This window comes from Echiichthys vipera (assembly GCF_963691815.1).
Source record: "Echiichthys vipera genome assembly, chromosome: 17".
In the NCBI taxonomy this organism is placed as follows: Eukaryota; Metazoa; Chordata; class Actinopteri; order Perciformes; family Trachinidae; genus Echiichthys; species Echiichthys vipera.
Genome location: NC_139842.1, coordinates 6,720,176 through 6,781,123, shown reverse-complemented (window position 1 = coordinate 6,781,123; position 60,948 = coordinate 6,720,176). Strand labels below are relative to the sequence as shown.

General features: G+C 42.1%; 5 protein-coding genes across 8 annotated transcripts; 2 read left to right on the top strand and 3 right to left on the bottom strand.

The window, feature by feature from the left end:
- Positions 1–274: 274 nt before the first annotated feature.
- On the bottom strand, positions 275–3,238 carry atf4b (activating transcription factor 4b). The gene is made up of 3 exons (XM_083930747.1): positions 3,081–3,238; positions 1,834–2,292; positions 275–1,698 (listed from the first exon to the last, which is right to left on the bottom strand). The coding sequence occupies exons 2-3, from the start codon at positions 2,186–2,188 to the stop codon at positions 689–691; spliced, it is 1,365 nt and encodes a 454-aa protein (XP_083786873.1). The 5' UTR covers positions 2,189–2,292; positions 3,081–3,238; the 3' UTR covers positions 275–688.
- Positions 3,239–4,891: 1,653 nt separating this feature from the next.
- On the bottom strand, positions 4,892–13,232 carry LOC310959434 (uncharacterized protein). 2 transcript variants are annotated; one of them, XM_083930774.1, is made up of 13 exons: positions 13,167–13,232; positions 12,686–12,921; positions 12,522–12,555; positions 9,877–10,342; positions 9,625–9,786; positions 9,091–9,198; positions 8,857–8,970; positions 7,312–7,413; positions 6,606–6,734; positions 6,412–6,486; positions 6,261–6,300; positions 6,046–6,100; positions 4,892–5,779 (listed from the first exon to the last, which is right to left on the bottom strand). In XM_083930774.1, the coding sequence occupies exons 5-13, from the start codon at positions 9,700–9,702 to the stop codon at positions 5,044–5,046; spliced, it is 1,437 nt and encodes a 478-aa protein (XP_083786900.1). In that variant the 5' UTR covers positions 9,703–9,786; positions 9,877–10,342; positions 12,522–12,555; positions 12,686–12,921; positions 13,167–13,232; the 3' UTR covers positions 4,892–5,043. The 2 variants fall into 2 exon arrangements, with proteins under 2 accessions (XP_083786900.1, XP_083786899.1); XM_083930773.1 differs by lacking the exon at positions 12,522–12,555 and having other exon boundaries at positions 9,877–10,017; positions 10,256–10,342.
- Positions 13,233–14,654: 1,422 nt separating this feature from the next.
- Positions 14,655–20,589, top strand: napsa (napsin A aspartic peptidase). The gene is made up of 9 exons (XM_083931949.1): positions 14,655–14,803; positions 15,152–15,305; positions 16,538–16,661; positions 17,326–17,444; positions 17,609–17,808; positions 18,099–18,221; positions 18,745–18,889; positions 19,057–19,155; positions 19,831–20,589. Exons 1-9 carry the CDS (start codon positions 14,736–14,738, stop codon positions 19,990–19,992), a joined length of 1,194 nt encoding a protein of 397 aa, XP_083788075.1. The 5' UTR covers positions 14,655–14,735; the 3' UTR covers positions 19,993–20,589.
- Positions 20,590–20,674: 85 nt separating this feature from the next.
- Positions 20,675–25,891, bottom strand: mief1 (mitochondrial elongation factor 1). Of its 3 annotated transcripts, none has more exons than XM_083931948.1 (5): positions 25,750–25,891; positions 25,317–25,470; positions 24,998–25,178; positions 24,221–24,492; positions 20,675–24,032 (listed from the first exon to the last, which is right to left on the bottom strand). In XM_083931948.1, the coding sequence occupies exons 2-5, from the start codon at positions 25,461–25,463 to the stop codon at positions 23,193–23,195; spliced, it is 1,440 nt and encodes a 479-aa protein (XP_083788074.1). In that variant the 5' UTR covers positions 25,464–25,470; positions 25,750–25,891; the 3' UTR covers positions 20,675–23,192. The 3 variants fall into 3 exon arrangements, with proteins under 3 accessions (XP_083788074.1, XP_083788073.1, XP_083788072.1); XM_083931947.1 differs by having other exon boundaries at positions 25,715–25,855; XM_083931946.1 differs by lacking the exon at positions 25,750–25,891 and having other exon boundaries at positions 25,317–25,690.
- A 26,505-nt stretch (positions 25,892–52,396) lies between these two features.
- LOC310959757 (uncharacterized protein) lies at positions 52,397–58,363 on the top strand. The gene is made up of 4 exons (XM_083931216.1): positions 52,397–53,017; positions 54,209–54,501; positions 56,337–56,958; positions 57,609–58,363. Exons 1-4 carry the CDS (start codon positions 52,429–52,431, stop codon positions 57,905–57,907), a joined length of 1,803 nt encoding a protein of 600 aa, XP_083787342.1. The 5' UTR covers positions 52,397–52,428; the 3' UTR covers positions 57,908–58,363.
- Positions 58,364–60,948: the final 2,585 nt, after the last annotated feature.

Here is a 60,948-nt window from a genome sequence, read left to right as displayed (position 1 = left end):
AACAAAGAGTCTTTGTGTGGGACAAGGTTACATTCTGAAAATGCTTCATAAGTGGTATTAACTCAGTCTTCCAGGTTGGCTGCACTGTAGCAGTAGAGTACATTATGCCATATAACCTTGCATTTATGAACTTCCATGATTATGTACACGTTACCTTCAAGTCTGATGATGCTGTTGTGTAGTGAAGCATACACTTAGACATAATGAATTATCCAAAGGGTAAATAATACACGTTATTTATAACTAAAAGGAATAACACACTTCAAATGATTGATTCGTTTTAAGACTCTTTATTAAGAGATTCATAATACAGATGGTTCGATTATATTACAATACATTTTTAAAAATACATCTACTGGCAGGTTACTGAGGTCCAGAGACATGAAACATTAACATGCAAAAGAGGTGCATATACTGAATGGAAAATACTTGTTCCCATATAACTGCTCTAAACATGATGATTATTCTATATCTAATGTGTTAGATATTTATGTTTTTCTTTAAAAAGGGAGGTATTCTGAAAACATCTGTTTTACTGGATTGTGGATCCACAACATGCTGTTTGGACAGAACACATACTTTACGGATATTTGTTTGCATGAGGAAGAAAAAAAAAAATGTGCTGAGCCCACTTTCTCAATTGTCAATTCTGATTACACGCATCATATGCCATTGGTAGGTCTGACCACTAGGGGTCAGCACCAGGACCTGTTTTGGCCTTGGCCTGGCGAACCTCCTCCATCAGCTCTTTGAGGTACTCGATCTCCCTGGCCATGGACTCAGCCTTCTCGCTCAGCTTCATGTTCTTCCTCTCCAGCCGTTCATACTCGTCAACAAGTGATTCCTGCTCGGCTCTCTTCTTCTGCCTGTAACGGGTGGCAGCCGTCTTATTCTGCGCCATCTTCTTTAGTTTATTTGGCTTAGGTGCCTCTAAATTTACCCTTTCTTCTCCATCTGCAGCCCGGCGAGACTTGACTCTGACACTGGTGGCACCAGGAGATGGTGGACTAGGTTTATATGTGGGCTCAGGGTACGGTCTGCTTCTGGAGGGCTTCAGTGGAGGAGAGACGGGAGGGGAGGAATGAATGATCTGTGGGGAGGAATGGATGATCTGTGGTGTGGTGGTTACAGTGGTGGTGGTCCCGATTTCATTATTGGGAGCCAGCACGAGGACAATGCGGGTCGGCGAAAGGGAGAGCACAATCCTCGGGACCTGAGAGATGACAGCAGCTACCACTGGCTTCACCTCGCTCTCTGAGACATCCACTTCACTGCCCAGGTCCAGGGTGTAAGCTGGGGAGGAGGGAGATGGTGGGTCTGGAGACGCGGGCTCAGATTTGATTTCAAGCTCCTGTTGTGGCTCTGGGACACACATGGGAGGGCAGGGGACACCCTGTTCATCAATGTAGGATTCAGGCTCATCTAATGTAATGACAGAAGGCTCTGAACAGACAGTGGGAGGGGGAGGGGGAGGTATACTTGAAAGAGAATCAGAGGGAAGACCCGAGAGCATAGGAGTTGAGAGAGTGGGCAAGGCGAAGGAGTCAAGCTCCATGGGGCAGTCCAGGGAGGCTAGGAGGTCCTCTGGGCAGCTGGGGGCCTCTTCAGTGGGACTGCAGGAGCCAATCAGAGAGTCTAGGTCAAACTCGCTCAGATGCACCCTCTCAGTCATCCAGTCCAGGTCACCAAACATATCCTCTGTGGAAGCAAATGAGACAATATATTTTCCTGTTACACTTGCTCTAGCATTGTTCAAAAACTATATCAAATGTTCATTAAGGGACACTTAAAAAATGCTTTCTAATTATTAGGGCACAATTTGACAGTCATTACCTTTACTGTCATCTGAGACAGCCTGTCTCAGCTGACCAGGGTGACCCAACCAGGGGAGGGAGAGCAGGTCAGACTCCATCCCAGCTTTGTTCCCCGGGAGGAGGACGGCTGGCGGCGAGGGAGGAGGAGTGTAGAAGGGAGGAGGAGAGGAGGAAGAGGACAGTGATGAGGAGGTGTGGGGTGACACAGGTGAAGTGTCCCTCTCCAATGAGGTTCCTCCTCCTTCCTGTTGTTCTTCTCGGTCAGGGCGTGAAGTTGGGAAGCTCATGGCGTCAGCCATGGGATAGGTAGGCCCCCAGAGAAGGTCCTCCATGTCTTCCAGGCCAAACTGTGAGTTTGTCATCATCATGGTCATAGTGGCTGTTGTTGGTCACGAATGGAGCACGTGACGATGATAGGAAAGTCTCGAACTCTTTTATGCTGTCGAATGCCGCAGCGGTGAGGGTTTCCACGAAGGACCTAAGGATGAGGAAAAGAAAGGCATGTGGGGTTAAAATCTTAGCATCAATACTGTGGAAATATACCATTATCAATAAAGCCTACAAAAACATTTGATAATTTCCACGCCAAACCGTCAACCTGTCTTGCAATATTGGTGCCGTGTTAAAAAATATGTGAGTAAATAATAACAATAATAAAGTTAGTATGAAAACAGTGATTCTGAAAAGGCAAATCCTATTTTGGCACAACACTGCCCCCATCACTGCAACGCTCCTGCTGCACATCACGTTTCCACCCAGCTGCCGGCAGTCTTGTGACTCTGACGTCAGTCTGTCTCCTCGCAGAGTACGTCATCCTCTCCCATTAGAAAAGAGCCAAGCGAGACTTATGTCCTCAACACCATCAGCCGCCATTTTGACACATAGAGGAAACGAACCATTCCTGGCTGCCACGTTGGCACTCGTACTAATACTTTACAAATGTTCTTTATACACAGAATTGGATTGGCCTAATTGTCTCGGTACACTGTATTACATACATATGTTACATTTCACGTTATTGTCACGTGTTACGTCATCTCAGTAGCTACCGGTAACGCTATGTTTTGATTTATCCCCAAGTCAGTTGGCCCACCTACTATATGATACAAATTGTTAAATTAATGGTTCACGTCAAATTAATTTTAACTGAAATTGAATAGGATTTAACTTCGCGCACGCGCTAAAGTCGACAGGCGGCTGAGGCGCGCGGCTATGGTAGGCCGGACAGCTGTCATCCACCAAATATTAAAAAAAAATAATACTTACGACATGTTGCTGAATTGGAAGTGACTCAGTGCACTGGTTGGATGCACTGTTTTGTTGGCTGCTGGGTCGCGGCACACGGTTACACTGCCATTTCGGCAAATAGAGCGATGTTCAACAAATGCTGCTTGGTCGTTCTTCGGAAGGGAAAATGGCGCATGTTGTGGTGTGGCGATAATATGGTTCAAGCGAGGACTGGGTGTATCCTTCCGCAGGACACGCATTATCACTCCGCCAGTGTTTGCGTTTCACATAACTGTCATCCTAAAAAGTGATTAGGCCTGCTGGTAGACTGCTAGTGATATTTAGAACTACAATATTGAATGCACTGGAGATGAAACTCATAAATACATTATTCATTTTGAAATGCTGTTATTTTTTATTGTTCAGAATTTGATATAATATCAGCTGGGGCTATACCACTGCTGTACCAGCATGTTTTTTTCTTCTAAATAACCAAGGTACTTCAACAAAAACCTTTATTATGTGAGCAAAAATTAGAGAACAGTAACCATGGTGTCAGAAGAGAAGATTTAAACAGTGTTTTCTTCAGGCTATAGGATTAAAAAATGAACAGGAAGTGTAGAGGCCACAGCTTTGAATGACTTCGAAATCTGCGCCCACAGGACATCACTAGTTTCTCACACTGCTCTGGTTTGATCTTGGTCCATTCTTCTTCAGTCTCTTCCACAGTTCGGTAACTGTAGTGGGTTTCTTAGACATCCAGAGATTCTCTATGGGGTTTAGATCTGGACTCCGGGCTGAACATTTCACCGTTTCAGTATTCTTAGCTTCAAGGAACTGTTTAACCCTTTTTGCAGTGTGACAGGGGGCATTGTCTTATATGAAAATTTCAGCTGATTGGGAGACAGTTGCAGTGAAGGTATTACATGTTGCTGAAGGAGGTTCACATAAACATTTGCATTCACCCTGCCATGTAGCTGTACAAGAGGCCCAACTCCTGCTGCAGAAACATTCCCTAAACCATGACACTTCCTCCTCCAAATTTAACTGACTTCTTTACACTCTTTAAGGTTCAGTCTTTCCCCAGTCCTACGCCCAACATAATGTTTCCCATCAGACACACATAAACTGAGCGTCCTCTCATCACTGAAGACACTCTGGACCAGTTCTCCTCTGTCCACACAACATGCTCCTCAGCAAAGGCAAGTCTGGCCTTTTTATTCTTTCTGCTGATGAGAGGTTTGGTCACTGCAGAGTGGGCTTTCAGTCCAGATTGTCTTAAATGATGAGACACTGTGCAGAGACAGATCCTTGCCCTGTTCAGTACTGAACCTGTGAGCTGCTTAAGTGGTGAATATTCTTGAAATCACAGACTCGCCTTAGAGCAACTTGCCATCTTGCAAAGTAACCAGGAGAGCTGCCAGCTAAATAGGGTGTGTCCAACAATGAATTGTCACTAGGTGCCAGATTAACACCAAGAACTGGGAGGTATCTGAAAATGATCTTGATTTTGCTCACACAAGTGTCTTGGTTATTAAAAAAAACAAAACATGCTAGTACAGCAGTGGTATAGCCACAGCAGATATTCTATCAAATTATGAACAATAAAAAATAACAGTATTTCAGAATATATCAAATATTTTGTTCTGGAATTTTGATCACCACATTATATTATGTATATATATATATATATATATATATATATATATATTTATATACTGTATATAATGTATACATCAAAATTATCAAAATTAATTTTGAGTTAATTAGAGAACAACTCCAATACTTGAGTTGTTCTCTAATTTTCTTAAATAGGCTACTGGCTTTAGTAAATCACACATAGACCTACGTTTTACAAATATAAAATGTTTATTCAAATATAAGTGTTAAATATGGCATTTAATATCCAATTTCACTGATTAATCTCTCTCTCTCTCTCACTCACACACACACTCACTCACTCTCTCTCTTTCTCATACACACACATACAAGGTTATTTCATTTAACCAAACATTTCCCACATGCGGTTCAGGTGATCTAGTTCATCCTGTAGATTTTTAGCCAGAAGGCGAACTCTACCAGAAAATTTGCTCTTCTTTGACTTGTTCAGCTTCTGATCAGCCTTTTCTGTAAAATACAGATCTATGTCCTTGGCAAAAGCCTGAAGCAGTCTCTCAGATGACATCCCACCTGCATTTGCAATAGAAGTCGTCCTACCACTGTTCATGTTAAACACAAACTGTGACAGATGTGCCATCTTCAGTGCATGAGGCTGGGCTAATGCCCTCTGTAACCTGGGAATGTCATGCCTTCGCAGCTCATTCATCACAGAGAGGATAAAACACAGACAATGTTCCAAGTCGACAATTCCCTTATATTCGTATACTAGTTTCTCAACTGTCATCCTATTCACAATCTTCTTGTTGGCCTTAGCAGTGTGGGCGCCCATACCCCCAGCAGACGCCACTATACCAGCACCAACAGCTGTAGCGATCAGTGAGACCCCCATGGTCATAGGAGCCAAGGCAATACCCACGACTGCAGTCACCCCTCCTATAGCCCCTGTGGTGCCTCCAGCAATGCTCATGGTTTTGGCCTTCTTCTTTATCTTGTCCAGGCTGTCGGAGATGGCGATGAACTCTGTGATGACTTTCTGCAGGCAGTCATGGCGTTTCATCATGAGGAGGTTGTAGAGACGAAGGGCCTTTCTCACATTCATGGCTCTTTCATTAAATGATCTGCATAGGGACAGTGATGAAATTTAGTTCACACAGCTCATTTAGTTAAATCTGAAGTGTTTCTAAAATAGTTTAATAAGTTCTAGCCCTAGGGACATGTGTTTGACACCCCTGGTTGAGCCTATTACTGGCAAAAGGCCACGTTGAAATGAGGTCATTAGAGCTGCTCACTTGAAAACCGTAGCTGTTCTAGGCGGAAACCAATGTCACCAAAATTATGTCGTCAGTACACAAGCAAGAATTCATGGCAATTTCTGTGTGGTTACCTGATTTCCTCCTCTATACTGAGACCATACAGTGACGGAGCCATGGAATCAGGTTCTGTTGGAGGGAAAGTCCAGGGATACGATAGATGATGTACACTTTGATCATGCTCTTTGTTACTCTTTGTCACTATTTGTTTTTGCATAGTAAGTGCTTTATATATTTATTTAAGATTTCTTTTCAAATTAAGTGGGAAAAAACTACATGTTGTACTTACTTGATACTCTTTTCAACCATCTCAACATCCCATTGATGTCCTGAGGAAAACAGATACATTTTATTCATGAAACATCCTCAAAACGAGTACAAACTTAAATTGTGCACAGTTTTATTGGTAAGGGAGTGAAGGAGTGGAGAAACGGCTGAACCTCTGTGTCCTCCGTGGATTGTTGCCGAGAAGAGTGGCAGACACTCGGATAGCGTAGTGTTGGCCTCCCTTGTGTCTGTCGGTGTTTAATGGACATAAGTTAATGGATCAGTATTGAATTAAAGCATGCTGTTGTCTGCATTTGTGTGTGTGTGTGTGTGTGTGTGTGTGTGCAGTGAGAACTGTCTCTCTTACTATCGTATCTCCATCCTCAGGCAGAACATCCAGGTAGGGTCGGTTCTCTATCTCACTGTACACTGACTCCGATGGTCTCTCTATTGATGGAGGGGGTGGCGGGGTAAATGAAGGTGGTGGTGGTCTGGTCTGTAATGGACAAAGAGAATTAAGTTGTTAATCAACTCTACTGCCCAAAGATACAACAACAATTCTTGTACAAATGACACTTTTCCTGAAATGTCACCGTGAGTTTGACATTTTTGGTTTTGAGTTACATAATGGAGGGAAGCCTACTGTCAAAAGAGGGGACAAAGAGAGTAATATTCACTCTAACGCCTGAATGGAAAAGCTTTCTCAGTACAATTAACCTTCAAAACTAACATAAAATGAAGCCCTTCAAAGTTGTAAAGGTTACTGTGTTGGTGTCTTGAGGAAATGAAACTTGAGTTGAATGGATAATCAGACCATTTGACTCGCTTAAAGATTAAGGAAACTTTTAAACTAATCATTCTCAAATTGGTTGTTAAATCAACCTGGTGCACCAAAGGTAGATGTCATTCCTGCCCTGCCAAAATCTACAATAAACACTGATGGAACAGTAAAATGCCAGAAAGAAATGAAGCCTTACAGTGCAAATCCGATTTCCATGAGGACAGCACGACAAACATGTGTCTCTGCACCTATTGTTGCAGGTTTTGGTACCTAGCCAAGTATGGTTAATCACCTGTATTCTGCAAGGCAAGGTTTCATACACTGAGGCCGAAAAGGGAAGGGAGGAGTGCCCTGTTCGAGGCGGAACTGCAGGTGTGTCTGTGCTGTCTGGGGCCTGAAAATAAAGAGACATTCATATTGTGGTTGCGTAATGCAGTTGAACCAAAACACTGACTGTATTCCAACATTTCTTGCTGAGCTTTAAAGTGAAATTCTGGTGTAAAATCATCCCAGGGTCTTTTTAGGCAAATTGGCTTGTCGGAAGACACACATTGATTGCAGGCCAAGGCCCCACCACAGCAACTTCCTGGTTGATCAAATATGGAAGTGCCAAAAACTGCATTTCTGCCAGTGTCCAGTAGGAGTAGTTTGCACAATAGAGCAGTTTCTCATGTATTTTCACAGCATAATTAAACCTATTAAGGGCTTGTTTACAAAAAACAATCTAGTCTGTATGTTTAGGTCATATCTCCATGACAACACTTAGGAGAGTGAATATTTTTGTACCAGGCTAGGTTTTTATGTTATTGGAGGTTAAAGTTTATGAATAATTAGGGGCGTGGTCTCTTGAATGACAGCTAGCCTCTGGCCCTCACTTCTCCTCGGAGGCTAGTTGTCAGGATTAGCATCATTAGCATGCTAACTCCGTCATCTCGACCTGGACTGCGGTCATTCGTGTGGTTGTGTTTCCATAAGTGACAAGATGGTTTTCTCTTCCATCAACTGTACAAACAGATGGTTGAGGAACACACCGTGTTAACGTTAGCTTTGTCATGCTAATTACATAGCTAGCACTTGCACCATGACTTGCAGTACAACCTACTATCTATGACACATACACTAGATGCTAATCTGGAGTACGGGAGAATTCGGGCCATGAGGGTCAGTGTTTTACAGTCTATGAGCATGGGTTCGTACTAAAGGTTCGTGTTTGTATCTTTTCTGGCAGCGAAACAAAAATGAAAGCTTACAACCCAGAAACTTTTCATAGGCTGCCACTGCGGTATGGTGACCGTGCTCTAATAAACCAGTGGCTTAATGTTTTGAATCTGTCACAAAACCACAACGTTTACGTGTTTTGCTAGAATAAATCATCAATGGGCTCCTTCCTTATGGATTGGTAATTGACTTGAATAGAGCAATTTGTACCAGGGCCAGTAGGTAAATCTTTAAAAACACTCTTTTAATACACTCCGTGTTCACATACTATGATGTTGGTGCTTCGGTTAAGGTGTAGGGACTTTTATCATGCTACTGCAGAGGTTTGTTGTTATTTGGAGCAGTATTAGTGGTTAAAAAAGACGTTTTAATGCGTCCAACTCGCCGCCCCGAGCTTATCCGTGTTAGCCAAAGCAGGCTGTTAGCGACTCTCCAGAAAATCTACGTTAATAGATCATGCAGGGAAAAAATTGACTGAATTTGCCTAAAAAAAAAACTGGGATGATTTTACACCGGAATTTCACTTTAATGCTATTGACTGCATTGAAATATTTATTTATTACCCCAGCTCACAGAAAGCACTATGTTCATGAGGTATAACTTTTAGCTTGCAATTTACCGTTGTACTATAAGTCCAGCCAAGGTTCCCCTCTTCTTCAGAGACAGCTGGTGAGACTGCTGATTGTTGCATAGAGCTAGTAGGACTGGATCGTTGACTTTCATCAGTGTAGCTCTATCCGAGAAAATAATAAAGACGGGGGGAACATTTTTTAAACATATGTCACATTTTAATTCAGGAACATGTTATTCAAAATATAACATGTTACATACATACAAAGTCCTGAGCCCTTACCTCAGATGTTAGCCTCATTGTAGAACGTGGTCTATTGCAATAGATGTTGGGAGGAGGGGGCCGTGGTGGCGTGGGAGTTCGTATTCTCTCAGTTCTGGCAGCTGAAGACTAGAGAAATTATAAGGAGGAAGTAGGCTAAAGTTGGTTGTATCATTTAATGTTGATACTAAATCACAAAACACAATGTTTGGAAAAGTAAAACACACTTAAATAGCTATATAAAGGGTTTAATTGTGTCCGAAATCTATTCCATTATGGAAACGGTGAACCTGGCTCTGTCCAAAGGTAACAAAATCAGCTCTCCAAGCATCTCTGAAGCTCATTAATTGACATGTTGTATCTCATCTGTTTCATCGGTACAAAATCCCAAGGGTTAAAATGACAGGGGGTAGTGACTATCCCTTGTCATCCAACTCACAGCAAGAATGCTAATAAGTATATTTCCCAAAATATCAAACTGTCCCTTTAAGATAAGTCAAGTAATAATACACATGGAGCAAAATAAGGCTTATTTGTTTAAAATATGCTATATACCGTCACTGTTGGCTCAGAAATTGAAGTAATATAGCGACTGCATCCGTCCACTGCTGCTGTGGGTTTACTGGCGGTCATACATTTGCTCAGTGGTGGTCTGGGAGGAGGACGGACCGGAATAGGTGTCTTATAGTCAGCAGGAGGTCCACTGAGTCGGGAACTCTGACAACAGAAGGATGTGAAAAAATGAGCATGCTAATAATATGTGCTGCATCTTGATGAGTTCATCTTAGAGAAAATATCAGCACTCACCACCGCACTGGTTGTATTGCTGGTTGTGTCTGCAGCATCAACAGTGTTGTTGCTACATTGGGACTTTGGTGGTAATTTAGTCCTGGGACGAGGTACAGGCTTGACCTTAACCTCTGATTGGCTTCCGTCTGTGGCAGCAAGCTGACCCGAAGAAAAGGGTGAGTTAACATTTCTTGTAACAGCAGCTAACAAACATATAGATAAAAAAAACAGAGTTTAAAGGAAAATCATCAAGTAGTTCGAGCTCAAGTCTTAGGATTTCTATTTTTACAAATCTCTGAATGTCTCCAGTCCCCCATAACATGCGAATACCAGCTGACTAACCATTTAGCAAATCATACATTCAGATGTATCCCTGTTAGCAGGAACTCATTTTTACCACTGGTGCATCCAGGTCTTCGTAGGCCTGTTGTCGCACGTTATAGGAGCTGGTGGTGGTGGACTTTGTCCTGGGGGGTTTGGGCGGCTATGGAGTTTAACAGTGACAGAAATGGAAATAATAAGCGCAAAGGCTGACAAACAACCAATGTTTTAATTCACTGTATCACTGTGAATCAGAATCAGAATCAGAAAACCTTTAATGTCCCGCAGACGGGGAAATTCTTTTGTCACAGCAGCAACAGAATATTACAAAATAAGGTAAAAAATAGCAAAAATAGATAAAAAAAATAGCAAAAATAAGCAATAAAGTTAGATTTAAAAAGGGAAGAAATAGAAATAGACATATGTACATATTCACATGATGTAGTGCAGTTGTTCTTGCTTTGTTTGTTTGTAAAAATGTGATATGGAGTGAATAAATAAGATTAAATAAGTCCAAATAGTGCAAAAAGCAGACGTGCCCATTGTACAGGCATATTGCACAGTGCAGGGTACAGGATGAGGTCAATAGTCTATTGGGAGCAGTGTTGATTGTAAAGTCTCACAGCAGCAGGAAGGAAGGACCTGCGGACCTGTGGTGTCCTTCTCTAAGCATGTTTGCATGTTTTCCGTTATAAACCAGGAAAGTACCTGTTTTTTTCAATGACAGTTCAATTCCTGTAAATCTTTTTATCTCTGCATGAAAACAGGGGAAGTGATAGAGATGTTTTATCTCTCACGAAAATAGATTGTTTCCCCATTCTCCAGAGCAGAGTAAAATAAAAGCATAAAATATTTGAAGTAGGCTTTGGCCATGTGCTGAAGTGAATCACACGCTTTAAGGAAATAGACATGCACGTATACAGTAATAAACTTAGCAAGACTATAAATCTTATTTTGTTCTGATGGATATTTGGCAGACAGGTTAATTAGTACTGTTACATCCAGTGATGTGATGAGAATAAAGCACCGTCTATCAAGCAAAGGAAAAACATATCCTTGTAATGCATCAACATTGTTTATAAACTATTTTGGCCTTCCTGATGGGAAGGTTTGCAGGAAACACACACACACACACACACACACACACATACACACACTGGTAACTCCAGCTGCAGTTTAATTAGTGCATGTCAGTGTTGGTCAATGCATTTCATTAAATATGTATATCATATATGCTTTTCTGATGGGGTTTGTGTTGTAGTCTGCTAAAAGCATCTTATTAGTAGGCTTTAAGAATACTGGTTTGATATATACACTGGAGAACAAATTATAAATACCTGATTTATTCCGAAATACTGTTTTTTTTACTGTTCAGAATTTGATAGAATATCTGCTGTGACTATACCACTGCTGTACTAGCATGTTTTATTAAATATCCAAGACACTTCAACAAAAATCATTATTATGTGAAAAAAGATGAAGAATTCCTTCAATTGTCTTGGGGAAATTCAATTTTCTTAACCCGTTTTGCAGTGAGACTCTGACACTTCCTCCTCCAAATTTAGCGGACTTCTTTAGACACATTGGGTTCAGTTTTTCTCCAGTCTGACGCTGAACAAAATGCTTCCCCTCTTGTACAGCTACATGGCAGGTTGAACGCAAATGTTTATGTGAACCTCTTCTGCAACATGCAATACATCCACTGCAATTGTCTCCCAATCAGCTGCAATTTTCATACAAGCCAAGGCCCCCTGTCACACTGCAAAACGAACAATGCAATTCCTTGAAGCTAAGAATATTAAACAATGAAATTGCCAGCCCAGAGTCCAGATATAGCACATGCTACTAGTACTCAGATGTTTTACTTAATAATAATAATATGAATCAATATTGTTTACTCCGTTACAACTAAGTCCTGCATTTAAAATCGTATTGAGAAAGGTTTGCATCAAATATACCAAGTATCAAAAGTAAAAGTACAATACAGAATCTCCCATTGCAGAAAAACCGATACATATCACTAGATTATAATTAGTGATGCATTAATATTACAACACTCTTAGTATAACACAACTTCATATATTGCTGGGTAGCTCCGCAATAACATAAATAATTCATTAGTTAATTTATATTTTGTATTAATAATCTGAACCTGCAAAGTAACTAATGTGCTCAAATAAATGTATTGGAGTAAAAAGTACAATTTGATTTCCAAAATGTTGTGGAGTAGAAGTGCATGTGTAGAGTATAACATGGGGATTTCTTAAGTACAAGAACCATTGCAACCTCAAAATTGTACTGAAGTACAGCACTTGAGTTACATTCCACTGCTTGCAACTCACATGTGAGGCACCTCATTGGCATGTTTCTGAATCTCTGAAAGAAGGGAAGCAAGGTGAAACAGATACACCCTTGTAAGTTAAAGTTTCTCTTTGTCATTACCCTTTAGGCCCAACACTTTTCTACTACGTACTATTTATACACAACAGAAAAAGCTGACTCTTACCGTCATGTTCCACTGTATCAGTTATCAGTCCTGTCTATTTCACTTGTCCATTTGATTCTTTAGTTACGGGTCCAGTGTAAGAAATGGCTCAACGATCGTCCTGTCCGTTTACATGCCTCTCCGCAGATGCCATCGTCTGTGTCATCCAGTCAAAGCCTAAAGGTGTGATTCCTCTGTAGCGTCACAACAGAGAAAAAAAAGCGGGTGGGTGGATTCTCTTTTTGCGAAACTTCCACCTTTACACAAACAACAAAGTGGAAAGAATAGAGAAATATGTCAACATGGATATTCAGACATCTAAACAGAACACACACAAACAAAATTGTCGTCGTTGATTGAATCGTGAGGATATTGCATTGACTTACAGTCATTCCCTGCAGGTTTCCCCGAACCATAGTCATCACCACTACATGCCAAACACCAACCAACTAACTGCAACCTTAGCCAAACACTTAGTCTTGACTGAAGTTTGATGGTTTACCTTGTCACAGAACAGCTTTTCTTAATGTCAACACCTCGAAGTCTGATTGATGATGAGGGACGGTGAGTTTGTGTCTAGGTTTTGTGTGTACGTCAGTCTTTATGTGAGTCAAGAGTGTTTTTGTGTTGGGATTTTATCTCAAACTCGTTCAACAGGCTAAGTGAGTGTCTGTTTCCCCTGCAAATGCTTTCACGCTTTGTCAAGGGCCTGTCAGAAAGGGCAGCTTGTTGAATGGTGGCTTATGAGACTCATCTTTAATTCGCAGTGGTTTGGATTTGATACACTTTATTTATGATTCATAATGGCATATTACTACTGAGTGCTTGAGAAAGTGATTCCAGACCATGATCTACAGTATTTCATCTGATGTTAAAAAAATAGTTAAACACTTTGGGAGATTCATTTACGTATTTGCTTTCTTACCAAGAGTTAGACGAGAAGATTGATATGACTCTCGTGTCTGTACAGTATTATAAAGCTGGATCCAGCAGTTGGTTAGCTTAGCTTAGCTTAGCTTAGCATAAAGAGTGAAAACAGGGGGAGATAGCTAGCTGGACTGTTGGCGACAAAATCTGTCTACATGTGCCTCTAAAGTTGACAATCTCATCTCATCTCATCTTCATCCGCTTATCCGGGGTCGGGTCGCGGGGGCAGCAGCTCTAGCAGGGGACCCCAAACTTCCCTTTCCCGGGCCACATTAACCTGCTCTAACTGGGGGATCCTGAGGCGTTCCCAGGCCAGTGTGGAGATATAATCTCTCCACCTGGTCCTGGGTCTTCCCCGAGGCCTCCTCCCAGCTGGATGTGCCTGGAACACCTCCCTAGGGAGGCGCCCAGGGTTCATCCTTACTAGATGCCCGAACCACCTCAACTGGCTCCTTTCAACGCAAAGGAGCAGCGGCTCTACTCCGAGTTCCTCACGGATGCTGAACTTCTCCCCCTCTCTCTAAGGGAGACTCCAGCCACCCTCCTGAGAAAACCCATTTTGGCCGCTTGTACCCGCGATCTCGTTCTTTCGGTCATGACTAAAGTTTCCCCCTGTTTTAAGTCTTTATGCTAAGCTAAGCTAGCTTTGATGCTGGCTGTAGCTTTATATTCACTATGAGAGTGATTGATATCAATCTTCTCATGGGCATTCTCTCAGCAAGAATGCAGGAAACCCACAGAGAATACAGCTTTCATGGTCGAACCGTTAGACCATCTAGTTAAAGTAAAGGGAAGTGTATACACAATGTTTTCTATTGAAACGTTTTCTCAGCTGGCGTTTCTAACATGAATGTGCTAGTGTGTGCCCTCTCATTCATCTAGTCAACAACTCGTGACCCCGTGGAGACCTACACCGGTGTGTAATGCCGGATGATCGCCATCCCCTTCGACCAATAAGATCACCTAACTGATTATTTTTCCTCCAATCACTGAGCCACATAACGGGGAAAACCGAGTAAAGTCGGACATTGCCGAAGCGCTTTCTCTTCGCTTTCTGCGTCAGTCGGAGTGGTGGTCGGTGTTGGTGCGCTCGTTAGTTGCGGAAACGATACAAAAAGTGTGTGTTTTTTGAACGAGGGCAGGAATGACACGACTGGAGGTGTTCTGTGTCCTCGGGGCGCTGCTGATAACACAAAGCGCCGCCATCTTCAGGTAAGTGCTGTTCATCAGCTGGTGTTTTGGTAACAAGGGTGCGCTAAATGACATGTCGGCATTTATCACTTCTGAGCAACAGTGGAGCGCGCTGAACCCAGGTCGGTGTACGCGCGCGCGTGTTAACGTCATTGTTTTGTTTCCTGGTAGCCCCACGTGCTTCCAATTCATGTTCAAACTCCGATTAAAATGCAGTTTTACACATAGCTCAGCGCTTTTAAGTCAATGGTTACAAAATTTGCATGAAAGTAGATGCGCGTGTTCTGTACCAGGAAACGGCTCCTAACGCACGCGCATGGTTGGACCCGTGACTTTTAATTCAATAACCGGCCTTTTCCTCTTTTTCAGAGTGCCCCTTCACAAAACCAGAAGCTTACGACGCCTCATGAGCGACAATGGGATGTCTGTGGAGGAGCTTCGGGCTTTAGCGAGGAGCACCGGAGCACCGGACAGCTCTCCCTCCCTCACACCGCCTGTGGAGAGGCTCACCAACTTCATGGATGTATGTATGCTTCAGGAGCCCATAGTGCCCTACAAAGCCCAACTGCAGTACCTACGAAACAATGGCTTTAAAGTTTTTTTGTTTTTTTTTACTGTCCCAACAAATGAATATTTGGCACATGGATGATGGATTACGGTTTACTAGTTTACCATTTAATATTTTTTTTATTCAATTCAATCCTAACCTCCGTACTTTCAGGCCAATTATGGTGCAAAAATCACGTTATTAGTGATTGAGTAGTTACTGCACTTTGTAGGGCAGCATAGTTCAAGTCACATATCCGCATACACTCTCTGAAGTTAATGGTGAGTTTGTAGAGCCGTATTGGAGGGACCCAGCTTCTCATAACAGGGGGAGTAAATATCGTCAAAATGCTGGATAAATAACAATAGTTTTTCCAAAAACAGAAAAGAACTGCACCAAATATGGAGTATAAGATATTTATTTCACACAAAAAGGTTATGACCATAGATGACTACTGATGTACAAATAATGCTGTCAGCCAATTACCAACATGCCTTTGGGATTTACGCAATTTTGAAGCTGACTTGAGCCAAATGACTTCTGGAGTCAGTGACTGTCTTTTCTTTTTCTTTTTTTCCCCCACTACTGTGACAGACCATGGGGAATCACTATGCAATAGGGAACGAGTCCTGCATCATTGCAGTAACTCTACTAGCTAGGTAGAATGTCTTTCTTTTTGAAGCGGACGCCATCTTGAAAGGCTTGTAAAATTGCCTAACTCTGTCTTGTGACAAAATAAAACTGCCTAACTCACACTCTCGACAAAGGCCGTTCCACTACAGGGTAGGATTGCACAAACTGTTCAGCTGAGTGTGTAGGTGAAGAGCCGGCTTAGGCAAAAAAAATGATTCAATCAAAAATTTGACATAGGCCATTATTGTAAGAGGGCGACGATATTCGACTTGTGCGCCCTCTGGTTTGTTATTTTTCGCCTCTTATTTGAAATGAATTGTAATAAGGTTTGCGTGGAATCAGAAGTGCACTTTACTTTGCATTTGCTCCTGTATGTTAACTTTAAACCTACAAAGTTACAATAAGCCCTCCTCACGGATCAAATGCTCCTGTTTAATTTGTTATTAGTTACACCTGTGCTCATTTGTCTTTAGTAAAAAGTTTTCTGTCAAAAATGCCTACATGTAATCTATCTTCTAATGCAGGTGTAGTGCTGGTTTCACTGCAGATCTTGCTGTTATCCATTGTCTCCTCAGGCCCAGTACTATGGGATGATCAGCATTGGCACCCCTCCACAGGACTTCACTGTGCTGTTTGACACCGGCTCCTCCAACCTCTGGGTCCCCTCCATTCACTGCTCTTTCTTTGATGTGGCCTGCTGTGAGTCTGACTCATTCACTGTGCTCTTTATGTGTACAGGTTGGCTACTTCCTGGAAGATACTTGCTGTATTTCCCAAGCAGTGGTGACCTAAAATATCACACTTCTTCTTGATATGCCTTTAGAGAAATAAGAAGTGTACATGCAACCATTTAGCTGCATTTTATGGCTGTTTTTACTTCTTCAGTCATTTCCATTCACTGTTTAGCAATATTTATCCACAGCTAACTTAACTGTACAAGTTGGCATTCTGGCACAAATGTAATTCATTCATTCATTCATCTTCAACCGCTTGTCCCTGTCGGGGTCGCGGGGGGCTGGAGCCGATCCCAGCTGACATCGGGCGTGAGGCGGGGTCCACCCTGGACAGGACGCCAGTCTATCCATGGCACATAGAGACGGACAACCATTCACACCTAAGGGCAATTTTTAGAGTGAACAATTCACCTAACACGTGCATGTTTTTTGGATGGTGGGAGAAAACCGGAATTGCAGTACAATAAAATGTATAACATCACAATACAGTAAATTGTAAGTAAGACTGACGTTTGAAAGACATGGCAACACATCTGACTATTATTGGTCTATTATCATTAAAAATCCGTTTCCTAAATCAATGAAATCTGTACAGTCTCATTTTGACGGACGGCCCTCTCTTTCATTAGGGGTTCATCATCGCTACAACTCAAAGAAGTCGAGCACGTTCGTAAAGAATGGCACAGAGTTCTCCATCCGGTACGGCAGAGGCAGCTTGTCTGGCTTCATCAGCGGGGACACTGTCTCTGTGAGTTTCACAGACACTCATTACATTCTCTCGCTCACTCACATGGCCCTTTTTTTCTTGAACTGCATTCCAAGTTTGGCGGCCACGGCGTTCTTATCATTTCATTAAAAGACATGTTGTTGTTTTTTTTTCTAATTGCATTGACGTCACTCTCTTGCTTGCAGGTTGCAGGTCTGCCTGTTCCTGGCCAGCAGTTTGGTGAAGCGGTAAAGCAGCCTGGCATCACATTCGCAGTGGCACGGTTCGATGGGGTCTTGGGCATGGCCTACCCCTCCATCTCAGTAGCTAATGTCACTCCTGTGTTTGACACGGCCATGGCTGCCAAGCTGCTGCCCCAGAACATTTTCTCTTTCTACATAAGCAGGTTGGTGTCTGACAGAAGGAAGTACGGAAGAACAGGCTTGAATTGTATTAATAATTTTGATTTAGAGTATTATTAATACAGTTCTTGCCTGTTGTGCCAGTTTGAGAATCCCTTACTTCTGTGTTTGTTCAACTGTTGGTCAGAGAGACTTTATGTCAAACGTTTTCACTGCTCCTGCCAGTCGTTCTTTCAGCACCTCTGGAGTTTTCACAGTTGTGAAACCAGTTGACACATTTGATTGTTTAGTGTTAACACAGCAAGTTATCTTTCTGTCCACCCCCGTGTCTTAGAGACACAACAGCAGCAGTAGGAGGAGAGCTGATGCTGGGCGGGACAGACCCCCAGTACTACACCGGAGACCTGCACTACGTCAACGTCACACGAAAGGCCTACTGGCAGATTAAGATGAACGGGTGAGGAAGAAACTTTTGCAGCTTCATTGTTACAAGGAACTGAAAAAGTTAAGTCCATGCTGACGGACTTTCTGTTCTGTGTTTGTCATGGACACGATTCTTATCTTAGTATGATGCACATTAAAATGGTATTCTTACTGATGTAGAAAACTTGTACTTCTGATCAGTCTTCACTTTGATGAATTATAGAGCAAACTCAATTGACCTCAGTTGTCCTTATACCTGGCCTCTTTACCTCCAGATACCTAGAGCCTCCTTACGTTAAGCATAAAGGACTCTTTGAGTGTCTAATGGTTATATAACTGCAGTAATGAAGCAGGCGCATGCATTAAAAGTTAATTTATCTTATTTAGTTTTTTGGATAGCCTAAATCATAATCTAGTTTACACAAGCATACTCTGTCTTTTAAGGCAGCATTACAGTAGCATGACAACACATTTCTGAGGAAATATTGGAAATAAACGGATGCCTTTTGTGTCTGTGCCCCACCCTGCTGCTGCTCCATCTCTAACCTGCCCCGCAGAGTTGAAGTTGGCAACCAGCTGACTCTCTGCAAAGCCAGTTGCCAGGCTATAGTCGACACGGGAACGTCCCTTATTGTCGGCCCTGTGGAGGAAGTCAGAGCGCTGCACAGAGCCATCGGAGCGCTGCCCCTGCTGATGGGAGAGGTAGCTGACATAAAACAGAGCTACTCAACAGAAGACATGATGCGTGGTTGAACTCTTGTATCCCAGATTTAAAAACCTTTACTGGAGCAATCGCTCTTGTTAATGTTTGTCTTTTTGGTTCCTGAGATAATTTGAGATCATATTTTACTCTCTCCCTCTCCCCTAAGTACTGGATCGACTGTAAGAGGATCCCATCTCTCCCTGTCATCTCCTTCAACATCGGAGGGAAGATGTTTAACCTGACTGGAGAGGATTACGTCATGAAGGTAGACACACACATCTGTGGCTAAAAGTAGTACCCGACAAATACTATTTCCTCCTGTTTGAGTAACATTTGATAATGACCTATTTTTAAAGAGTTACAACTCAAACACCATCTACAGATTATTGCCAGCCTAACCCTATTTGAATGATTAAATCATGAGAGTTCTTGTAGCTTTATCTCTGGTATTTGTGGTCATTTGATTTTAGGGGTTGATGTATTGGTATGCATCATATTGACAGATTTCTAATATTCTGTGTTGCTGGTGCAGCTAAAGAGATTCGGAGCAAACCTCTCATTGTCCTGCATTAGATTCTAGAAGTGTATCAATGTAACTTCAGTTTGTCTCGACTATTCCTATGAACACGAAGTTGCTGGTTCTCCCCTGTTTATATGTGCTTTGAAAAATGTTTGTGTCACTGTAATTGTTCCTAGTCTCCATAATTAAGTGATCCCTTAATAGAATTACAATATACAGAGATGGGGTCAAGCCCTGTCTTTTTCTGTGCAATACTAAAGTGAGGCCAGTGTGGGAAGGAGGAACAAACGGTGACAAATGACTCTTTCAACATACAGCATGGGCATGTGAGGACTGTTGACAGACACACTTGGATAAAAGCGGGACTCTTCTCTTTATAGTACCCGCACAAAACTGAAAAAACATTTGCTTTTGATGCAGGAGTCTCAGCGTGCTACACCAATCTGTCTATCAGGCTTCATGGCCATGGATATCCCGCCTCCCGCAGGGCCCCTGTGGATCCTGGGAGACGTATTTATCGGGAAGTACTACACTGTGTTCGACAGGAACGCCGACCGTGTGGGGTTTGCCCCTGCCAAGTAGTTTACTGATCTGTTTGTGTGAAATATGCTGCGAGTATAATTTCTAGTGGTCGACGTTCACAACAAGCAAAGCTACATTTGATTATCAATACCTGCGTTATTTAATGGATGTTTATCACAGCAAGACCTGGCTAACCACATAAATGTTTCACATCTGCTTAGAATAATGGGTTTCCATGACAAAGTGGCTGCAGAGGAGCATTCATGGATGCTACCTGCATTAGCCATTTCCTCACATTTTGGCAGGGGGTGTCGATGTTTTGCGCCACTGAACAAAGGGACTGCTTCACTCAGCTTCTTGCACTTGCAGCTGTTTTACAGTTTGACATGCAGTGATTCAATCAGAGCTATGCATTTTGATGTATTTGCGCTGTTTAATATTTGTAATGTAGCTACAACTAAAATTTTGGGATGTCATTTTGTTTCATTCCTAACAACTGAACCACATTTCCAGTTCCCAATGTCTTGATAATGGATCTAAGTTACTTTTGTATACTGAATGTATCTCCTGATGTTTCTGTTAATATACCTGAGTTGTTGTTTTTTTGTTTGTTTTACCAAATCTCACTGACTTTTTAAATAAATGTGTCATTTTGAAGAGATGGATTTGGATTGTGTCTAATTAAGTATCTCACATAAAACAAAGATGAACCAACAGAAAGTTACTGGTAACATTTAATGAAGTATACAAAGTGCTGCAATGCTCAACTCGAGCTGAACTTTAAAAAAAAAAAATTGGGGGGGGGAATACACAGCATGCAACAAAGCATACGGCTAGTATGACTTTGGGTAATTGTTTTACAACATTACAAATGTGGCACAGTGGCTCCCCTCTACAACATAGTAGTACAATGTAGCATAAACTGGGTCTGAAAAGGAAGACGCTTAATATGCAAACAAAGATCTTCTGTGGTGTCATTTTTATATCGGTACATCCAGGACAAAGCACTTAATGAGCCACAATAAGTGGTACTTTTATATGTTGAATTGAATGCAAATAAATAGTCGGCTCTTTTTGGTTACAAATGTACATTAAATACAAAAATATTCACCTGTGTCTCTGTTATTATCTGGATCATGATTAAACTGAATGCACAGCGGAACTATAAACAACCCAAATCTGTCCTTATTGTACACCATACAAACAGTGGGCTGGGGATTAAGGGGACATTTGCTCCATGTCACTGCATTTTTTTTTAAATTCATTCTAAGGCTAAAAGTGAGAACAAAAAGCAACCGTGATTATTTTGGACATGTTTTGGGTAGTCAGAGGTACGCAAACTCCACTTGACAGTCTGGCAGCTATTGTTGTGACTCCACCTATTGACACCTGCAATGCGCAGCAGGCTAATCTAGCATCAGAAAACTTGGCTCCCAACGCTGATCCTATATAATAGAGGACCTGCGAGTTGACCCCTCTGTCAGACCATGCTCTAAAATGATTAGCACCTGTAATCTGTTAATATACACGTAGACATGACAGGTAGCAGCAGCCTGCTAATAGTGACGGCCATGTGTTGTTGGTGCCGTACAGGGCCAGGACTGATACAAGGCCAAGTATACCGCACTAAACCATGTCTGGCTACCTACTCTAGGCAGACTGGGCACCTAGAAGTTAATCAGGGTTTAATGTGGATATAAAACGTGCACAGGTGTGCACACAGACATACAAATACCAAACTACTGAGGTAACTGGCTCCATGCTCTTAACTGCAGTTAGACCAGGAAGTTAATACTGAAGCTAATTCACCAGATAACAAATGTTAGTAACCTTGTTTACAGCATGTGTGTTGTTAAAGATGGACTTCCCCCAACTGCAGGGGGACATTAGCTGAAAAACAAAGAATCCAGCCAGCGGTACTGGGTTGCAAGTGTATGCAAAACATAGAAAACAGTCAATATTGAAGGAAGAGGATCTAAACCGAAGATTTAAATTAAAGCAAAAAACCGTAGACAAAAGCACTTTCAGAATGTCCTAACACTTGACCAACATACTAACATTTTGACGGTGCAAAATAACCCATGATGGAGGTCAGATCTTTTTTTTTTAACTGAGATAATAAAGCATATCGGATACTCAAGAAGAAACCTCTTCCTAACAAGGAGCAGCTCTATGTTAGACAGAGTCACATGGAAATTTCCCAGTCCCACCAAAATAAGTGCACGAGAAAATGGTGAAGTCGTATTGTTGCAAATTTCTGGAAATCAACAAATTGAAAACTTAAAATTTCCATAAATGATAGTATGTTCCATTTGAGGATTTATATTCAACTTCAACCTCATTAGAAATATTACAGACACATCAATATATAACGCAGTGTATATTCATCTGTTTGATTTCTAGATTAGGTAGATAACACATGCAAGCTGCACACATTCCAATCACAACCTAATGTTTGCTTTCACTGATCCCTGGAAACATGGAGGCCATTATTTATGTTGAACACAGCCACTGTATTAATGAAGATCTTACAAAACCTTGATTTCACACTGAACTGCCTCAAAAGACTAGCAGTATTTAATATTATTCAGCAAAAAAGGAGCGTGGAAAAACAGTTTGCTTGTCTCTTAAGGCTGTTAAACAATTTATTAGATTTTGGGTTGGCATACACACAATCAACATTACGCTCTATCCCTTGACACAGTGGCTCGGACCTATCTCAAAACAGAGTGACTGCACAGAACATGTCTGTCCTCCTAAAACTCTCCAGCAAGTTAAAAAGAGCACTACTTTGATGCGGACATAAATACCACCTTCCCCTTTCATTTCGATATGGATCAGCCAGAATGTAGAGTGCAATACCTCCATCCAAATGTATTAGGTCCTAATAGCAGGTCTACTCTTAACTTCATTAATACAATGGCTTTAGTGTGAGCCATGAACACCCTTGGGCCTTTACTTTGATTTGAGATTAAAATAGCCTTTGCATGATCACACCACGTACCGCTTTCATGTCACGACTTTTACAGATCTCGACACTTCTGTAACTGCTACTGTGTACATCACATTTTCTCACTGATGGCATTTAAGACTGAAGAGACCGAGAGTTTCAGGAGAGCGGATAATTCCATGCAGATGGTTTTTTTCCCCCCCACAGGAACCTCATCGTGGCTCGAGGTCACCATTGCCCACAAAACGGTGGTTTACATTTCAATGCCACGATGCTGTGTGGCATGTATTTCTGTTCTAATATGATGTTGTCAGGGACAGGGCGGCTGTGCCACAGCAGTTCTCAGCAGCCCCTCAGGATCTGAGAGGGCGCAGTAGAGCGTATACCCTAGCTCATCCACTTCCTGTTCAGTAAGCTCACAGAATAAGTTAACTTTAGGGCTGAGGGCGCACGGCAGCCTCCCGGACTCTAGGTGTCCCACTAGTGCTCGCAGCAGCTGAAGGAACCGGTCGGCCAGCGCTTCCTTGGTCCAGTCGCCTTCTTTTTCGCACAGCAACAAGATGACGTTGGTGAGCTGGCTGGCGTTGAGCTGGTGAAGGGCGGGGTTGAGCTTGCAGACGGCCTTCGCCAGCTTCAGGCAGGCGCATCGGCAGCCTCCGTCCTCCTGGTCCAGGGCCCTGAGTCGTGCCGTCTCAGACACACGAAAGCTCTGCCGCCAGAGGTTTTCATGGCGTTCTGCAGCAAGTCGATGCGGTTTGGCGATCAACGAGGTCCCGTCCTCCATCACAAGTAAGGGTAGAAAGTCCACGTACAGTTTCCGGTCCGTCTCGTACTGTACCTCCAGGGTCAGTGTTTCCGAGGGAACCACAGGACGAATGATGTAGTCGAGAACACTCCCTATAGCTGGCCAGTTGATGGAGCCAGCCACAAGCTTGTCAAAGACCTCGAGGACTGATTTAGGGGAGAGGTAGCCTCCTACCATGCAGCGGTCCCAGTAGCTGCTGTTCCGTGGGAAATACTCCAAATTCTCCCTACGGACGAGCCAGAAACCGGGGACGTTCATGATGGTGTCCTCCCCAGGGATGGACGACCACAGGTTCTTCTCCAAGATAAGAGGCACCATAAGTTGGGCGTGGTCTGCTGTCACCACCTAAAAGATGGAGGAAGGGCATAAAACTGGAGAAAATATGGCAGACTGCAAACTTTTACAAACCAAATATTTAATCAAAATGATGTAAATTCACACCTAACTGTAATGGAAGGAGATGCATATCCTACTCTAAGTTAAAATTAAAAGACTTTGTCACAAAGTAGGACCAAATGTCAGTAACTTCATACCTGCAGGTCATCATACAGACTGCCACTCAGGTACATCTCTCTGAGCGGCATGTCAGGCAGTTTGGCATGAAGGAACACTCGGAGTTCAGCACAGATGTCCAGCGCTGCCCTCCTTGCCACAGCTTGCTCCTCAGTAGGGATGTTCACATTATTTTGGTAGAACTCCCACAGGTGTTCCTGCAGGGACAGACGCATTCGAGCCCGCTGCAGATCTGACTGAGTGGCTCCGCTGCCTCCCACCGCAGCGCGACCCACAGCCCTCCGCAGACAGTCTAAGGAGATGGGATGCAATCTTAAGTTAAAATACAGATTTGTGCAAAGTGCTGTTGCAAAGATGCAGGAGAATTTTGCGATCTTTCCTCTTCCACCACTAAATAATGACCTTTGAAGGGGGAATAGATCAGGTAGATAGGTAATGTCAAAAAGACCCGAGGCATTTGTGTTTTTTCAAAATATTAATCTACAAATATTGAAATAAGGGACTTCTACAGAACCTGAGAAGTTATAACATTAAAAAGGTTCAACTACATCATATCAAACTAATACAAAACAGCTGGCTGACTAACTACCGCACTACTGAGAGCAAACACCCACTGTAAAGGAAGAGCAACAATCCTCCAAATAGGCTGTCTGTCAACAGATAAAATGACAGCTGGCTGAAAGTCTAAACCACAAAAATAGGCATGTCAATGCTGCATCATATAACAGGTAGAAGACATTTGAGAGAATGACCTGAGACAAATTTAACGTCACTTTTAAAGGGTACGTTTTCCTCACCTGGTTCAAAAGCATGTGAGGAAGTGGGCAGAGACTGCAGAGACCTGCTAACTGTGGACTTCATGTCATGGCTCAGTACCCGTGGCGATGAACCCATCCAGGCGGGCTCCTCCCAGCTTCTCTTTCCTGTTTGTTCCATACCGGTGGGGCTGGTGGGAGCACTTATGGCACGGTCATACATCTACACAACAAAGAATTGTGTGCACACTGTTCACATTGGCATGAAAGTAAGAGCCCCCCCCCCCTTTCATCATACATGGAAGTGGAAGGTTATGTAGAAAATAAATAAAAAAACTGGAGGCAGATGCTTCTCACTTACTCTTTTGACAGCAAGCGTTGCAATGCCGAGCATGGCTGCTCCTCCCACTCCCAGCACAAGCTTGGCATTGGAAAGCATGAAGTCAATGGCTGTGCCAATCCCATTGTCATCTTTCTTCCCTTTACGGTCTCCATTCACCCCCGCCATCCTACCACTGAATACGGTGGGAATAAAGAAAAGGAGTAAAACAGGAGGACACTGGCCGGAAGATGATAGGGACAAAAAAAAGAAACACATTTTCTTTGTTTTTTTGCTTAGTCCAGAGGCACCAATTAAATACATATGACCTGTGATCCCTGCCTTATCCTACACTAAATAGTCCACCTTCCCCCATAGAGAATGTCTCAGAACTTATCATTTTCACTGCTGACAGAGTATTTTCTTATTTGCAAACCCACCTGTGAGATAGACCTCAAGATGAACTTTAACCCACCTCCAGATGACCCGTGACCCGTGACCCCTGCCTCCCTACATAAGCCCACCCAATCGGCTGTTGAGGAAGAACTGGCCCCTCTTCAGCGCGTCCTCCTTATCTTCAGGTATTGTCAGGGCTTGGCAGCGGCGAAACTCGCGAGCCACGGCGCGACGATAATAATTGCGGTCAGTGTACTGAAGTTGACGCCCTGCACGGAGCAGCGCCCGGTACAGCTCCAGCACGGCACTGCGAGACCAGCCGCCCATTAGGGACCACGCATGGAGAGGGGGGACACCCTGGCACCTGGGAAAAGGAGAGCAGAGGTTATGTGATGAGGGGAGTGATGTTAAGAGATAGCAAAGTTGCACTTTGTTTGGAATGGAATGTGATGACATCAAAGTCATAGCGGCCAAAAATTTTGGTCATCCAAGGATGTAACTGGTAGAAAATGAAAGAGAAAGTGAAGTCATAGTCGGAGAGTATGGGTGGAGAGAGAACAAGAGTTTTCTGCTGTAGAGATGAATTTATCTACACAGTAACAGTTTATGCATTGCACTTAAAAATTGTGCAAGAGCCTCACAAGGAAAGCTACCTGCCTTTCACCATTGGTTGGTTGTCACGCTGTTATAAAAAAGTAGTATTTAGGGATGCAAAAAGCTAACATTGTCCCTCAGTTCCTCCATGACCAGTGTAGCAAATGCTTTGTTCAATCTTTCTCTGCTTTGGCGATATCATAGGAGGGCAGCCTAAGGGCCTAATAGATTCAATTTACCTTTAAGAGCACGTCATCTTTACACCAAATATCATAACAACCTGCCCCTTTGCTAGTTTATAGTACATCTGTTGAATTGCACGTGGCTCAGACTTAACAATATCACTGCCTCTCAGGTGCAGTGTCAGCTCAAAGAGACTAAGGTTTAAAATGAGATTTATTTTGTGAATATTCATTTTACAGATCACCTTTTTAGGGTTACTGAAAAAAAAGTTTCAGTTTCATATCTGAATACTCTTCCTTGATTTCACAAGGGAACTATCTAACATGTTGTATCCTACCTGTAGTACAGTTAAGGTTGGCGGAGGGATATGATGATGAGATGATGTAGCGCGTTTAGTTATGAGTCTCGAGTTGTCCTACGCTGAGAGAGGTTCATTAAAGTTACACACAACAAGATGTCTCCTTGATCTTACTCTATCCACGTCCCGCAAGTAATTGTACGTAATAACTACCAGTTAATAGTTACCGCTAAGAATAACCAGCGTTACATTAGCAACCATCCAAATGTGCGCATTTAGCTTCAAATCGTGGCGAACTGTTTCCAACGACTGTTACGTGACCACTGCCTCTACCGACTGTAACATAATGACAATGTAAATGACCGAGGTTTATACGTCTTTAGAAAGTGTGCGGCTCAATGGAAAGCCATGCATTGGTTCACTCTTGACTAACTAGCATGTTAGCCTAACACGTTAACTAGCTACCAAAGCGCTGACCTTACCTTCAGCCAGCCTTATTGACATGACACACTCATAAAAACAGTGCGGAGGATACGGTAGGAGCAAAACCACGAGTTCACACAGCAAAAATAAAAGAAGCAAACCTACGTTTTAGAAATAAGAGCAAAGATTATGTCTTCAGACAGACAGAGGAAGGGCTCCGCTCAAGCCGGGGGTCAGATTCGCCAGTGACAACCGGAAACAAATAGTCTACGGCTCGAATACTACATCCGGTTTCTTAGCGGGTGTTACTTTATTGTTATTTTTTTTCATTATTTGGTTTTTAAATGTACACTTGTAAAATACTTACAGACTGTCAAAATGTTGGCACAAGAAAAAACAGGATTCACAAAAAAACAGGATATTAGTACAATATTACAAAACACAATGCAATCATAAACATAGACAAGGATTTACCTAATTTGTCATAAAACTATAGGGTTTGTTTGATTTAATCGTTGTGGTTATTTTTTTTATTAAGTAGATTTGAATTTGATAAGGTTTCAAAATCTAGACTGAGAGTGGTATGGTCATTTTTTCTGAAAACAGATAGATAGATTACTAAAAATATATATATTATATATATATTATATATATATATATATATATATATATATATATATATATATATACCAGATTTTGTCACTGCCATATTATTGCAACCATTCAAGGCGCAGACATGAAACGTTACAGGTGTGTAGAATGAGATTAAAATGAAGGCCGAGTTCAGAAATGGTTGTGGTCAGGGTCAATATTTCTCACTCTTCATAGATATACTGCATTTAATAATATATTGGGTCACTTGTGACCAGAAACACATTTTGCGAGGTATTTATGAGTGTATACATTGATTTGCACTGTGTGAGCATAACTATGTGGCATTCTTAATTATTGGAAGAATTTGGCCCAGGACATTATATTTGTATTTCAGCTCATTGCTCAGGTATGCAAAGGTGACGAACTGATTTAAAATGTCAAGCCTGTATAACCACCAGAACAAAAGGCTTTTGTTGTACCTGCACCACAACCAGAAGTGATAGGATCCAGGAGTACACCAATACAGCTCTACAGCATGGAGATATATGAAACCAATAAAGGTCAGCAAAAACAAATGTTCAGGAGGCATTAAGATAAGATAAGAGATAAGATAATATATTCCTTTATTAGTTCCATAGAGGGGACATTTCTTACAGAGGGAAAATTTACTCAAGTTACTCATTAAATAGTTAATACACTGTAAAATGAGCTTGTTGTCTTTGAAATCTGGAGGGCAGAGGCCAAGATGAATGCAAACCACACACTGTCCTATCATCCATAATCTAAAATTAAAATGCTACATTTACATACGTATATTTTAGCTTTGTGATATTATTTGTCCCTGTGTCTATGGGGACTATGACTGTATGAGGCCACCACAATAAGCGGCTCCTAGGAACAGGTCCCATACTAACCCACACTAAAATCAGTTTCAAAAGTCATTGTTACTTACATAAACTGTGGTAGAAATCAAACAAAAACATTACACTGAGGAAAAAATCTATAGATTTGCTTGCAAAAATGATAATACAAAATGTATGGCCACATGTGTTCCTTCATGTTGCCCTTAAATAGTCTGAAAAATGTGTCCTTACAATTGATATCCTGCAACTAATTACATTGTCAACACTATTAATATGGTATCCACCAAGAAATGAAGACACAAAAACAATTCAAGCTGGAATATTTTTTGTACTATCACATTGCATTCACATTCACACTATAGATGTACCAACTGTTAGTGTTAACACTTCAGCAAATAACTGCTGATTTACTCCTCTAAGCTCAAATTCAAATTGCAATGCAGGAGGATCAATGGTGATGATTATAAGATTAATAAAAGTCCCAGTCGGTACCTTTGAGGCAATTTTATGGTTGAAATCCATATATTTTTATAATGCTCTTTGGCCCAATTACTAAAAGTATATCACATCTAATGGCCAAGACCTGTGGAGTACCTATGTTCAGGGCAAGTACTTCATTCCTTTCATCCTAGGAATGATATGTATATCTCTGATGTCATCGTGCTGAAGCAGCCAACACAAGTAACGCTCCGTCCCCATGCCCCATCCGCTGGTGAGGAGTGGCTTCACTTGTCTCATGTTAATGTACCATTTGTAGGACTGCTCTGGCACTGCATGGTGCCTGAGGGCCTCCAGTACCATCTCAGGGGTGGAATGACGTTCACCAAGACCCACAGTCTCACCCAGCCCCAGGAGAAGGTCTGCAGCTTTGGCTTTGCATCGTCCAGTGCCTTCCACGTAGGCCTGGTAGAAGGGAACTCCTAGATGGTCCATCTCAGTCAGCCAAACAGCGCCACCATATTTCTCAATCAGAACACGCTCTCCTTTGCGTGTTAGTTTTCTGCCAAACTGTGGCTGGCCATCTTGCACCCACTCCAAACAGTCAGCAGAGGGCATCATGGGAATGGCCTGGTCTAGAGGTACTCTTTGGAGTGACTTTTTTCCATCCAGCTTACTCAGCATGGCTTTGACATGGGTAAGGGTCCCAGCAGTGTTGAGGATCATATCAGAGTGTTTCTTCAACATAGACTTGGTGAGATGAGCCAAGTATCCCTCTGCTGTAGAAATGGCTTTGTCCATGTCACCCAACAGTTCACACTCAACATGGTAGAACTGGTTCAGGTGGGTGGCATCAGGATCTTCACCTCTAAAGCTGGGAGATATGTAATAAGTCCCCGGCAGGTTCTCCTGGAAGCGAAGAAAGTATTCAAGTACAAATTGCATTGAGTCAGCCAGGTAGATGTCCTGGCCCAGCAGGTTAACAGAAACTGGTTCTGAGTCAGATCCCAAGCCCATTGGTGAGGAGATGGTGTCTGTGGTGAGAGGAGTTAGAGCATATGAGTACTGGCAGAAACTGTGGAAATATTCCACTGTGCTGTGGAAAAGAGTGTTTTGAATCTGGAACAGGTTGCGATACCACTGGCTCTTGATGGCAAGTGTGGAGTGAGACTGAGGGTCATGCCATGAATGAGGAGGCGTGCACTGGGTGAGTTTTGAGTGGATCTTTTTGAGGGTCTCAGGATCAGCAGATGGACCATCCAGTGATGACACATATCCGGGGTAGCTTTGGAAGCATTCTGGTTGCAGCCCAGCAGGCTTAGTGCCATTTGGTGAAGGTGTCAAAGGGATTAGCTTTGCATGAGCATAGTCAATCTCAAAGCCCTCAAAGATCAGTGCAACACCCCGAGCTCTCATCCCCTCTTCCAGTAGCCGGGCAACTTTATAAGTTGCTAAGATCAGTGCTTTGTAGTCAGCTTCCTCCAGTTTAAAAATGTCACTGGACAGTTGTTTGCGTGGCACCACAACAGTTAGTCCAGGAGTGTTTGGGTATGGCGTCAGAAAGGCCACATGCTCACTGTCTTCCCACACTCTCCACTGTTGCTGCTCTCCACGTACAATACGACTGAACAGGTTATCACTGGAAGCATCGCCAAAAAAGTCAAAGCAAGAAGGTGCATTTGGTGTTGGCAGCCCCCTTCTAATCTTTGCCTGAACCTGGGCCAGTGACTCATCATCCCACCGTGGGCCACTTTTTGATGTGCAGTAGCCAGGATCGTAAGAGTGGAATTCCTCATCACTGGCAAGATGGGGCTGCCACTTTGGCTCTAGGCCATGAAGCGGGAGCAGACGGATTTGTGCTGGGTGATTTGGGGTTGGATTGAACACCAAGGCACAACGCTGCACTCCCAATCGCTCACATAGCATGCTTGACACAGCTCTTGCTTCATGTAGCATAGCCACAAAATCCGGTGTAGCAAACTGGAAGATGCTGTTTGCCCCACTAAGGGTTTTTCTAGTCAGAATGGCTGACCCAGGGATCCAAGGTTTGGGATCCAAGTAGGCAACCAGCTCATCATTTTCCCAGATCACATCAGAGAAGTTCTTCAGGGGCTTGAGGACCTCTACTCGTGAAATGCCACCTGTTATAGATGCCACAAACATCACACCAGCATTCGTTTCAATGATGAAATCACCTTTAGAGTCCACAGCAACGATTCCTGCACAGATCCCATCTAGATTTTCAGCCATCACTTCTCTACATGCTTGCCTAAGGCTGCAGCCTGTGTTATGGTAGAGACTGGCTATTTTTTGTGCAACTGTGTGCCTCAGAAATACATCTCCATCTCCAGAGCAGGCAATAGCTAACTTTTCATCAGCATATATTCCTGCCCCTACTACTGCAGTATCCCCGACTCGCCCTTTCAGCTTTCCTACTATTCCACCTGTGGATGATGCAGCAGCCAGCCCATGCAGGCGATCCAGGGCCACAGCTCCAACTGTCTGAGGGTGATTGTTTTTTGAGGTATTTCCAACAGTGAGCTTTGCAGTTAACTGTCGGTGACGTATATCAGTGTAGAAATACTCAGGCCCAACAGGCTTCTCCTTTTCATCCAACCCTTGTAGAAACTCCTCAGCCCCATCTCCCACAATGAGTGAATGCAAGCTTTTCTCCATGACACATCTGGCTGCTTTTATTGGGTTCTTCACACTTTGCACACAAGCAACCGAGCCTGACCTCATTGAACTGCCATCCACAATGGTTGCTTCCATTTCATTTTTGCCATCTATGTTGAATACTGAACCTTTACCTGCATTGAACAGGAAGCAGTCCTCCAGAGCTTCTACTGATTTCTGAACTGCATCCAGACTCCTGCCACCTTGTTGAAGCACCTGGGATCCAACTGTTAAGGCTGTCTGTAGAGCAAACTCAATAGCCCCAATCACTTCGGTGTTCAACATCATCTCCTCTCCAGCACCACCATGGATCACCAGAGTGTAGTCTGTGCTCATGCCAGAGGTGGAGTCAACAGTGGTTTTAGCATTGTCTGAGCTCTCTGGGTAGTGGTTTGTCTCTCCATTCATTTTTTCTGTTTGATTCTGATTCAGGAGATGCTCCAGGGCTCCCATTTGGTATGCAATGGCATATCGGACCGCTAGAAGCATCACTAACTTCAGGTTTATCCTGAGATTTTCTTGAAGTTTCTGCAGTGCCAGAGCAAAACTCCCTTTACCATTCAGCACAATGCGAACTTTGTCTTTTTTCCCAAGGTAGGTTACAGCCAGCTGATCTTGGGCATAAACATTCCCAACTCCGCACTCCACACCCTCCATTAGATCTGTGCCTGTGAGGTACACCGATGGACATCCAAATGGGTCCAAGTATTTCTTCAGTGGGTTGTCAGATGGCAATGATCGACGCAGGGCAGCTAGGTGGGGGCCGACTCCTTGACCACTTTTGGTGTTTTTGATGAGGTTCTTATGCTCCAAAAATGCAACATGGAACAAGCGTAGTAAGTCAGTAGTGTATTGGATTGTGTTCTCTGGGCCAATGCAGGAAACCAAGACACCTACTAACTTGTGAGACTTTGATGTGAGTGAGTATGTTGGATCACAACGGCCATGTTTGTAGTGGCGCATATGGGTAGGTGTGACAAGCATGTGATTGGAAGCAGATTCCCCAAGAGTCTGCCTCAGGGAAAGCTGCAGAGAGAAGTTGATCCAAGCATCATACAGGCCTCTCTGCCCTCTGAGAGCAGAAAAGACATCAGGATAGGAGGATACATCAAAAGTAAGAACTGGGTGTGATGCTTTGAAGTCGTGGATCAGTTTGGGGGTATTTACTCCTTGCAGAGGGAATGTTAGGGAAGTTGGACAAACAGAATTAACATAGTTTACAATGACAGACCCGTTCACATTTACTGTGTCAGTATGGACTAGGTTTAAGTCAGCAGTCTCAGACAGATTGTACACATGCTCAGTCACAAGCCCAGCCACCATTCCATCCACAGCACTGTGCTCAAACACCATCCCAGCAGTACTGTCCTTGAACACCACCAGGTTCACCACCTGTCAGAAAATAGAAAAATAAAGGTAGTTGTTTTAAGGCCATTGATAATCAGTGAGCACTGTATCGGCTGACCTACTAATAACATACTGATGCATTCAATTGATTATTTTATATACCTATATCTTTGCTTTAAATTTTTCAAAAGTGAAACTAAAAAGTATGTGCATTTGCACTCAAAATCAAAGGTAAAGACTTTGAGAACAGTTTAGGGGTCCTACTGAGCCAATTAACAATGCAAATGAGTCTGAGTTCAAATTACTTTTTATGCCGAAACCAAGCAAAATCTTGGCAACATCCAACATCAGTCCATCCTTCATCGCAAAGGTCTTAGGAATGCATGACCAACTTTAAAGGTTATCGAGTTAAATCTGTAGTAAGAGTTTGTTAAAATAATATATATAATATGTAATAATAGCCTGGAAATGACAAAAATCACTAAAGTAAATTCAAAATGGCTGACTTCCTGTTGTGTTTAGGGTATACCTCCAAGAGGCTTTTTTGTACTTCTCCACATGTTACATCTTCATACCAAAGTTCCCCAATCTACAGCAAATTAAAATGTGGGGGCATTGACTTTAGAGAGAGAGAGGTGAATGATCTGATACCGATTCTATCCAATACCTTGTCATAGTATCTCAAACATGGACTGTCTCCTCCTCCTCCCAGCCTCACTGCATTGAGGATATCAGCCAGTTCAGAAGGTGCATCGTAGTCTTCCAGACAGAGTGTCAGCACGGCACTCTCCATCAGCCCCAGTGATGCTGCTGCGTCCCCTCCTTGCCCCAGGATCTCTTCCCTCGTGGCAGCCCAGACTTTGCGCTCCAGAGCCGAGAGGCTGCAAATGACATGTTTTCCTGGACTGGGTTGATCCATCACCTGAGCCAGATCGTTATAGATGTCAATGAACTGTCGAGCAAAGACTGGCCCGCCAGTACTGGGACGCTCCAGTATGTCAACAGGGAACACTCCTCCAATACTGGTGATGATGGCATGGAGGCTATCTGGGTAGACCTAGAAATAATAAAAGCTATGGATTAGAAATAGAGAAGATCTGACATATTGACAATTTAAAACCTCTAACTTTTCATTTTGCTTTGATAAATCTTTCCAGCTTTGCCCTGCCAGTAATCTCACCTTAATCTCATCTTGACTCCTGCCAGGAATCCGGCTGGCAGCGAATACCTCAGATTGCTGTGTGCGCTCCATTGGCACATTGCTCTCCACTAACATGGGCTCACTGTAGAGCTTGGCTGCTGCCCAGAGTAGAGCCGCTGCCCTCCCCAGTTGGGTACATCTCTTTGCTTTGGAAGGAAGAAGAACAACAGGGAGAGCAGTGGAGGTGGGCAGCGGGTCAGTACAAGACAGCAGACTTCTCTTGAACTGCTCAGTCACCCAGTTCTCTTGGCCTGAAGCAATGGCTGCCAATTTTTGCTGGGCCTCTCGAAGGGGCTCCCTCTGCTGTTCAAGTGTACTTTTGAACTCTGGGTAAAGGTCAGGACTTAAAGTGAGCTGCAGGACACGGCTCACTTCTTGCAAGGTAACATCCAACCGTGGAACAGGGTAGTTGAGAAGGGTCATCCTGTCGTTATGGAGGAGGCTTGATAGAGAAGCGGGAAAAGATGGAAAGAAATAATGAATGGAGATCCCGGGTACTAGTTCTTTGATGGATTAGAGCACTGTAGCTGCAACGGTATTGGAAGCATGAAGAACACAGAAAAAGAAAACAATGCAGCTGCACGTAAACGGTATATACGGCAACAATACTGATACAATTAAACTGAAAGCTGATTTTACATGTACTGTTAATGTATTAAGCCTCAACAAACAAATAGCACTGAAACACAAACAAAATGAAATGTCCTCACATAAGCACAGTACACCACGGTCAGGAGTTAGGCCTGGGTTCAGTATAACCTATATGATTTATTTATGCTAGAGCTGCTGCCCCCGCGACCCGACCCCGGATAAGCGGTTGAAGATGAGATGAGATGAGATATATGATTTATCAGCCAGTCAGCACGACAAAGTCAAAGTCAGCCATACATGCTGTGGTATTGTACTGTACATTTTGAGGTACCATTTTTTTCTGTGGTGCTGTACCAAACATCCAATGGTAGCATATCATACATGATGTGTAAGACATGCTTATGCAGTGCATTTCTAAGTATTACTGAGAGGCTTGTGTGGTGTTTTTGGATGGTTAACACAGGACATAATCAGTGATTTTGGAAAATTAGTAGACAATATCACTCTTGTCAAAGCCACATGGCTGTTGACAAGAACAGTCATTTTACCTCACAGAACATATTGTACTGGTCTACCAATGTCTCATAGTTAATTTGTGTTAGTGTGTGACTTAAGGTAGGTGTTTTAAATGGCTAGGAACTAAAAAAAAACACACAAATACAGTAGAGTAACCAATTGAGGCAGTGGTACACCAGCAAGTCCTGTGTTCTGAGGTAAAACTACTGTTCTTGTTAATGGAGTCTGGTGGCTTTGACGAGAGTGATGTTAGCTTCCGTTTCCCGTCATAAAGGTCTGACGGCAAGGTACAGCAGTGAAAATGTTCTAAATATAGCATACATGTAAACTGATATTAATTTATTATGTTGGCCTTTTTAAGGTGTCCAAAATATATCATCCCATCAGCCTCCACTGTGCTTTGTGTTTAGTGCTATAAATGTTAGCATGCTAACAAAGTCTACTAATGTAGTAGTAGTTGTAACTAAGGTGGTGAACAAATGACATGCTAAAACATCTGAATGTTAGCATGTGAGCATGTTAGCATTCAGCTTAAAGTATTGCTGCACCTGCATACAGCCTTACAGAGCAGCTAGCATAGCTGTAAATCTTTCAGTGTCGGGTTTACTAACATGTCAGCTGGTACGCACACAAACTGGCACGTGCCCCTTCTCCTTTACATTTCTTTCACATGATGTCCAACCTTTCTCACATTAGTGGAACCAGCAATTCAATTATCCAACTTTTGGTAAAGGACAGCTGGGTCTAACACAGGTCTCTTTGTGTATTAATGTAGTATACGTGAATGGATTGCATCCAGATTTTACTACTTTGTGATAATGTAAGCTTACCGCCTGGACTCAGTAGCTATACGGGCCAGAGTAATAGCTGATAACTAATCCCATCTGCTCTCACGTGAAAGCAGTTATTCCCTTTTCACCACTCCTCTGTACAAAACTAAAGCTGGGCATTTTTCTTGTAGCTGGTTGTCAAGGGAATGCGTCCCTCGCTGTACGACTGTGGGAAAATTAGATTTCTCCTGATTTGTCTCATCAGTTCAAGTTTTCCACACAATGCTGCCTGTCTTTATTCTATCTGCGGATGGATTTAGGTCCTGCGAGGATAGTGGTCTTGTGATTCCAATAGCTCATTTACTGAATACAAGCAGCAGGCTCCAACCAGTACTAGGTATTAGGCTACGTACTACATATTTTAATGTAACACTACAGGACATTTGTATTATCTTCCGTAACATTCAAATTGTCAGGTTTGATGGAAATAAAGCTATTTTTGTATCAATCTGCCAAACCGGGCAAAACTAACAAAGCACAAATTTATTTTATATTTTTCAATTGTACCTTCTCTTTTCATTTCTAATTATTTGTAGATACCACTTTTTAAAGGGCCAGTTCACTCGAAATTGCATAATCAAATTTTCTCATTTAACCCAAGTTGTGTCAAGCCGTGCAGATGATTTTCATTTATCAGTTGTGACATCCATCTCTGATATTTCTGTCAGTACGATGAAAGTAGAGAAAATTCAATTTCGATGCACTGACATTTTGAAAAAAACACAAACTTTACAGTAGCCTAACGCTGCTTTCCAGGAATAACATCCCAATGACTTGAGGTAGCACAAAGAAATGGCAACAGTTTGTACATTGGAGGATAAACTTTTTACCAAAAAAATAGTACCTATTAAAACTGTTAACAGGACATGGACATTGTTTCTGGAAAGACGTTGTTCTTGATAAACAGATCAATGGTTTCATTCTGCTCTCCATTCTTCATTTTATCTTGATGAAACAAAATGTACTTTTCGGGTATTAAAGAAAATGACTCCATAGCCAATGAATAACATACTTTATATGCGTATAGAGACAGACAATATTTACATTCATGACCTTTTGTGTTGGATGATTTAATGTACTTCTTTTCTAAAACTATTCTCAAGACCAAAAAATTACAAAACTACCAAAAAGTGAGTACGTCATTGTAAATCCATCATTTAGTTTCTACATTATTCCCTTTTTTTATTTTAGTGGTAAAATCAGCTTACCTCAGTATGGACATTTCTGAAGATCTGGCCAGTTGGTAGGATGGGAGAACAGTCAGTGGGAGGAAAACTTGGTTGGACGACAAAAACAAGGGTTTGCCCATAATATGGAAGCAGTGACTCCAATTAAGCAATTCAATGCCTTGCCTCTCTCTCTCTCTCTCTCTCTCTCTCTCTCTCTCTCTCTCTCTCTCTCTCTCTCTCTCTCTCTCTCTCTCTCTCTCTCTCTCTCTCTCTCTCTCTCTCTCTCTCTCTCTCTCCCCTTCCTTAGTCTGTCTCTTCCCTGTCCGCGCATGTGTTTCACATACCGTAGAATGTCTTTTACACAGTCTAACTTCACTAAAGCAGCATCACCAGCATCATGTTTAAGGCAACATTGAAACAAATAGTTGTCATGGTATAAGTTCCAATCCGTTTGGGGATGCGATGCCAGAAATGTCTGTCTGCTATATTGTTCAGGCATCAATTCTTCAGTCTACAGGCAATAATGGACCCAGCGTGCTCCCAGAAAAAACAAATCAGCTGTCTTATGTCTTGTGTTAAGTGTGTTCTGTGTCTCCCCTCATCGAACGGCCATGACTGAACATGAAGGGGGCTAAGAACAACAGCAGAGTAAAATCGTCTGTTGTTTAATGTTCATAATGATAATTACTTACTGCAGCTGTTTCATTTTATATCAAGTACTTGACTTAATTGGATGTACATGTTCACTTCAAAGTGTCTGTATTCACTGCATCTTTATTTAACCTCAATAGCAAACAAAAGTGTATCTACTGTGTCTGCTTTTAAACAACCCGGAGTTGTTTGTGCTTTGTCGTCTGGCAGGTCTCTGCTGATCGTGGTGGTGCTACTATTATAATCTATAACCTTAGCTGTGCTTGTTTCTACTATTCTGCTGTATTAACTGCCATAACATATGAGTCATATTCACATTACTATAGATGCTAATATAGTTACTGGAAGTGTGTCTGTCTCTGTCTTTGTCTCTCTCTGACCATCTGTCCGTCTTTTCTCTCTTTCTCTTTCCTTTTCTTCCTCCCCAACCGGTGCAGACAGATGTGCGTCCTCCACAGAGCTGGGTCTGTCTGACGTTCCTGTCTGTTATAGGGAAGGTTTCTCGTCTCCACCGTACTCTACGGGGGAATTGTTGGGTCTTTGTTTATCATAGAGTGTGGTCTTTACCTAGTTTGTAAAGTGTCCTGAGATAACTTTTGTTATGATTTGGCACTATAAATAAAATTGAATTGAATTGAATTGCTTTTCTAGACACACTGGTATCCACCGCTTCAACATTTTTGCTTCAGTTTTAATTCACATCCAGTTGCAGAAGAAGTATTCGGATGATCATTTACTTAAGATGTGACCTACAGTGTAGAAATACTCCTCCTTTTACAAAAGTCCTCCATTCAAAAATGGCTGAAGTAAGTACATAATGATTATCATCAAACTATATTTAAGCAGCCTACCTAGAGTAAAACTCATTATACAGAACGGCCCATTTCAGAGTAATTTAAATGATATTATTAGATTATAATTATTGATGCATCAATGGGACATCTCCACCTTTCTTTCCCAGGATAAGAGGATCTCCAAAGCCCCCAGTGTATGGCCTCCTCTGGCATCTTTCTCCCCAGCCAACATGGCCAAAGTCTCCTGCCCTTCAAATAAGGTACTGTTATGTCCCCAATGAGTTGGCGCTTTTGTTTAGTTGGTGTTTCCGCAGCACCTCTACACTGAGATCGATGGATGGATGGACATTTTCAAAACTTGGGTGAGACTATTTCTTTTCGCTGACAGTGATTGCATTTTCTGTAAGCAGAGGAGAGAGACCTTCGAATACAAATAAATCAAACAATTATTATACAGTATAACCAACAACCAACAGTGGGGCTTTGTTCCAGTTGATTCCTGCTGATGCTGCACTGTACAGGGAGTGGTTCAAGAACATGGGCTGATTTACAAGAAAGAAAAAGGACTTGATTGTGGGGAAATGAAGGGGTCCAAGTCTCACTTTTAGTTTCAGAATGAGTTTACCTTAAAGCTGGGGGGGGGGGGTGTCTGTATATAAAGGCTGGTGGGAGGCTTTAAGTGAACCTACGCAGCAGAGACACAAAAGAAAGGTAAGTTTATTTTAATTGCTTAACTTATTGTTTTTTTTTTCAATCTTTCCCTTTTTTGTGAAATACTATTGTAAATATATACAGATATATATTGTAAATATATACAGATATACATTCTGCACCTGTATTTTTTCTCTATGGCATTTCAAATTGGATGTTAGTATGCCCACTTTGATTTAAAAATGGCATTTTAATACAAAAAATATATATAAAATATGACCCTGAGGGCACTAGAAAATCTATACTGGTAAATATTGTCACAGTCAGACCTTTAATTTCTACATAACAAAAATAAATTGGGCCAAAAAATAATGCAATTTATTGAATTCACTATGGAAACGTGATATACTTAATGAATGCATTTCAGGCTGTTGGAGAGGCATGTGCATATTATACAAATTATTATTTTTTTCCTTGTGACGACAATTTCAATGCAGATCTGTTGTATTACAAATTGTTAAAAAAATGTTGGCTGATCAGAGAGACCAAAATTCCCAGATTATTTACTGTACGGTGCTAATCTGAGACCACGCTGACATGTGGTGACAAAACCGTGACTGATGGACAAGGGAAAAAGACAAAATACTTTGATATAAAAACTAAGTTGAACTGCTATTAACAGTTTCTAGTCCAGTATACAAAATATTTTTCATTAAGGCAGATGTTATTATCATTAAAGCATGTTTTCTATTTAATTTTGTGAATAAAAACCACATAAGAATTCCTATTCACTCCTACTAGGGGTAGGGGTAGCCACAGAAATAAAATAAAAACATCTCCTAAAAGCCAAATAGACCATGCTGGTGATGGGAGTATTAGAAATAAAAGGATATAAAATAAAAGAGGTGTTTTTTTATTATTGTATCATATCTGTACATTATTATTATTACCGATGCATTCACATATAGGCAACATTTTACTGTTGCAACTGGTCAAGGAGCAGCTATTTATGAGTACTTTGTGTACTATTAGATAGTTGAATTTGCAACTGTGCAACATCTTTTTTTTATAAACGTATAACAAATTTGAATTTTGTATGACTTTCATGTACCTTTATCTTAAAAACATAGAACGTACTGTATATAGGGAACGGGATTGGACTCAGGGAGAGGTACAAGAGTAAAGCGCTGATTTACAAGGAGGAAAAAAGACACATTTGTGAACGCTGTGGAAAGGTGGGGCTGCCCTGATTGCACTGCAACGAGGAAGTGTCTGATCTACAAGGAAGTGCATAAAGAAGAGTTTGTGGTTCGAATTCATCAGGTCTGTGGAAAGGTGACATCAGTGCATTGCAATGAAAAAAGTCTTTATTAACAGTACAGTACAGAAGAAAGTGTGCAATGAGGAAACTTCCCTTGAGGGTTTGGTGACTTTTAGTTTCAGATTGAGTTTTCCTAGACTGCTGACCAGTGAATCAACTGGGTGGGTCACAAAGTGTGTGTGTGTGTGTGTGTGTGTGTGTATGTGTGTGTGTGAGAGAGGGTGTGTGAGAGAGAGGGGGGGGCATGTTATCAAGTCTGTGATCTGTGTACTATAGAGGCTGGTGTTAACATTAGACTAAGTAAAATAAGACAGGTGTATCCTCCAGGCATCAGGTGAACCTACACAGAGACACAAAAGAAAAAAGTAAATATATTTCTGTCACATAGACTTATTTTATTTTTTTTAGTGTTTCCTTTTATGTTGTGAAATACTATTATCAATATATACAGATGCATTTTGCACCTGTATTCTTTCTCATTTCATGGATTCTGTCATGTTGGTAACCCGACTTCGATTTAAAAATGACATTTTCTTACAAAAAACATATATTCATGTTAAATAAAGTATGTATCCATGAAGGGACTTGAACATCTATTGTCACAGACAGACATTTAAGTATAATTTCTATACAATAAAAAATAAATTGGGCTGAATAAAAATAAAATTTATTGATTCACTATTGAAATGGATAGACTGGCGTCCTGTCCAGGGTGGACCCCGCCTCACACCCGATGTCAGCTGGGATCGGCTCCAGCCCCCCCGCGACCCCGACCCCGGGATAAGCGGTTGAAGATGAATGAATGACTATTGAAATGTGATATACTTAATGAATGCATTTCAGGCTGCTGGAGAGTCATGTGCATATTTTTCAAACTGATACTTTTTTTTCCCTTGTGACAACAATTTCCTGCAGAGGCACACTCAGGGCTCTGGTTAATGACTTTCATTTTTATAGATGCCTCTGAATCACGGCTGAAAAATGCACTGATACACATGTAAACAACATTCAGTCAAACAGCACAACTTATGGTCGAATTCATATATTTATACAGAGACGTGAGATGAGTCGTGAAACAGCGACTGCAGCCTGAGAGTGTGAGTGGCCTGAATCACCTCCGAATGTAGTTTAATTTCAATGCGTCCCCAATGCGTCCTGAGAGTGTTTTCACCTGTTCCCTTGTGATCGGATCACTCAGGAAGGATGTAACTGCCGGGTGAAAACGGGGTCTGTGTATAACTGTTTTGAATAAGAGTGTTAACACATTTGATGGTGCCTAGAAAGTGATGACAAAAATCAAGTTAATCCCAGTTTCATTAAGCGTGTCTTAGCAACTGAGAAAAAGTGTAAGATGTCACCCCCATTAAGGACAAAGTCAATTAATTGTACAAAACACATGGATATGAATAAGGATGTGCAGGATAACGAGGCATACACCAACACTTTTGAGAGAAATACATTGGAAATGAAAATGAGTTGTAATAAACCTGAAACACAGTTTAACAACAAATGAAATACAATTCCATTTGAATAATAAAACATAACAGATATTTATGTGTAAACAACAATGATTTACTGCAATACTGATCAATTCTCTTCTTCTCTTCTTTGAATTATTTGTTTCAGAGGATTGGAAAGTCAGTTTAAGAAAGAGTTACCAAAATGAGTTGAGTTAATGTACACTTACAGTATGAGGCAGACAGACAGTGAGTCTGAGGAATGAGTATCTAAGGACAAAAAGGAAATTGGAGTCACTGGCTCTGCATTACTGGAACAGTGCAAAATAATAATAAACTAAATTCCTCTCTGATGACTCTTCCTCCCTCCTTCTAGCTGGATAGATCTGGGAGAATTTCCAAATGAAGGTGCCATTATTTAAATGGCCTAATGTCTACATGATAATGTCAGAAATGTTAAATAACATTCATGTACGGTATTTATTCACGTCAAAAATATGTCTCGAACTGTAGGAAGCATTATAATTCAAATTTAGTGGGAAAAATAACAAAAGAAAGGGAAATAAAAACACAAAGGAAATAGCCTAACCGTAGCATAATAATGCCAGTCGGGCATTCAGATTAGGCACGTCTATAGCAGTAGAAAAATAATTATTAAAGAAAACACAAGAAATATAACTTAATAATTGTTACACAATAGTCCAAGGTTGTATGACACACAAGAAAATCCAGACTGCATTCAATCCACGTTCACTTCATTAAAACCCAAAGAAACCTTTGACCTCTTCAGCCCCTTAACAAAGAATCAGATGACTGATGCCTCAACGAACTGTACAGGAGAGAGAGCAAGGGCAACCATGGTCATGGTCAAGAATGTAAAAAGAGAAGTAAATAGGGATATGGTGTTGGGATGTGCTTTTTTATGATTTTGGGGTGGCACCCGACAGGAAGCTAGAGCACCTATTGTCACCAATTTGTCCTTAATAATTAAGAGGGACATAGTTCACTGTTTGGTGATATCATGTCATCATTTATTATTTTCTACGTCACTTTGTTTCTGTGTTTATTGGTTTCTATTTTGAATTATGAAACTATGTTTTCCCAGATGTTTGTATTGATAATGCCAAAGTTGTCTCTGTATAGCTTAACACACATTGAATGCATAATAACGTGGTAGGTTAAATATTTGCTGCTTTGCCCATTTGAACCAGACAAGAGTGCCAACACCCAGACAGGGCCTGTGTGACAGGGATGTTTTATTACTGCTACTGAAGTGCCATATGACAAAATGATTGTTGAAAATCAATTGCTGAGCACGGTCATTGTAGTCTACGAAAGGTGTTGGAATAAATGTGCATAAAGTAATCTCATATTAACTCAAATTGCCTTTACATATAATCTAACCTTACTTGGTGTGTGTGTATAGCCAATTTGTGCTGAGTGGATGCAGGTCAAGGAAATCAGATAAGCGTGACTGTTAATGAGTCGCTCAACTTAAGGACAGGATATGTCTTGAGTTGCAGCTATGTGACCCTCACCTTAAGAATGGTAATTCATTGTAAACAAAAATAGATAAAAATAGATAGATAGATAACTTTATTTATCCCAGAGGGGAAATAAGGTCATTGTAGCAGCGGTACAAAACAATCAGAAGTAACATAAATAAAAAATAATAATAAAGAATGAAAAAAATACAATATAAAATACAAAATATGAACTATAATAAGAGTACTGTATCGCAGATACATACTATATTACAATATACTATGTGGATACCAGGGTTTAAACCAAATCAAACAAGTGTCACTGTGAGATCTGCCAGTGGAAAGCTGACTAAGGTGTCAGAGACAGAACCCATTTGGATAAGAGACCCAGATCCATCTGGACTGTCTTGTCAGCTGTCCATCTTAATGTTTCCAGAATGTCCAGTCAACCGTTTGGGCAGAGACGCTTGTTGTTGTAAGGACTAGCATGGATACCTACACCTGGACCAGATAGAGAATACGAAGCTAAACTAGGGAAAGACACTCCTGCTAAAATCACTGTCACTTATTTGTAGGGAGATTCAGAAAGTACAGCAGTCTGGTGAAAACTCCAAGCTGTATCGGATGTGGACCCCACCTCTCATCTCCCTATATGAAATTAAAAATCAACAATGGAATGATTTGGGTAAAATAGTGCAAATGGGGGAGAGTCCAACAGACTGGGTTGCCACATCAGTGAACATGTGGTATAGCTCAAATACAGGTCTGACCAGAAAAGCAGTGTTTTGGACAGTACAAGCACAGGGAGGTACTTATCTGGACCAAAGAGCTCAGTGAAACATTATGTTAGTGGAAAATGAGGAAGAACTGCTAAAAAGTGTTTCAGATAAATTATGGTCTAAAGGACCAACTGATGTGGGATTAGTAAAAGGAGCATTATCCTCAGATCGGTAGGAGATTTGTAACTGAGCAGATCTCTGTCCGTTCTCCTTGTAGTAAAATAACTCTTGTCTTTCTCCCTTTTGTTAAGTTTTGGGTGTTTTAGGTTGCTTAAACCTGACAAAAGGCAAAACAAATGAGTACCTTTAATGATACAACTTTCTCTCTCACACTTTCTCTAATCCAAGCCTCCTCCATAACGACAGGATGACTCTTCCCAACTACCCTGTTCCAGAGTTGGATGTTACCTTGCAAGAAGTGAGCCGTGTCCTGCAGCTCACTTTAAGTCCTGACCTTTACCGAGAGTTCAAAAGTACACTTGAACAGCAGAGGGAGCCCCTTCGAGAGGCCCAGCAAAAATTGGCAGCCATTGCTTCAGGCCAAGAGAACTGGGTGACTGAGCAGTTCAAGAGAAGTCTGCTGTCTTTTGCTGGCCCGCTGCCCACCTCCACTGCTCTCCCTGTTGTTCTTCTTCCTTCCAAAGCAAAGAGATGTACCCAACTGGGGAGGGCAGCGGCTCTACTCTGGGCAGCAGCCAAGCTCTACAGTGAGCCCATGTTAGTGGAGAGCAATGTGCCAATGGAGCGCACACAGCAATCTGAGGTTTTCGCTGCCAGCCGGATTCCTGGCAGGAGTCAAGATGAGATTAAGGTGAGATTGCTGGCAGGGCAAAGCTGGAAAGATTTATCAAAGCAAAATGAAAAGTTAGAGGTTTTAAATTGTCAATATGTCAGATCTTCTCTATTTCTAATCCATAGCTTTTATTATTTCCAGGTCTACCCAGATAGCCTCCATGCCATCATCACCAGTGTTGGAGGAGTGTTCCCTGTTGACATACTGGAGCGTCCCAGTACTGGCGGGCCAGTTTCTGCTCGACCGTTCACTGACATCTACAATGATCTGGCTCAGGTGATGGATCAACCCAGTCCAGGAAAACAGAATGATCCCTTTGTCATTTGCCGCCTCTCAACTTTGGAGCGCAAGGTCTGGGCTGCCACGAGGGAAGAGATCCTGGGGCAAGGAGGGGACGCAGCAGCATCACTTGGGCTGATGGAGAGTGCCGTGCTGACACTCTGTCTGGAAGACTACGATGCACCCTCTGAACTGGCTGATATCCTCAATGCAGTGAAGCTGGGAGGAGGAGACAGTCCATGTCTGAGATACTATGACAAGGTATTGTTAAATCCTGGATATAGACTGCATGTGTCCATTTTCAAGTTTAATGCAGATCTCTCCATTATGTCCCCAAACTCGTCAAACTATAAGTAATGCCACAAAAAGTGGAAGGAGATATTTTGTTATGTTCTTAGCAATTACACTCAGAACATTACGACAGACAAAGGAATAATGTTTTACTGATAGAAGGAATTCCACTGATGACTAACAAAGAATCAATTTTTTTATCGTTTTCAACAGGTGGTGAACCTGGTGGTGTTCAAGAACAGCACAGCTGGGATGGTGTTTGAGCACAGTGCTGTGGATGGAATGGTGGCTGGGCTTGTGACTGAGCATGTGTACAATCTGTCTGAGACTGCTGACATAAACCTAGTCCATACTGACACAGTAAATGTGAACGGGTCTGTCATTGTAAACTATGTTAATTCTGTTTATCCAACTTCCCTAACATTCCCACTGCAAGGAGTTAATACCCCCGACTTAAGCACATTCTTGCAAGCAACTCATTCAGTTCTCACTTTTGATGTATCCTCCTATCCTGATGTCTTTTCTGCTCTCAGAGGGCAGAGAGGCCTGTATGATGCTTGGATCAACTTCTCTCTGCAGCTTTCCCTGAGGCAGACTCTTGGGGAATCTGCTTCCAATCACATGCTTGTCACACCTACCCATATGCGCCACTACAAACATGGCCGTTGTGATCCAACATACTCACTCACATCACAGTCTCACAAGTTAGTAGGTGCCTTAGTTTCCTGCATTGGCCCAGAGAACACAATTCAATACACTCCTGACCTACTACGCTTGTTCCATGTTGCATTTTTGGAGCATAAGAACCTCATCAAAAACACCAAAAGTGGTCAAGGAGTTGGCCCCCACCTAGCTGCCCTGCGTCGATCATTGCCATCTGACAACCCACTGAAGAAATACTTGGACCCATTTGGATGTCCATCGGTGTACCTCACAGGCACAGATCTAATGGAGGGTGTGGAGTGTGGAGTTGGGAATGTTTATGCCCAAGATCAGCTGGCTGTAACCTACCTTGGGAAAAAAGACAAAGTTGGCATTGTGCTGAATGGGAAAGGGAGTTTTGCTCTGGCACTGCAGAAACTTCAAGAAAATCTCAGGATAAACCTGAAGTTAGTGATGCTTCTAGCGGTCCGATATGCCATTGCATACCAAATGGGAGCCCTGGAGCATCTCCTGAATCAGAATCAAACAGGAAAAATTAATGGAGAGACAAACCACTACCCAGAGAGCTCAGACAACGGTAAAACCACTGTTGACTCCACCTCTGGCATGAGCACAGACTACACTCTGGTGATCCATGGTGGTGCTGGAGAGGAGATGATGTTGAACACCGAAGTGATTGGGGCTATTGAGTTTGCTCTACAGACAGCCTTAACAGTTGGATCCCAGGTGCTTCAACAAGGTGGCAGGAGTCTGGATGCAGTTCAGAAATCAGTAGAAGCTCTGGAGGACTGCTTCCTGTTCAATGCAGGTAAAGGTTCAGTATTCAACATAGATGGCAAAAATGAAATGGAAGCAACCATTGTGGATGGCAGTTCAATGAGGTCAGGATCTGTTGCTTGTGTGCAAAGTGTGAAGAACCCAATAAAAGCAGCCAGATGTGTCATGGAGAAAAGCTTACATTCACTCATTGTGGGAGATGGGGCTGAGGAGTTTCTACAAGGGTTGGATGAAAAGGAGAAGCCTGTTGGGCCTGAGTATTTCTACACTGATATACGTCACCGACAGTTAACTGCAAAGCTCACTGTTGGAAATACCTCAAAAAACAATCACCCTCAGACAGTTGGAGCTGTGGCCCTGGATCGCCTGCATGGGCTGGCTGCTGCATCATCCACAGGTGGAATAGTAGGAAAGCTGAAAGGGAGAGTCGGGGATACCGCAGTAGTAGGGGCAGGAATATATGCTGATGAAAAGTTAGCTATTGCCTGCTCTGGAGATGGAGATGTATTTCTGAGGCACACAGTTGCACAAAAAATAGCCAGTCTCTACCATAACACAGGCTGCAGCCTTAGGCAAGCATGTAGAGAAGTGATGGCTGAAAATCTAGATGGGATCTGTGCAGGAATCGTTGCTGTGGACTCTCAAGGTGATTTCATCATTGAAACGAATGCTGGTGTGATGTTTGTGGCCTCTATGACAGGTGGCATTTCACGAGTAGAGGTCCTCAGGCCCCTGAAGAACTTCTCTGATGTGATCTGGGAAAATGATGAGCTGGTTGCCTACTTGGATCCCAAACCTTGGATCCCTGGGTCAACCATTCTGACTAGAAAAACCCTTAGTGGGTTAAACAGCATCTTCCAGTTTGCTACACCGGATTTTGTGGCTATGCTACATGCAGCAAGAGCTGTGTCAAGCATGCTATGTGAGCGATTGGGAGTGCAGCGTTGTGCCTTGGTTTTCAATCCAACCCCAAATCACCCAGCACAAATCCGTCTGCTCCCACTTCATGGCCTAGAGCCAAAGTGGCAGCCCCATCTTGCCAGTAAAGAGGAGTTCCACCCTTACGATCCTGGCTACTGCACATCAAAAAGTGGCCCACGTTGGGATGATGAGTCACTGGCCCATGTCCAGACAAAGATTAGAAGGGGGCTGCCAATACCAAATACAACTTCTTGCTTTGACTTTTTTGGCGATGCTTCCAGTGATAACCTGTTCAGTCGTATTGTACGTGGAGAGCAGCAACAGTGGAGAGTGTGGGAAGACAGTGAGCATGTGGCCTTTCTGACGCCATACCCAAACACTCCTGGACTAACTGTTGTGGTGCCACGCAAACAACTGTCCAGTGACATCTTCAAACTGGAGGAAGCTGACTACAAAGCACTGATCTTAGCAACTTATAAAGTTGCCCGACTACTGGAAGAGGGGATGAGAGCTCGGGGTGTTGCACTGATCTTTGAGGGCTTTGAGATTGACTATGCTCATGCAAAGCTAATCCCTTTGACACCTTCACCAAATGGCACTAAGCCTGCTGGGCTGCAACCAGAATGCTTCCAAAGCTACCCTGGATATGTGTCATCACTGGATGGTCCAGCGGCTGATCCTGAGACCCTCAAAAAGATCCACTCAAAAATCACCCAGTGCACGCCTCCTCATTCATGGCATGACCCTCAGTCTCACTCCACACTTGCCATCAAGAGCCAGTGGTATCGCAACCTGTTCCAGATTCAAAACACTCTTTTCCACAGCACAGTGGAATATTTCCACAGTTTCTGCCAGTACTCATATGCACTAACTCCTCTCACCACAGACACCATCTCCTCACCAATGGGCTTGGGATCTGACTCCGAACCAGTTTCAGTTAACCTGCTGGGCCAGGACATCTACCTGGCTGACTCAATGCAATTTGTACTCGAATACTTTCTTCGCTTCCAGGAGAACCTGCCGGGGACTTATTACATATCTCCCAGCTTTAGAGGTGAAGATCCTGATGCCACACACCTGAACCAGTTCTACCATGTGGAGTGTGAACTGTTGGGTGACATGGACAAAGCCATTTCTACAGCAGAGGGATACTTGGCTCATCTCACCAAGTCTATGTTGAAGAAACACTCTGATATGATCCTCAACACTGCTGGGACCCTTACCCATGTCAAAGCCATGCTGAGTAAGCTGGATGGAAAAAAGTCACTCCCAAGAGTACCTCTAGACCAGGCCATTCCCATAATGCCCTCTGCTGACTGTTTGGAGTGGGTGCAAGATGGCCAGCCGCAGTTTGGCAGAAAACTAACACGCAAAGGAGAGCGTGTTTTGATTGAGAAATATGGTGGAGCTGTCTGGCTGACTGAGATGGACCATCTAGGAGTTCCCTTCTACCAGGCCTACGTGGAAGGCACTGGACGATGCAAAGCCAAAGCTGCAGACCTTCTCCTGGGGCTGGGTGAGACTGTGGGTCTTGGTGAACGTCATTCCACCCCTGAGATGGTACTGGAGGCCCTCAGGCACCATGCAGTGCCAGAGCAGTCCTACAAATGGTACATTAACATGAGACAAGTGAAGCCACTCCTCACCAGCGGATGGGGCATGGGGACGGAGCGTTACTTGTGTTGGCTGCTTCAGCACGATGACATCAGAGATATACATATCATTCCTAGGATGAAAGGAATGAAGTACTTGCCCTGAACATAATTACCCCAGATTGTCAGGCCCTCGGACGTGATAGGATATTATACAAGCTTAGTTCATGAAGTTTAAAGAAGAACAAACTAGAAATGTAAGAGCAGAATGACTCAAATCAATCAAAGAAAAGATTTCATGTGAAAATTGGTTCTTTTCTGATCTTTGTTTTAAATATATGCCTTTTTGTGCTCTGTTGTTGAAAAAAAAATTGCTGTTTCAGTTCAAATATTCCTGATCAATTCAAATGATGATAGCTTTACAAATGATAAAATAGTTTCTAATGTTTTGGTAAATGTAGGCTATAGATCCTATTACATCAGACAGGTGTGCAAATTTCAGAGTGTAACTTTTTTGTGCAAGCACTTTGTTCAATAATGATTCACGTTAGACTGTATTTTTTTGCTGTGTTGGTCGTAGTACAATGAAATCTTCAATAAAATAATCAATCAAATCGATCACTGATTCTTTTGTCATTGCCATATGGAGCCCATTTCAATAAAATAGTTCTAGAAAACTAACTTTGTAGAAAACACTAACTTCGTAAAACAATTCTTAATAAACAAATTACAATGGTCCTGATTAAAATCTCATAAGATTTTAAAATAAGTCAGTAGTAGTTGTCAGCACACTTGTAGAAATATTGTTTTGAGGTCACAAAGGTGTTTTAGGGCACATTTTCAATGCTTTGTTAAGTTCTTGTACTTGTACACTAATTTTGGTAATCATGACTCTCCTCTAACCTCACTCAACATATAAAATTTATATTTTTGTAACTGAATTGACACAAATTAGTCTCTGTAATGATACTTGGTGGCTAACTTCATATATACCAGAACTCCCTTCCCAAGGTGACAATAACAATCAAACTAAATTGGTTAAAAAAATGCTATAAATATATATATATGTATATATATATATATATATATAGAGAGAGAGAGAGATAGATATTTAACTATATATATATATATATATATATATATATATATATATATATATATATATATATATATATATATATATATATATATAGTTAAATATCTCTCTGACAAAACTGTTTACTAGTGTTTGCCCCAAACTGTGCAAGTTAAAATAACAGCAACTGGACTCAAAGTGATGCAAAACCAACCATTTGTAGCTTAGTAGCTCTGCAGTGGCACATGAATTATGACGTTTTTTTTGACCAACTGAGGGACATTTCACAATGTTTGGGTTTGTCTTATTACATCTTATATATATTTCAGTGTCTTCAGCAGACGGCTGATCAGGATACATAATTATTAATTAGGATTTTTTTGCAGCCTGATGGGTTTATCTCAGGGAATGTAACAAGAAAACGTGTTGCGGTGGCGTGCTACCTGCAGTCTTTCCTGCGTCACCTGAAACACAGCAGACACATAATAAAGGATGCAGTCGTGCGGTCAACTATATATATCTCCAGTTTAATGTATATGTGTATATGTTGCCAAAACAGAACCTACTGTACACGTGTCTGTCTACGTCACACTGCATTCTCTCTCATTTTCTTCACTTCTCCATTTCCCTTCCTCTTCTATTGCGGGATGGCAGATTCAGAGCTTCTGTATAAATGAAATTTTGTTTGAATACCTTGAATATTAACAATAATAATAAAATCTACTGCCTTTACGAAACACTGAATTGTAGTCACCCTGCAGTTTTCATTTAAGGAGTTTAAGGAAAAGGCCAAAACTAAGCCTACTGAATAAAAATCACATGGAAAATTCGGTAATTACCAACATAATCCATGGGATTATTAAAAACATTTACATTTATCAGAATACTGAACATTACTTCAACATTATCAACATTGATAATACTACAAAAATGACTGGTCACACACACGCACGCACACACACACGCGCACACACACACACACACACACACACACATGTACACGCACGCACACGCACATTTTCAATGTAAATAAAATGCTTTTTGCAGCATTCGCAGTTGATCAAAATACCCTTACAAAAACAATAACGGCACAAACTGCAGGGGTACTTTGTGTGTGTTCCTCAGCAAGCGGGGTGGTGTTTCTTATGTCGGATGCACTTTTCACGAGTCAATAGCAGTGAACAAAAGTTTCATTGCCATATTTAAAGACAGAATTAAAACAAAGCATGTGATCTTTTAGAATATAACTATAGCCTAATCCAATAGCACATATTTCCCCTACTTATTATGTTAATCTGATCAGGCGATCCTGAATAGCCCCATGCTTGATGCGTTATTACCCAACTCAGAAGAAGAAGGCTCTTTCTGCACACTCCACACCAGTAGGTGGTGGGGATGCACGGATTTGTTGTTTGCCAGCCACTGCAAAACATCAAGTAAGAGGCAAAGAGTTCATCTAAGGTAAGCAGTAACTGACGACTGAACTTGTCTGACTCCTCTGCAAAACATGGGGTTACAAGCTCAAACCCTTGTGTCTGCAAAATGGCTTGCAAACATGGTCAACCGCAATCTTGTCGGACCGCGTCTGCGGATCCTGGACACGTCCTGGTACCTGCCGATGATGAAGCGGGACAGCAAGAAGGAGTTTGCACAGTCCCACATCCCCGGAGCGTCTCTTTTTGACATCGACGACTGCTCCGACAGGACCTCAAAGTTCGATCACACGCTCCCGAGCGAGCAGTTTTTCGCCGACTACGTGGGTAACTTGGGCATTGGAAACGACAGCCATGTGGTTGTTTACGACGCCAGTGACTTTGGGGCGTTTTCCTGCACCAGGGTATGGTGGATGTTCCGCTTGTTCGGCCATCCTCAGGTGTCGGTGCTGAACGGGGGGTTTAGGGACTGGGTGAGGGGGGGCTACCCAGTCACAGGCACGCACACCAAGCCCGAAGCAGCGCGCTTCGCCGCCACCCTGAACCGCTCCTGGGTGAAGTCATTTGAGGACGTTACAGATAACATCGCAACTCAACGGTACCAAGTGGTGGATGTGAGGCCCCGGGAACGGTTTCGCGGGATAGAACCAGAACCAAGAGAGGGTAGGCTGTAGTTTCATGTGTCGGTCTGATATTTGATCTCAACTTGTCTATTCTTTAGTTTTAAAGTTGTAAACTTATGTATTCATTTTTCATTTTTTTAAATAATATGGGTGAAGGTTTTGTTTTGCAACCATCAATCTATGAACTTCAATGAAATAGCTTATGTGGTTTATGGGGCTGTCATTGTTACTGTGACTTCAAAGTTAGGAAGCTTTTAAGCTTTTCTTATTTGGTCCATTGCTTGCCTAGGTGGTGTTGAGGGTATCTACCAGGTTAGCTGCATAAAGGGCTTTAGCTTGTGAAAACAGCCGGGGCTGTAGTACAGAAGTCAGAGTCCTCTTCAGACGACTGCGGTCCAATGAGCCGTCATTCGTTTCTCCGAAGTCAAGCCAGCTGCCCGCATATTTGCAGTGCGCCCGTATTGTGATATTTATGGTCAAAAGTGTGACACAACCAGGCTCATATAATGGATAAACATGGAAATAAGATTCATTGCATAACATTCATCCAACTTTGCACTGTGGAATATCAGAATGAGTATTTCCTGTGCAGTAAAATATTTCATGATGTTAAAAAATGAATTAAAATTAAACCTTCTGTTTCCAATGACTCATTTCCCTTCAGGTACATTCTAGATTACATCAGGTATCTTCTCCAAAACTTACAGAAGTTTGGGCGGTTCTGATGTCTCATTGTGGCTGCTGGTGTCTGTGTGGACCTTTCCTTTCCATAACAGAAACATAACCTATCAAGAGGCTAACCTAGGATCATTGGTCCTTCCCTTCCTTCTCAGAAATCCTTTCTTTTTTGAGAGTTTGACAGTAAAATACAAAGCCTCAAAAGGACTCAACTGCACAATTATCATGAGATAATGATTCAAATGTTACTAAATCATGAGTAGTGCAGGGAAAGAGGTGGCATGTTTTTCCTGAGCCTCCCCATTTCAAACGAGCCAGAAGAACAAAGGTCAAAATGCAAATATCATACAGAAATCTCTCATGTAAAATAACCAAAACTGTTAAGCAGAAAATGTTGTCTAAAGCCTGGGGCGCGGTGCGGAAGGACAGTGTTAGTGCGGTCTTAGGGTAGAACCCCAGGTTTTCAGGGCCTTTTGAACACTTGTGTGTGTACTTAATTGTGCTACACATGTGTGTAACGTATTAAACTAATAATGATGTCATTGTCCCACAGGTGTCGAACCGGGTCACATCCCTGGCTCCAAATGCATGCCTTTCCTTGAGTTTCTTGATGACGATGGCATGATGCTCTCCAAAGAGAAGCTGAAGAAGTTCTTTAAGGACTCAAAGGTGGACCTGAATAAGCCGCTCTGTGGATCCTGTGGCTCTGGTGTGACCGCCTGTCACATGGTGCTAGCTGCTCATCTGTGTGGCGCCCCCGGGGCAACTGTGTATGACGGATCCTGGTATGAGTGGTTCACCAAGGCCCCACCGGAGCACGTCGTCTCCGAGGTCAAGGGCAAGCTTTGAATGTGAGAACAAGGATGTGACAAAGTTTCATTTACAAATCAGCACTTGAAGAATCACTTTGTTACTGATGCATCACACTTTTTCACAATTTCCGATCTAACCTCAGAAATGTGTAGCCATGTAAATCTTAAATCTAAGCTGTGTGAACAGATAACCAAGTTAAAAGATATTACTGTTGCTGCTATCAGGCTCCCATTTTAGCCCTTACTTTCTGAACACATTTAGTAGTAAAGTATACTAAGTATACAAACCTAAGAGGCGCTAAAATGTAAAACTTTGTTAATGTTTGTATTGTTTCTTGCTAGGCCTCTTTACAGGCTTTCCCCCGAATTTGTATGAATATGCCATTTTATGAGAATAATTGTATATAATAAGCACTTTTTTTAGATGAATTCCAACTTAATGATATATGCTCTTCTGCATTCCTCTGTTGTAACAGATACATATATATATATATTTTTTTTTTAAAACACAGTCGTTAGAGTGACAGTCGTTGATGGGAAGTATTGGACTTGGTTAGTGCTCTATTGGGTCTTAATGACAGTCGTTGGAGTCACAGGAGGCCAATTGTGAACAGTTGTTCTTTGAGGTTGGATTGTTAAATCTCTTGAAGGGATGAAAGGGCAGCATTGTAAATTGGAGATAAGTGGTGTCTCAGACCTCCTCCTCTTTATAGTGATGGTTTCTCTACTTTTGCATAGATGGCTTATTTTACTCCTCTTTCAAACCATCTGTCCTCTCTGTCCAGGATGTGGACATTGTTGTCATCAAAGGAGTGGGCTTTCTCCTTGAGGTGTAAGTGGACAGCAGAGTCCAGGCCTGAGGAGTTAGCTCTCCTGTGTTGGGCCATGCGTTTATGCAGTGGTTGTTTTGTTTCTCCAATGTAAAGATCTTTGCGTTCCTCGTTGCATTGGACAGCATAAACCACAGTGCTTTTGTTGGTGTGTGGTGTTCTGTCCTTGAGATGTACTAGTCTCTGTCTGAGTGTGTTACTGGGTTTGAAATACACAGGGATGCAGTGTTTGATGAAGATCCTCCTGAGTTTCTCTGAAACCCCAGCCACATACGGAACGATTATGTTGTTTCTCTTGTTTTCTCACACCAGTTAGTTGGACCAGTCCCAGCCTGGTCCTGGTCCTGGTCAAGTCCCAGCCTGGTCAGATGCGTACATGAACTGATGAAGCCCCTTGGATGAAAGGTGAAACGTCTTCCTAGACTAATAACCAAGTCCACAGCAGAAGAATGCAGAAGAGCATCTGTGAACACACAACACAACCTACTTTCTAGCAGACAGGTAACAGCAGAAGACCACACTGACACTTTATCAAGCACCAGGTGCACCTAATAAAGTGGCCGGTGAGTGTATATGAAAAACTTTCATGTACTCCTGCACAGCCCTCTGTGAGCCTCATATGGCACAACCTGCTGGTGTTTTAGAGGAAGTGCACTTTAAAAAGATGTGCCTTGGAAAACTTTGTAAGTCCAGTTTGTATGTAATTGCCTACTTCACAGTTAAACTACCTTTTGGATTAAGCTCCTTAGTAAGTAAATATAATTGTTCCAAAGAGTTTTGATATTTGGTCTAAAATGAAATAATTTGTGGCTTCTTATTAAAAGCAAGTACAGTATAATAATGTGTGCGCCTTTTTTATTTACATTTAATTGTACAAATAAAATGCTGCTTTGTTGTACATTTTAATGATCTAAAGTTAGACACGGGGCCCCACCGTGGCGCCCACCGTGGGGACCACCGTGGGGCCCACCGTGGGGCCCCCCGTGGCGACCACATTTGCACCATGTTTCCTGGCCATGTTGTCAACATTTCCCTCTAGCGGCCGGAGCTCGTATTACCTGAGCGCGTCGTCATGGCGGCACAGACCCGAGCGCTGGTGTCAGGTCAGTGGCTGGCAGATGCTGTTAGAAATAACCTCGTCGGGCCCAAGCTGCGCATTCTCGACGCTTCATGGTACCTGCCGAAAACCAAGCGGGACCCGAGGGCCGAATTTGCGCAGAAGCACATACCGGGCTCCTCGTTCTTTGACATAGACGACTGCTGTGACAAGACCTCTGCGCTGGATCACATGCTGCCAACTTCCAAACACTTCTCCCAGTACGTAGGAGACCTGGGAATCGGGAATGACACGCACGTAGTTGTGTATGACACCAGTGACTTTGGGTCGTTCGGCGCTCCCCGGGTGTGGTGGATGTTCCGGCTGTTCGGACACAGTTTGGTGTCGGTGCTGGACGGAGGCATGAAGAACTGGCTGGCTGACGGCTCTCCGGTGACATCTGACTACTCCAAACCGGAGTGTGGAGACTTCGAGGCGACTGTGAACCAGGCGTGGGTGAAGCGCTATGAAGACATGCTGGAGAACATCAGGACCAAGCAGGTCCAGGTCGTGGATGCCAGGTCAGAGGGAAGGTTCAGGGGCATAGAGCCAGAGCCCAGAGACGGTAAGCAAGATATTTTTTTTATTTTTAACATGTCTAAAAAGGACACAGCGTAATAAAGATCTTCTGATGGGGACATGTCATCAGTGCACAACTCAGAAAGTTGCATGGAAATAGGCTTCAATGCAAGTTTTAGCAAATTAATAGAAGGGATTTCTGCCTGTTTTGGCCACATGATGATTTACATTTGTATGTAATAGGGAGGCCCCTATTATGTCATTGTTGCCATTTAATTATATGTCATTTATCTACACCAACGATTGTGGTGCAAAATGTTTTAATGAAGTGTCATTTCAAATAGGCTACAGTCTTAGATCGATCACAACATCGAGCTTGTTGTCCTACTAATTTGACAAAAACAAAAAACTTCACTCGAGGTTCTTATCAGATTTCTTCAGGGCTCTTCATCTCATGGTCTTCATCAGCAGATTTAGTTTGCTTAGTTGCTTTAACTGTCATGAACGACAACTACAGCAAAGCACCTCCATGACAACTAACTCTATCTGCTGATGAAGGACATTGGATTTAGCCGAAAGCTCCAGAATAAATCTAGTAAGTGAACCTTGAGGGGAGTTTTTTTTTTTTTTAGTAATGTCATTATTGCAAAAAAAAATGTTCACTGTCTCTCTAACGCCTCTGTCTCACTGTCACAGACACACTGCCGGGCCATTTCCCTGGTGCAATCAACATGCCGTTCACTTCTTTCCTGGATGCTTCTGGAAAGGAGCTGGGGACTGAGGGCCTGTCCAACCTGTTCAGAGAGGCAGGCGTGGACCTGGAGAAACCGCTCTGGGCCTCCTGTGGGTCCGGTGTCACAGCGTGTCACGTGGTTCTGGCCGCTCACTTGCTCGGCCACCCCGGGGTGTGCGTTTATGACGGCTCCTGGTCTGAATGGTTTAAAAGGGCATCTCCGGAGCATATCATCTCCGAGGGTGAGAGGAAGAAGATTTGAATGATGGTAGACGAAAGGCAGCGGACTACCACAAGCAAGGATGGCATGTTTTCAAGGGAAAGAAGTTTGTTTGCTGCCAACACGAGTGATAGAACAAACCCTATAAACTAACTTCATAGTGTAGGCTACTTTCTACTAATACTGAGGAGACCGTTCATGTTGTATAACGCTGTGCACGGGGAGTTTTTTATGAAACATACCTACTTAACAGTTTCAGCAGCTGTCAGAAACCTGTAATGCAAATCTCCTACTTATGGAGATTCAGACGCACATATCGGAAAGGTTTACAATATCCTGGAAGTACATGATTGTTTTGTTTTTCACTACTAGGCCTCAATCTGTTAAAAAGGTACAGTTATGGCACTTTCTTCCATTTGATAGTAACATTTGATTTTTGGAAGAAGTGCACTTTATTGACAGGAGCAGGTCATTAATGATATGTCAATTCATTATTTTACAAATGTTAAAATAAATGGTGAGGTCCTTGTTTTGTTATGCTACATATGGCTACAGTGTTGTGTCTTTTTTGCTCCTTTTTAAGATGCGTCCAGGTCCTGACGTTGACAAAAACTCCTTTATCCAGTAACCAGAAATGTAAATATTTGTCTTGCCTTGGAGACAAAAGGGCAAAATACTGTAAGTGGAAGCGATATTGATTGACAAAGTCTCCCTCAAAGTCCACTGGATTAGAGGAACCTTTTCTTCCAGTCTTATGCCAATGCAAGTCTAATATTTAGCTCTTTTTTTTTTTACATTCTAACATTTTTCAATTGTTGCAAAGTTGCTAAAATGTAACTTGGTGTGAACCCAGAAAGTAGGCCGGAGGAACAGATAGGGCAACAAAAGGACTGCAGTTTTTGCAGAGATGCTGTACAACCATGGAGACAACCCATTAAAAAAAGAGAGAGAAGAAAAATTGGGATGCTGACGCAGAGAAAATCAAAACCAGTTCAGTCCGGTTCCTGTGCTTGATTTGAGGTGTCTGGCAATATGCCCGATTCTCAGGACGAACTTCGTGTATTTTAGTTTTTGTTACACCATGGTGGTACTATATGCAACTGCACAGTGTAGACTACAGCATTTAACTCATGTGTGACCAGATGTGTAGCCTGCTAATGGGATTTTTCTTTAAATTAAAGGCTAAGCAAAAGTCCAACTTTGAGTGTGGCTTAGAAGATAGCCGTTAAAGATGCACTTATTCCAACCTGCATTGCAGTCTTTTGTTTAAGGCACTTTGACATTGTCTTCTTTCAACAATTAAACATTGCAAGTAGGCTAATGAGTTGTCCTAACCAGTGTCTGTGATGTCAGCTGTTGCTACGCTCCATTGGGGTAAAATGAAAAGAACAAAAGAGCATTACCACTGGGCAGAAGAGAACGAACAACTCTTTTTGAACAATTCTTCTTGAGCCGTGGACCTTGCTTGCTGCTTCTGTAGGCGTAACTGTTGCTTCCAATAAATGAAACCATCCTCTCTGTGACTGACAGCAGCTTCATCAGTGTCTATTTAGCTTCTGACCCTCACCTGTAGATGTGTCAGTCAGCTTGACATGCATACTGTGAATGTACAAACTGTCAGTGATCACATATTTACATTAAAATATTTGGCACTGCATGCACATTTGTATAGTTTAGATCAACCCATTATATACATTCACCATCAGAAACGTAGTAATTAAAAAGTACTGAATAGAGGTACTGATCTCAGATGCCCTGCAGATACATGTGGAGGCAAAGGTACGGCACTAGGGCTGCAGTATTTGCACTGATGATTTTTGTTCTGCATTGTAATTTTTTATAAATCCTATCCTGCACTTAATTACAGCTCACACCATTGTGGCTTTGTAATTTTTTTTTTAAATAATCTTTTTTTCAATAACCTTAAAGCCGAGACAAGACGACATTTTTCATGCATTAGACACCAAGCTCGACTTTTACTTGTCTTCTAAATTCCATCTATGTAGTTTTTCAACCTTCAGAATATGTTTCCAAGACCCTTGTTATGGTACATCAACTTGCAGTTTAATGACACATCTGCTCTCACTGGCACAATGAAACTTCAGATTTCGGATCGGCACCTGTGCACAAAAAACTACTAAAGAATAGACTGCTTTACGGCACGTGTCATCGCCTGGGATGCCAGAGCCCAGCTGTCTAGTGTAGCATGTGTATGCCTCTGCAGGCTGGTACAGTGTGTGTAGACTGTGTAGACTGTGTTGATGTCATGGCTGAAAATGAAACTAAACAGAAGAAAGCAAAAGTTTTGTCGGAAGACACCAAGAAAAGAAAAGGCGATAGTGATGACGATGACGAAGATATTCCATTGCTGGTACTTCTGGGTTGGGCCTGGGCGGGCTGTGCTGCCTGTTTCCTTGATCATGCAACCACGACAACTTTTACGACGTAGTCGTAGAAAATACTGTTTCCCAACTATAGGGTTTCAATCGTCCTGACAGCGCCACCATGTGTTATTACAGTCACATTGCGTGATCAAAACCTGCATAAATCACTGAATTAATAAACAAATTAATAAATGTTTTGCAATGAATGACAACTGCTTTGACTAACATATTTTTAATGAACAAAACATGTTTATAACATGCATCAACAGATTATTCGCAAAATGCCAATAAATAACAGGATGTACAACTGTGTATTGCTAAACATGACTTGGGAGAGAGGAATAAGTAAGTTAAATGAAAATGTAGTTGTGGTGTAAAAAGAAGGAAGGTGAGTCCCCTCTCCCAGGACCAAAACATTTTTTGACCTATTTATATTATGAGAAATGATGTGAAATTTTAGCGATAACTAGCACACTATCAAGTTGTGCGGTATGTTGCATAAAAACAAGAGTACGGTCAATAGTTCCTGTTTAAAATATGCTGTTTCATTCGCCCCACATGTCTGTTTCACATGTCCCGATTAGGTGGGGGGATTAAAACAGCGTGATCATCCGACCGATGTATTCAATTGCTGTAGCTAAGAGAATAAACATGTGAATTATTTATTTCATGATAAAATGATTTATATATCTAACACAT

Excerpts from the sequence above, each read along its gene's own strand:
- mief1 (XM_083931946.1), bottom strand. The coding sequence starts at position 25,598 with ATGTATTTAATTGGTGCCTCTGGACTAAGCAAAAAAACAAAGAAAATG. Across the intron at positions 24,493-24,997 it reads CTCACATGCTTTTGAACCAG|ACTGTCTGCGGAGGGCTGTG; the intron begins GTGAGGAAAACG and ends CCATCTCCTTAG. Across the intron at positions 24,033-24,220 it reads GTCTGTATGATGACCTGCAG|GTGGTGACAGCAGACCACGC; the intron begins GTATGAAGTTAC and ends TCCATCTTTTAG.
- atf4b (XM_083930747.1), bottom strand. The coding sequence starts at position 2,188 with ATGACCATGATGATGACAAACTCACAGTTTGGCCTGGAAGACATGGAG. Across the intron at positions 1,699-1,833 it reads TGTCTCAGATGACAGTAAAG|AGGATATGTTTGGTGACCTG; the intron begins GTAATGACTGTC and ends TTGCTTCCACAG.
- LOC310959757 (XM_083931216.1), top strand. The coding sequence starts at position 52,429 with ATGGGGTTACAAGCTCAAACCCTTGTGTCTGCAAAATGGCTTGCAAAC. Across the intron at positions 53,018-54,208 it reads AGAACCAGAACCAAGAGAGG|GTGTCGAACCGGGTCACATC; the intron begins GTAGGCTGTAGT and ends ATTGTCCCACAG. Across the intron at positions 56,959-57,608 it reads AGAGCCAGAGCCCAGAGACG|ACACACTGCCGGGCCATTTC; the intron begins GTAAGCAAGATA and ends TCACTGTCACAG.
- LOC310959434 (XM_083930773.1), bottom strand. Across the intron at positions 10,018-10,255 it reads AAGACCTGGATGCACCAGTG|CTTGCTGCCACAGACGGAAG; the intron begins GTAAAAATGAGT and ends TCTTCGGGTCAG. Across the intron at positions 7,414-8,856 it reads GCTGGACTTATAGTACAACG|GCCCCAGACAGCACAGACAC; the intron begins GTAAATTGCAAG and ends CTTTATTTTCAG.
- napsa (XM_083931949.1), top strand. The coding sequence starts at position 14,736 with ATGACACGACTGGAGGTGTTCTGTGTCCTCGGGGCGCTGCTGATAACA. Across the intron at positions 16,662-17,325 it reads TTTCTTTGATGTGGCCTGCT|GGGTTCATCATCGCTACAAC; the intron begins GTGAGTCTGACT and ends CTCTTTCATTAG. Across the intron at positions 18,222-18,744 it reads TGGCAGATTAAGATGAACGG|AGTTGAAGTTGGCAACCAGC; the intron begins GTGAGGAAGAAA and ends CCTGCCCCGCAG.